Genomic DNA, 72,089 nt, shown 5'->3' on the forward strand with positions numbered 1-72,089 from the left:
TTGCAATTCAAAATTTTTTGGAAAAAGGAGATATTTGGGCAGCTTCCAACTTCACTCATCTTTGCCTTATTCCGAAAGTCAAGAATCCCACTGTTGCCTCTCATTTTAGACCTATTGCACTTTGTAATGTTCTGTACAGAATAAGTTCCAAGGTCATTGCCAACAGGTTAAAGAAGTGGTTAGCTGAGATTATTTCTCCCCTACAAAGTGCGTATGTCCCAGGACGATTGATATCAGACAACACTTTGGTTGCAACTGAGGCTGCACACTTTATGTATAAACTGCGGACTCCAAAATGAAGGCTTCTTCTCTCTCAAGTTAGACATCTCAAAAGCATATGACCGGCTAGAATGGACCTCCTTGCGAACTATGTTAACCAAGTTGGGTTTTGATGTGAGGTGGATCAATATAATTATGAAATGTGTGGAGTCTGTTACCTATGCCATCCTGGTTAATGGTGAACAAACTGAGATAATTACTCCGACTCATGGGATAAGGCAGGGTGATCCACTCTCTCCATACCTATTCATCTTATGTGCTGAAGGGCTTTCAGCTCTTCTTTCTCAAGTAGTTGATGCAGGTGCTATTTAAGGTTTAAAGATGTGTCCTGAAGCCCTACACTACATCATTTGTTCTTCGCGGATGATAGTTTTCTTTTTGGAGCTGCAACGATTCACGAATGTTAGACTATTTGTGAAATTGTCAATATCTATGAAAAAGCTTCGAGATAGAAGATTAATTTTCAGAAAAGTAGTGTGGTTTTTAGCAGAAATGTGCCTATTGCTATGCAAATTAGCATGGCAACTATTCTTGCAATACAGAGAGTAGAAGAGCATGATAGATACTTGGGTTTACCGCTGCGTGTAGGCAAATCCAAGACCGAAAAGTTTCAGTACATCAAAGAGAAGTTGACGAAGAAGCTGGTTAATTGGAAGTCAAAGATCTTAAGCAGTGCAGGTAAGGAAATACTTATTAAAGTTGTGGCTCAAACTATGCCACAATATGCCATGAATTGTTACTTGTTACCTAAAGGTCTATGTGATGACATTCACCAACTTTGTGCCTCTTTCTTCTGAGGTGATATTGATGACAAGAAAAAGATTCATTGGAGGAGTTGGGACAGATTATTCCTAACAAAAAAAGAGGGAGGAATGGGCTTCAAAAGTTTATATGCTTACAATCTTGCCATGCTAGCAAAACAAGGCTGGAGGATTATTTCAAATCCTCAATTTCTCATTGCGAGATTGTATAAGGCAAAATATTTTCCAAATTGTTCCTTCTGGAATGCAGAATTAGGAGATTCCCCTTCTTTCTCTTGGAGGAGTATTCTTGCAGGGAGACCGGTGCTCAAAGCAGGGGTTAAATGGAGAGTGGGGAATGGAGTAAGCATAAATGTGTGGCATGATGATTAGATCCCTAACTGTCCACAGTACCAAATTCAAAGACCTCCAAATTGCCGGGTTGAAAAAGTTGCTGATTTAATTAACTCCAATGAGCGTTCTTGGATCATATATTGCCTCAGTGAGTACTCTTTCCCCCCCCTGAGATGGTTGAACACATTTTATCTATTCCTCTAGCTCGACGTCCTGTTAGGGACAGATTGTATTGGAGATCAGAACCTAGGGGTCTTTTTACAGTTAAGACAGCCTACTGGGTGGCCAGGGAGCATGTACTAGGTGATGTGTTGGCTACTACATCGAATGGGGATTCGTGTAATGAACTTTGGAGAAGACTTTGGAAAGCCAAGGTGCCTGGGAAAGTCCAAATATGTGTTTGGAGGGCATGTACGTAACAACTTGTTACCTATAAGAGACCGGCTTCTTACAAAGGGCTATGAGGGAGACTCAAGATGCTTGTTGTGTAGGCATCCATTAGAAGACACTGCGCATCTCTTTTGTAAGTGTCCGGTTGCTGTTGAATTCTTCTCTACTCCTCCTTTTCATCTTCAGAATTCCTTTCTACCTAATGTAGTTTTTAAGGAATGGATGTTAGAAAGAGCTTTACACTTGCAAGCTGAGGTGTTTAAGAGGCTTCTGATGGGTATTTGGTCGATATGGAAGAACATAAATAGTATGTTATGGGACAATACCTCAAGACCAGCTGCTGATCTTTTCCTAAGTGCCATGACTTGGCTAGATGAGTTTAAAAAAGCTCAAGCATCTTCTGAGATTAACCGGTCACAGGGGATAGAATGATGGCAACCTGCACAGGGTTCTTTAGTTAAGATAAATGTGGATGGTGCCTTTCTGCCATCACTTAATCATGGAGGCCTTGGGGCATAGTTTGGGACTCTAATGATCAGTTTATGGAGGCTTTAGCTCACTCTATGCTGCATATTTCTTCAGCCAAGCAAGCAGAATTGCTAGCTATAAGAGTAGGCCTGGATCTTCTTCAACAATTGCATCTAGATAGGGCTATAGTTGAGACGGATTGTCTTACTGCAGTCCAAGATATTGCATACAAGGATGCTGCACTCACTGAGTTTGGCAGCATTATAGATGATATTCTAATGCTATTACATAGCATTCCAGAGGTGCCAATCAAGTATGCTCCTCGGGGTTGTAACAAAGTGGCTCATCGTCTTGCTAGTATTGGTTTTGAATCACATCAGAATGAGACTTGGCTCACTCATTCTCCTAGTTGCATTGCTGATGTACTACTCTATGATTGTAACCTTTTGAATCATTAATAAAGTACCTTGCAGTTTCTTTCAAAAATTACATGCAACTTACTTGAAAATGGTTATTTTGTCATTTCATTGCCCGCAACGTTAGATATTTTCCTACTCGGAGATAAATATTTTGCTAAACAAATCTATCAGTTGCTTTTGTGTCATGGCACTACAACAGGAATAAGAGAAAACAAAAAAAACAATTGAAGGAAATACCATTCTTCAAACTTAAAAGCTGTGGGAGCTGTCTTCCCAACCCATACCCTACCTGATCTTCATAAATATTTTGCTAAACAAATCTATCAGTTGTTTTGTGTCAGGGCACTGCAACATGAATAAGAGAGAAAAACAAAATTAAAGGAAATACCATTCTTCAAACTAAAAAGCTGTGGGAGCTGTCTTCCCAACCCATACCCTACCTGATCTTCATAACCAAATCCCACCTTGAATATATGAAGTTCTCAAATTGGATTTGATAGCATACAAACCCATAATCGTAGAAGTGCTATAGTTTTAAAAGAAGTCTTATACATTATCATGAGAAATTTTTGAACAGAATTTCAATCAGGGAGAATTATACCCTCCCTCACCATTATTGCCCTCATGTTGCAAGGTTCACGCCTCAGTCCTTATCCTGCATTGGTGAGATACATAGGGCGTCATAGTGGTAGCCCAACAGAAAAAAGAAACAATTCATTACAGAGAGAGAGAGAGAGAGAGAGAGAGAGAGAGAGAGAGAGAGAGAGAGAGAGAGAGAGAGAGAGAGGCGCTGCAGCCACCAAACATGGGCTGCCGTAGAATGGTAGAAGGTGGCGATGTAGGGGAGAGGAGGATGTTTACAGGACCTGCCCCGGATTTCAGGATTTCACCCTGAAATCTGAAGTGGCCCTACTAAACCCACTTTAGAAGAAATTCTACAAAAAATTTAGCAAAACTTCCCCTAAAAATGGACTATCCAAAACTTATAAAAACATTACAATACTCATCAAATAATCATATCCATCTCTCAACTTTTTGAGTCTACTTGCTTCCCACAATTCATAACCAACTTCCAACATGATACATAAAACCAAACTAAAATTAAAATCAAATAACAAATTATCTTTTATACTAACACAACTGAAAGATGGTCATCAGAGCAATTTAGACAAATAAACTGGAATAGAGTACAAGTAGGTTAACATGCAACCTACAAAGAAGATGGAAGCGATGGTTACTATGCTTTGACTCCTACGCAAGCTCGACCCCAACTACTCTGCAGAATGGGCACAAGAAACCGAAAAACCCAAGGAAAAGCATTTAGAAAATTGTTAGAGTGAGTTGACGAAAAATAAGTAATTTTAAAAGAAATAAATAAAACTTAATGTTTTTCTAATTTATTCTCTTGAAAACCAAGCATGCAGTAAAGTTTTGAAAATACTCTTAATCCTCCTCTTTACTGAAATCTCAAACTTGTATGGTAAAACATCTCGAAATTCGTCTCAAAATCTCATTTAAAATACTCAAAAGGTAAAATATCTCAAAATCATTCAGAAATCTCGGAAATATACTGACTTCTCAAATCATACTATAAATCTCGTCTCGTAAAATAACTTCAAATCATCAGTTAAACCATCTCAAAACTCTTGGAAATCTCATTAAAAATACTCATCATAAAATAGGTGATGACTAAAGGAAACTGCCGACTAGTCATCTCATGCCATCTGGATGGGATTGTCAACCAGGGACGCATTGAGGGTACTGCCGACCGGACGAAGAGGTGATGGTTAGAGGGTACTGCCGACTAACTATCTCATGCCATCTGGAGGGTACTACTGATCAGATGACGCATAGGAGGGTACTGCCGACTAGAATATTTCGAAGTCAACCGGAATATTCTACAGGGTACTGCCGACCAGAATATTGTCTGCAGGGTACTACTGACCAGGTAATGCATGCATGCGCTAACATAATTACCTCCTCAATAAATTGAACTCATAAAATCATAATTTATAAGCTCATGAAATCTCGATAACATATTCATACTCAAATATAATCATCAATAAATCATCGAAAGCATAAATAAAATACTCAATAAATCAAAGCTCATAAAACTCAATATCTCAATAAGCCATAAAATCATAAAATCTCAAGGATTCAAATCATAAATTAAATCTCACTTAGAAAATAATAAAATACTACATGCATAATTAATTTAAAAACAAATGTCTACCCACAGAATTACACTATGATGTTCGTCCAACAATTTTCTTCTCGTGCTTGATCGATATGTCGTCCTGAATAAGTTAATATTATGAATAATTGTCCTCGAGAATCGGAACTAAATTGACGATAATAAAACCAAAACTCTAGAAACGATAAATTTTCCGAAAGATTGAAATCATATTGGAACAATCTCAAACTTCATAGGTCACTTTGATTCGATAACTATAACATGCAACCTATCAAAAATTGGAGTCGATCCAACGGTCAAATCTTCCCGAATTAAAACCCAAATTTCCGAAACTTCAGAAATTTCTATTGATCCCAAAGTGCATCGTATGGCTACCAAATTATACCCACATATCTGAATTATCAAACTAGAAGCCCTGAAGTAGCCGAAGGCGCCCCCACCTCCAACCCCGAATTGGGTCATGAAATTTCACCACCATGATCCTCTCATCAAGCCCGACAACTTTCTCAACTACAACATTAATCAATTTCAAGTCTAGGAATTAGAATTTACCTCGAAAGCCCTAGATTTTCCTCTGATCGTCGATTCTCCTTCCTCCAGTTGAATTGGAATTGGTAGCAGGGTGGGTTCGAACCAAGGTGGAGAAAGCTTCAAGATGTGGTTGGCGGAGCAACCGGAGATGGCTTGAAAACGGTGATTGAACACGGTGGCCTAACTGGGGTTTTAGCTTTGAAACTCGTCCTCCGATGCAAATTAGAGCTGATGGTGGCCGGAGGATGGGTCACCGTGAAGAGCCGCGTCGAACACGACTGGTCTGGCAGTTTGGGTCACTGGAACGATAGAGAACTTGCCGGATTTTCGAATCAGGGTCGGGTTGCAAATGGAAACTTCCCGAAATGGAAGTTTCTAAAAAATAACATGTTATTTATAGACATAGGGTTCTTAGCAAAATTACTAAACTACCGTTCACTTTAAACCTTCATAGCTTTTTTGTTACAATTCTGATTTTGGCATGCCACGTGTCCACGAAATCGATTAACATGCCACGTGTCCACGAAATTTTCTCAAAATCTGAGCTGAATAAAAAGTCAACTCTTGAAACCCCTAAAAGTTAGATACAAAAGTAAAAAGTAAAGATAATTATTGTTTAACGTCTAAATGACTAGTGGTAAATTTGGGTACGGAGTATAACAGATGTGCACAGTGAACAGTGACAACACAGGATCTTGGAGGGTAAAAGTACCAAAAAAATTATGCACATGTGTACCAAACATATAGCAATTCTCAATACAATTTTAAAACTAGCTAAATTAAAGTAACCTGCGGACATGTATATTAAAGTTGGCTCCTAAAATAGTTGTCTAACCACATTAGCTAAAATGAAAAGATCCTTAATGGCATGGACTTGCTTTTACTTCTTTGAGCTAATTCTCATTAACTTACAGGGAAATTGTTCCTCTACTACGTTCTAGCTAAGGAGTGTGAAGAGTATACTTGTCCTTGGAAGTTTGAAGAGTGGATATTTAAGTACTTCATTCTCCGTTTTTGCAAAGTACTTCATTCTCTAGAGAGACATAAGGTACATTCTTTTATTTGCTATATTTTCATTCCTTTTTGGACAATTCTTATATGACCACATATGTAATTAACGAATGCTTATTTTGTACTTTTATAAGCAAAATCAATTTTTTTTTTCTTTCAAAATTTTCCTTTAAAGATTAAGGCTACAAACTCAACTAGCTTTCTCATTTTAACTATATATATATATATATACACAGATCCTATCCAGAGCGGAGCTCCGCTTTGAAAATTAACGTGTGAAGTTCGAGTTTTGGGTCACTTTTCGGTCGCATATCCACATCTCGACCGTTCAGTTTTTATGTACTAGTGTATAGATCATCTCTGCAAATTTTCAGCCAAATTGATGATCGTTAAGGTATCTAACTCGCTTAAACCAATGGACGGACTGAATCTGTGAACCTGAACCGTACTAGCTTTAAGGAAGTTATCAATGCCTTAACGATCATCAATTTGGCTGAAAATTTGCAGAGATGATCTATACACTAGTAACTAAAAACTGAACGGTCGAGATGTGGATATGCGACAGAAAAGTGATCCAAAACTTGAACTTCACACATTAATTTCAAAGCGGAGCTCCGCTCTGGATAGGATATATACAATATATATATATATATATATATATATTTTTTTTTTTGAATGAATGGAGGTCAACCCTTTATTGATAACAAAAGAAACTTACATCAAAGAAGCATTAACTGCAATAGCAGCTTGAAGAAAAGGTGTAGAAAAAAAGAAAAAACCTTGATGCTTGCTACACGCATGAGCGGCAAGGATATGATAGCTACATGCATTCCTTCCCGTATAGGTGACAAAAATATCTCTATTTACAGCCAAAAACGTTGTTAAGTCGTCATACAACCGACCAAGAATCGATGTGTTACTCACTTACTCCCAATATAGGAGTCCAGTTGGCGTTGCACCATCAACGCTTGGGACTGATAACCTAAACTCAACAATGTGAATCAGTTTTCATTTTTAGGGTCTATGACAATGCTCACCGCAGAAATGTAATGGACTATTAACAATATTGCCGACCTTTGTTAAATACAAGAGGATGAAGATGAACCCAATGTTCTAGAAGTTTAGGTACGTGTCTTTTCTTGTACCATTCTAACATAGCACATGGTCCCTCTCTACCATCTGCCTTACCTGAAAGTCCTCTAGTGCATTGTATTTGAAAGTCCTCTAGGCATCATCCACCCATTATTATTAAAGCGATAGCTCTCTTTCTTTCAGAATTCTGATAGGAGAGTTAGGACCCCAAATTAGTTATTGAGAAAGAGCTATTATTGTCTAATATTCAATTTATTATTATAGATTTTAGAAACTAAATGAACTCAAGACTTATGATCGAATCCTTTAAATAGTTAGGTTCTGAATAAATATAATTAAGATCGTAGGACTTTAACCTGTATTCAAAAGAGTATTCGAAGTCAGACAACAAATTGTTCAACAATGCATAATATCGAGAAAGTAACTAATATACGGAATAACAAATATACATAACAATACATTTAGGTTTTAAATAAATATAATTAAGATTGTAGGACTTTAACCTGTATTCAAAATCATAGGCAGACCCAATTAAGGAAAATCGGGGGCTTATGCGCCCACTGACTCTTTATCACAACTCCCATAAGCATAGTTACTCCAGCATATATAGATGATCTATCGTATAAATGCCCCCACAGCCCAAAGTTTTCAACTCTAAAATAAAGAGATATGCCCCAATGCTTTAAATACTATATTAATATATATATATATATATATATATATATACCCAAAGTTTTCAACTCTAAAATAAAGAGATATGCCCCAATGCTTTAAATACTATATTAATATATATATATATATATATATAATACACTTTGATATGACAAGTCCCAAAGTTGCAGGTTGTAGCAGCCAAAAAGACTTTCTTTTGAACAAAGTGCTATTAAACAACATTTAATCAAAGAAGAATGCCAAATAACCCCTACGGACTTGACTATATTTATTCATTTTTAAGATTTGATCTTTGCGTTGGTAGAAATGAATTGGGCATTGGCTTCAATCATGGACAGGCCAAGGATATCATCTTATCCCCAAAAGAGATAAATATTGGCATCCGAGCGAGATGTTCGACATTCATCCATCCATAGGCAATCTCCACTTCCATTTTGATACATAGTGGGCCCTTCTAATTAGAGGATAGGATGACAATCAAAGACTAAAGCCCGGTCTGAGCAAGATCGTCGAGACGCCTACGCGACATACACTAGAAAGCTTCGCCCTCATTGGGCCACCACCACTCGACGCTCGAATACCAAGCACAACACCTGACCTCTTCCAACCACCATTTGGTATAGGAACAAGAAGAGATAGATTGATTCCACCCTTGTTAGTCATCCGCCGCCAAACCAACCCGCCGGGAGGCCACCAAGAGCGACCAACGTTTGTCCTGCCGTCATCAGCCCTAAAGGACAGACATGCTCCAGCAGAAACAGTCTCCATTAGGGGCATAGCAGGCGCAAAGAATCTGTGGGATCCGATTGAAGTTGGAGCCAAGGAATGAAAAAGTAAATAAGCAACAGGAGAAGGGAGCCAATCCCGAGGAGAGCCCGACGCTCTGTGCGAGGGCGGCGACGACAACCGTCATGATGCTCAGTGTCACTGTTCGGCGTCGCTAGGGTTTCACGAGGGAGAAGCAGACGTGCCATATTTGATTTCTCTTTACTTTATTTCTTTGTATTGTTTCATGTTGTGTGTCGAAAATAATTAGGTAGATAATTTTTTTTTCTTTACATTCTTTTCTGGTTGATAATCTATACTATTATTAAGAGAAGATATTTTATTAGCCAAAATCAAAAATTTTGACAGAAATGACTCTAAGAGATTAAAAAACTTTGATAATTAATTAAATCAGATGGACAATTATGACAATTACAAATTATATTTTTATTAAGAAAAATAAACAAAATAAATCTCACAACCCACTTTTCTCTCCCACTAATTTCTCCCTGCAATAACCATTTTCTTCCATTGTCTTTTCTTTTTTATTTTCTGAAAAAGAAAATTAAAATACTTGCATATGCAGAGCATATGTGTAATTTTGTTATTAATGAAATTAGGAAGACTAGTTATTTATAATTTTGTTATTAATGAAATTGTTGTCCTGTGTTTTCTGAAAAAGCTTATGTGACTATGAGGGTTATAATCCACCCCTTAAAAAAAAAACTAAGGACATTTGTTGACCGAATTCTATGTTTTTTTTCTTAGCCAATTTTACTAAGGTTACCCTTTAGGTTTCGGATCAATAAAAATAGTGTATCCTTAATCATAATTACTGTGCGGGAGGGCCACTGATTAGGATGGATAGATGGATTGATTGAGGATCATGTGCCAATGTGCCATTGGACAAAACAAAACTCAACAGTTCGAAAACATATGGATGGCATGGGGTACTTTGGTAATCCTATCACCTGCAAAATGTATATAAATAAGCTAGTGTGATAAACTTATCATCCTCACAAATTCAAAATCACTCACACTAAACATACTGTTTGGCCATCAAAAATGTGGAGGTTGAAGGTTTCAGAAGGAGGAAGAGATGGTAATCCATGGCTCACAAGTGTGAATAATCACATCGGGAGACAATTCTGGGAGTTCGACCCGAATCTCGGAACACCGGAAGAGAGAGCTCAAGTGGAAAAAGCACGTCTTAAGTTTCATAACAATCGTTTTCGATCCAAACATAGTTCTGATCTATTAATGAGACTTCAGGTACGTACTAGTTCATGTATTAATGAGTAATACTTCATCATCGAGAAGTTGTTTACGTTTGTGCATGTGTTTATGTAGTTTGGAAAGGAGAAAGAAAGTGATCGAATGGAGCTACCAGCTCAAGTGAAAATAAAAAGTGAAGAAGAAATTAATGAAGAAGTAGTAGCAACCACATTGAGGAGGGGGTTGAGATTTTACTCGACTCTTCAGGCTGAGGATGGTTTATGGCCTGATGACTTTGGCGGTCCTTTGTTTCTTCTACCTGGCTTGGTACGTACGTAGAGTTTAATCCTAAACCCTAAATGTTGTTGAATTAATAAATTAGATCTTTTAGTGTATTAGGTATGATCTATTTCCAGTCAAAATATATAAATAAAATATATATATATATAGGGGAAGGTTCTGAAGAGGACGTCCGCAACCCAGAAAAAGTGCGGACGTTCCTCCTTCGGTGTCAAGAAGGTGGCGACGGCTGTGCTGTAGTTGTCGGACGACCGCCTGGACATCACGGACGGTGTCACCATCTAGGTGAAGGCTCAGCTGATTGGATTCTCAGCGATGCGCGCCGAGCTCACCGGAAACCATGGAAGCTCATCGAGCTCCACTTTAAACCCTTCGTCGATGAATCTAGCCGCTTCTGAACTGCTCCACATCGTGGCCTGGTTCTGTTCGACAACAGAAACGCCGCCGTCGAAGCTTGATCGAGCCCGGAGGAGGGACGTCCACACTTTTTCTGGGTTGCGGACGTCCTCTTCAGAACCTTCCCCTATATAGAAGTAAAATTTTTAAGTTTTTCTTTTACCAAGAAAAAAAAATCATAATATTAACAATAATGTGCACGTCCCGTCTTGCATAGAGAGATGTTAAAAGATGTTGTGCAACAGTGTACTTTCATTGTTAAGGGTAGGACAGAGTATTGATACTCTCCTCACGTAACCCCAAATTAACTACTTTAGCAAGTAGCAACAACAAATGTGAGGTTTTATCACATGTCATGATACTATTTAGAGTAATCCACAAACTTATATATCTTATATTATTGTGTCTCTTTTTTATTGTGGGTCTTCCACGTTTCATATTTTTGACTTGTAACTCACACAACCCCAACAACCCTAAGATGCAAAATAAAATAAAAAGAAGGGAAAATAGTCCGTACGGTATCCCATCTTTGCCTCCTTATAACTTTCGGTACCTCAGCTGTAAAAAATATCAATATGGTACTTGAGTTTTTGACCCCGACTTAACTTTGGTACCTAGAGCCGTTAGCTCCGTTATGGTGTTTGCCAGCTAGCAATTTTTGAAGGGTATTTTCGTCTATTCACATCTTAACTCAAATTTTATTTTTTTGAATAAAATCTTAAACTCAATCTTTTATCTCTGTTCATCTCTCTCTCTCTCTCTCTGCAAATCATCTCCATAGATGAAATCCAGAAGAATAGGGACCTTAAGTCTCTCTCTCTCTCTTTCTCTCTCTCTCTCTCTCTCTCTCTCTCTCTCTCTCTCTCTCTCTCTTTTCTCATGAAAACTGGAACGTATAAGTCTCCAAACTTCCTTTACATTATTAAACAATGAAATTGCAATGGTGGATGAAAAATTAAAGCTGACCCAATATAATACATCCCTTGATTAATTAAACCCAGTTCCCAGATTCTAAGAAATCTCTCTCTCTTTAGTCCTATAGCCTTCAACCCGAAAGCCACTATAAGAACATGAAGAAGAAGAAGAAGAGTTTATACTTCGCCACACACCAGCAGCTAACAGAAGCATGCTGACAAAAGTCTGCGCTAGAGCACTCCTTGACATCTAAAACAACTAGATCTGCAACTATCACCACATAGCACAACAACCAAACTTTGAGTCTGCGATGAAGGGCTACATTGCTGCTAGTCTGGACATAATCGATCTCCCCAACGAGGCATAACTTTGAGCCTAGGCTTAACTCTCCTCAACCTCTGATGATTGTTTGGTTTTTCTGATTTGTTTTTTCTAGGTTTGATTTAGATTGTCTCGTTGCTTTTAGAGAATGAAGCTGATGTCAAGTTGTAGTAGTGAAAGTAAGGGATCTTTCTACTCCAAGGATCAAAAGTTCACCTTCTATTTATGTAACCTACAAACAAAGAAAACTAGAAACTGTAATAAAAATGAATTGCAAAACACAATTGGAGGGAAATTGTTGATTAATTATCCTGAAAATAAAGTAAGAACAAAATATGAATCTAAAATAAAGTCGTGAATATGATGATGAGCAGTTAGGAGTTCATTATTCACCACTAAACACAATCCAAGTTCCAATTTTTCTTCCTATGTTTATTACAAAGTCATGAGAAAGAGATTGACCAAGTTACAAAGCTAGAAGCAAGCTAAGTACCTTATATTACTTCCCTATATTGTTCTAACAAGAACAAGCGCCGTTTTTAGAACCTTTTGAAAACATGCAACATAGAGATCACAAGCGGCACCTACATTTAGCAAGTTCTAAAGCATTAAGCACATATGGAAGGATGTCAATCTAAGTGTACAAACTAGTACAACAAGCGTGTCTAGTTGCATTCCTCATCTTTGGTACACACCTTGGCGAGAGGCTTTACTACTTCGGTTAAAATCACAAAACTATTAGGTGAATTGCTATTTAACCTAGCACCAATTACATGCATATCCTATATGTTTGCAACCACATAAAACATACATATAAAAGACTCATCTAATCCATAACCAAAGAACAATCTCATTGACAAAGTAACTAAAACATAGAAATTTATTATGAAGCTTGAACCATAGTTTAGGGCTTCAAACAAGCCCCCAACACAAAAGTATTTAGCTACTCATTGTTCTAAGGTAAACACATAGTAACATATTGAAAATAAGAAGACAAAGTCGCAGAAAAGGGAGTGAAGAGACACGGTGGATGTTGCTTGAAGATGGATGTTCACGGTGGTGGCAGATGGCGACTTTGGCGGCTTCTTTTTCTTATGCTTGTATGGAGCTTCGAAAATCAGAGAGCTAGGGTTTTTTTGAGGCGTGAAATCTGTATGATATGCTCTGCCAATGACGCAAAGAAGCCTCCTATTTTTATGGTTTACAAACCCCTAGCTTTCCTCCTCACAACCGGGTTGAGTTTTCCTTATTCTTCTCCAATTCCACTTGCTTAGCTGCCACACAATCTTCTGAACCTTCCTTAAGTCTTTCTAACCATCTCTTGATAAGTATAACGCAGAAAAAATCCAATAAAATTTGTCCCAAAATCTGTCAAGAATATCTTCAGAAAATATAGCCTTTAATTCACTTTCCTTTCTCAACTAAGATTGATTCTCCTCTCCATGTTTGACAAGGGTTCCCAATAGATTCGAAGGTGATATTCTGCGACATAATACTCCTGATGTCACCCTTTAAAACCCTGCAAAAACCTTCTAGAAAGCTTCTTGAAATGTGGCCCAACGACGGTCTTGAAAACGCTTCGCAGAAAGACTCGTCAGAAATTCCAGATTTTTTTTTATCCTCTGCTCATCTTTGCAGCATCATAACTTATGCATTCCACCATCTTTCTGGATGATTCTTGATTTTTAACTGCTCTACAACATATATTCTTCAAATATGGGCAGATAAATTCATGATTTTCCTCATTTAATTCCAGTAAAGAAGTCCTTGAAAAAGCCTCCTGAAAAGCTGATGGAAACAGTCTTCTCAGGGTACCAAATTTGAGCACAGCCTCCGCTTCCTTTTTTTCATTCTGGACCAAATCTTTGCTTGCAGTTATAGAAGAACATATGGTATTCAAATATTGCTAGGCCTTTCTTCATAACTCCACTCGAAATTTCTTCAAAATAGCTTCCCAAAACAGAAGAAAATAAGGCAGATTCTAATACTCTGTTTTCTGCTTCTCTGCAATTGTTTTGCACGGCAACTCTCTCAATCTTCTCTTGAGTTTTAGGACCAATGAATGATCAGACTCCATCCTTTGCATCACTACTTCATGTGAAGTGCCTTGATTGTCCCACAGTAGCTCTGATTTCTCCTTAACTGCTTCTCAAAGTACCTAACAAAATAACGAAGTTAAATTGATCTTTTTAAGGAATAAACTAAGTAAAAGTATAAAGGTTTGAACTGTAAATTCGTTGCATTTTATGCTCCTATCAGGGTAGTTAGCCTTCGAATACATCCCTTGATTAATTCAACCCAGTTCCCAGATTCTAAGAAACAAATCTAGGCAATCATCCTCATTAAATTCATGAAATTCCCCAATTGAAATCGAACTAAACCCATTACAAATTTACAATAGACCCAAACATTCAGAGAAAGATTGAAACGTTCAGAAACAAAGTGTTGGAGGCCACAGACGTTCCGGCCATGACGACCACGCTCAGGATTAATGTTCTCGAGCCTCTTTAAAATAAAAACACACCCATCAAACAAAAATGGCTCCCTCTCTTGTGGGTTTGATTTTTTTTTTCCTAAGAAAGAGAGGAAGAAATGTCAAGAAATAGGGGTTTAGCAGAGAAGCATTATGGGGTTTTTAGAAAGAAGGAAATGGGTTTGATTTTTCTTTAGTTTCAAGTTAACTAGGTGGGACGAGATTGGAATCAAATTGGGGAAGAAAACCCAGAAAAGCAAAGGAGGAAAGAAACCCAGAAAGATAAGAAGAGGTTTGAAATTTGATGATTTGGGTTGGCCTTTATAAGGTGTGTCTGGATTCTCTCTCTTGACTGAAACTTGAAGAAGATGGTTCAAAGTTGAAGTGCGGCAAGATAGAGAGGATCAATCCTTGTTGTTGCTGCTGGCTCTCAAGGATGATTGAAATGAAGAAGTAAGAAAGAAGAACTAATAAGCAAGGAGGAAGTGACAATGAACATTCATCATTCGCATTCATGTAAAAAAAAAAAAGAAGAAAAAAAAGAGTAAAGGGTAAATTGGTCATTTTAAGTTTAAAATTGCCAGCTGGCAGACGCAGTAACGAAGCTAACGGCTCTAGGTACCAAAGTTAGGTCGGGGTCAGAACCTTAAGTACCGTATTGACATTTTTTAAAGTTGAGGTACCGAAAGTTATGAGGAGGCAAATATGAGGTAACGTATGGACCATTTTCCCTAAGAAGAATAATAGATTACTGGAGGTTTTGTATCCTTCATTTCTATTGCCAACAAAATTTTAATTATTGCCATCTCAGATGTAGACTTAATTATTCCAAAACTTAAGCTATTAGTAAAAGGGCGGTGCTATTCGCACACTCATTTTCTCTATTCACATCAAGGTTCTAAAAAATGGGCTAGGCGGCGCCTAGTCGCTAGGCGACTCCACCCCGTTCCGATTTTGGCCTAGTCGATCAAGCTAGGCGCTGGGCAGAAAGTCAGTCACCTAGGCGGTGCTGGACGGCGTTGGGCGGGTCTCTCTGGGCGCTGGGCGGTCGACGATTAGGTGTTTCAGTGCTTTTTTTTTTTTTTTTTTTCAACTCTTCCACAAAACACAAAACCAAACCGATCAGAAACCTATACACCAACCTTGCCGCACAGCCTCTCTCCCTCTATTCTCTCTCTCTCTCTCCAACATAGTGCTTTGAAGTTTGAATACTTTCTGGGCTTTCAATTTGCAATCTTCAATTCTTCAAGCAGCAAAGCAGACGTCCTCAAGGCTCAAGCAGATTTCTGGTTCGATACTTCCATTTCAGTGAACAAGAGACAGAAGAGAGTAAGGAAAGAAGAAAGATGAAGAATGCAGACCATGAGAGAAAAAGAGAGATGCAGAAGATGAGAAAAAGAAAGAAGAGAGATGAAGAAGATAAGACATGTGGGGGTAGGGGTGGTTTGTTTTTTTCCTTTTTTCCTATTTTCTTTTAAGAAATAAGTGGGTGTAGTAGACTAGTGGTTGACAACTAGAGCTTTATATTAATTGCCGGCTGACAAGCCTTGAGATAAGTCATGGCTTGAGATAAGTCATGCATGTTAGGTGATTAAAATTAATATTTATTAAGTTTATATCATAAAATAATTAAAAAATTAAAAAAAATAAAAACCGCCTAGTCCCCGGGTCACCCCCGACTAGCGCCTAGCATTTTTTAGAACCTTGATTCACATACTCCCTTTATTTATCTATTACTTTATTTTTTTTTTACAAATTACCCTAACTACCCTCCCTTGCAGTTTTGTTTTTTTTTTTTTTTCTATATGGGCAAGTGTTTTTTTTTTTTTTCTATATGGCAAGTCAATTATCTCCAAATCCTAAACCCTTATTTTCCTGCAGACACAGAGAATTTCAAAACTCATTACAATTTTCTCTTTTATTTTCCATCAAAAACTTCTCTAGCATAGTCATTCTATCTCTCTAACGTGATGCTTTGAAGTTTAATTATGGCTAAATAAGTCACTTTAGACCCATCTTTGGAAAAAAAAATTACATCTTATTTGCAATTGAAACATGGAAGAAAAATATTAATTTAGTGATCATTTGAGCCCCTTTGAATCTATCATTCCTAGTAAGATTCTAACTGAAATTATTTGGTGTATTTCAATCAATCGCTCTCAACTAAAAAGATCAATTTCTCAGCAATTTGATGGATTAGGGGCTTTAAATTTGTGCGTTCTGTTCATCTTAGCTTGATTTTGGTATGGCTTGCTTACTAATCATGGTTTTGACTTGAGTTGATTGATAATTTTGAAATTATTGACGCTTTGATTCGTTTTGACTTTAGTCATATCATCACTCTACAAAATGTTTTATGTCACTGGGAATGGTATCTTGAATTAACATTGCTTAATCAGATGTGAGATTTTGGATCTCCTTTAGTTTATGTGATATGTTTATATCTTTCTTCAGTTTTGTATAGCAGTTATGATGATATACATAAATCCCCAAAGATTAAATACTGTTTACTCCCTATAGTTATAGGGTTTCATCGTTTCAGTCTCTGACCTTCGAATTTCACCTAAAAAGTCACTGAACTCTTAATTTCCTCCCAATTGGTCCCTGCCGTCAAAATTTTCTGTTAAAGTTACCAAAATGTCTATTATGCCCTCACTTACTCTTTTTTTTTAATTTATTTTTTCTCTCTCTTTTATTTCTTTTTTTCATTTCATTCTTGAAGGTGTGTGGATTGAAACCATCTCGATGAGGAGATGAATAGAAGGAGGTAAGAGAGCCGGAAGAATAAGAGGTAAAAAGAAAAAAAATAATAAAAAAGAGAAGAAGATAGTTTTTTTTTTTTTTTTAAGTAATTGAGGGTATAATAGACTTTTTAGGGGAAGATAATGGAGTTTTTGATGGATGCTTGACGGCAGGGACTAATTGGGGGGAAATTGGGAGTTCAGAGACTATTAAGGTGAAATTCGAAAATCAGGGACTGAAACGATGAAATCCTACAAGTATAGGGATTAAACAGTATTTAACCCATCCCCAAACTCAGTTACATCGTGTTTTTTATCTGAGCCCTAAACTTTGCCACACTAATTGTAGAACTTTTTACAGATTGCACTTCGTCCTGCCCATCATTTTTTTTTTTTTTTTTTTTCTAATCAGCAATGACATTCACGAGAAAAATTAGTTTATTATGTAATGATGTTTAATTCATGATTGACTTGCCAAATAGAAAAAAGAAAAAGAAACATAATTACAAGAGAGGGTAGTTAGGCTAATTTGTAAAAAAAAATTGTATTAAAGTAATGAAAAAATAGAAGGGGTGTGTGAATAGATAAAATGGGTGTGCGAATAGCACACCCTTAGTAAAATGATCAACAATATGTATCTCGAAATATCATTGATATTCAATCCACGCAACCAGTGTCGAAAGATTTGCTTGAACTATTGGTCTTAATAGATTGTAGATTAACTCTAGCTTGCAAGAATTATGCCTGAGTCATTGACATGCATATGCCATGAAATCAGATAGAATTATTTCATACATACATATACACATAAGTAAATGAATAATTCATTTTCATCTTATATATATATATATATATATATATATATATATATATGGTCCCCTTTTTTTGTCAAATGGATACATTTAATTAAAAAAAATTAAAAAAATGTCTTAATCATTTTTAATTAAAATTATATGGTGGGTATAATTTGTATTAAGAAAAATAAAGGGTGGTGCTATTTACACACCATTTTTCTCTATTCACACAACCCCTCTATTTTTCTATTACTTTAAATCAATTTTTTTACAAATTACCCTAACTACCCTCTCTTGCAATTAAGTTTTTTTTTTCTTTTTTCTTTTTTCTTTTCTATTTGGCAATTCAATCATCCTCAAATCCTAAACCCTTATTTTCCCGTAGGCACAGAGGACTTCAAAACTCTTTTCGATTATTTTTTTTTCAATCAAAAACTTCTCTAGAAAAAAAATTGATTTATTGTCTAATGATGGTTTATTCATGATTGACTTGTCAAATAGAAAAAAGAAATACGAAAAAGGAACATAATTGCAAGGGAGGGTATAGGGTAATTTTTAAAAGAAAATTAAATTAAAGTATTAGAAAAATAGAAGGGGTGTGTGAATAGCACCACCCAAACTAAAGTTTGTATTATATAGTTTCTGATCGATCGATGTTTACAAATAAAAAACAAACTATTTCTTTGTTCCTTTTACAGTTATCATTTTAATGGTCCCAAGTCCCAACCGATAATATGTGGATGAATTCTATATCATAGTCATATTCATCTTTATCAATATTTATGTAATATATGTTATATATACCATAATATCAACCAAATGTTTGTTTGCATGTATGATTAATACCAATACTATATAATTTTATAGAACACAGGTTACATTATTGATGGTCCAAAGAAAAATGTGAGAAGATATGACATGCATGTGGGCTATTTCCTACTCTCTTTTCCTTTTTTAACATCCTCCTTCATTATTTTGACAAATTCCTCGCTAAACTTTGAAATCAATGAAAGAAGGTTTTATATTCAAAAAGCTTGAGGCTCAATGTTTTTCGGTCATTAGCACCTACATACATTTATGTTTATCGATTGATGTACTATGAAAGAACAATTTAAATACATATTATTGAAATTTCTAGGCAAACTAGACAGGGCGAGAAACTTTTTATAAAATAAAGAACTAAATTCAGTTTAGTCCCTCGAACTTTAGGGCTAAAATCACTTTGGTCCCTGACTTTTTTTTTAATCACGATGGTCCCTAAGCTTCCAAACTACATCATCGTCGTCCAAAATTTGACTTTGACTCCGAACATGACGTCATGTGCTGACTTAGAGCTGACATGGGGCCCCATTGTTCAGCCTCAACCCTCACTTTTGGATGAAATTCCCAAACTAACCCTTAATACTCTTTTCCTCATCTCTCTTCCCGAAACCCGAGAGCTCCTCTCTCTCTCTCTCTCACCCATGTCCTCTTTGCCCTCAAATCACAACCACAATAACTTGACCCAATCCCGACCCACCTCTATAACCCATAGCAAGATCTCCAAGATCCAATTCGAAACTTTTATCAACTTCCCACCTCGTCGAGGAGGCTCCCCACCTCACCGGAGCTCCGATCCTCAACTCCTTGGGCCACACAATGGCTGTCTTTTCTCCAATGGTGACTGGCACGATCTTTTCTCAGAACCAAGCCCAGCTATCGACGGACCTTCGGAATGACGACATATTGCCGTGAGAGGAGGAGAAGGAGGAGTTAGCGGAGGATTCGGGTCGCTGCTGAAGATGAGATACTCAAAACCTTCCAATCAATCTCAACCTTAATACCGACGCTGATCTTCCTATGGTCCTCATTTGTACAAACGACGATTAATGATTGAGAAACGAAGATCGAAGGCTTCGGTGGTTCCGTCGGTTTCACAGCGATTTTTGGTGGCTATGGTTATTATCGGGCATGGGTAAGGTACCAAAAAAAATCCTCTCATTGAGCTCTACCTCCTCTGTATACTAGAATTCGAGTTTAGCTGAGATTCGAAGAAGTACTTTGAAGAAATTAGAATTCTGAGATTTTATATTCACTGTTGTTCCAGTGGTTTTTGGGATTTATGTATGACAAGTGACTGTTCTTGTGGTGTTGGAGCAGAATAGCTGCTGTCAATTTGAACAAAAAGAAACTTCTTGATGACATCTTGATGAAATGAAGAGGAATTGATGGAATATGATACGGGTATGAATCTAGTATGAAGTATGGGTATGAATCTAATATGGGTATTGGTATAAATCTGGTATTGATATTGGTATGGGTAAAATGAAGAGGAAGTGATGGAATATAGGAATTAATGGCTGGTGATAGTCTTTTAGTGGTGGAGTTTCAAAAGGGTGAGGTGATGCGATTGGATGAATGAATGAATGGGAAGAGTTGGGTGAATTCGTTTGTGCACAAAAGTTTCAAGAAATTGGAAGTGTTGGGTGAACGAGAATCAGAATAAAATCTGAAAAAAGAAGAAGATTGAGATGGAAGAGAGAGAGAGAGAGAGAGAGAAGAAGAAGAAGAAGAAGAAGACGATAAGGGGAGGCAGGGAAAATGTCAATTATACCCTTCTTAGAGGGTCAAAATCTGAAAACTGGGGCCCCATGCCTGCTCCAAGTAAGCACATGACGTCATGTTCGGAGTCAAAGTCAAATTTTGGATGACAGTGATGTAATTTAGAAGCTTAGGGACCATCGTGATTAAAAAAAAAAGTGTCAAGGACCAAAGTGATTTTAGTCTTAAAGTTCGAGGGACTAAACTGAATTTAGTCAAATCCTAAAAGAAAGTTAGGAACAAAGAACTGCACCTAATTAGTCAATTAGTGAGACGTAAAAATCTTAACTCTCGAAAGAAACATTTTATAAAAGAAACTAGCAAATGAATGTATATTTTAGTAAAAATTAACATATATTCTCTTAACTAACCATCCACTTCTTTGGTACAATTGTACATATGAATAAACCATCTCCAATTTGTTAATTTTTTTTGCGATAATAATTATTAGTAGTGTCTTTAAAATTGTTTGAATAATGAAAACGATACATAATTAAGGACAAAATTTGGATGAGCTCATTCAACTACATATGTTGTTTTCCTTTGAAGCTAGTACTCTACGCCTACTACAAACTTGATCGAGAGCAACGTAAATAAATTAAAATGAAATTAAGAATTATTGTCTGTAGAGATGTATAATTCCCATGATGCAACATTTGCCCTAAGACTCGATATTATTAGAACTTCTCCCGAGCTCTCAACTTAAAAAAGAAAACCCTAGCAAAACATAAAGCTCTGGGATTTAATATAATCTCTATATTTTGTTGTTTACGTTACAAGATCGATTCATCTCTACTTTATTCACTAATCTCAAGCAATCACATGATGCACATATATTAATTAAGTTAATTAATCAATTAATAATATTGGTGCCGTGTCGTAGGTTATTGGATTATCTGTAACAGGGGACCTTGATGCAATCTTGTCACACGAGCATTCAAAGGAGATCCGCCGCTATCTTTATAACCATCAGGTATTGCATCATATCACTTCATTCTTTCCATTTTCAATTCCTTGAAGTTTGATTTTGTATTTTTCAAATGCCACCTGTCATAATATTACATGAGGTGGGTAGTTTAGTTTGCTTTAGTAAGTTCATTCTGAATGAGAAACAAACAAGGTTGACATATTTCAGCCATTTAGTAGGAACCAATTATCTTCTAAATAATTATTAATAAATCATATATAATAATGAGCTACCAAATCCAATCAATTGACCTTCGAAAATGGAAACTAGTCGATTCCCAGTAGTGTGTAATTTATTTGGAGGTTTGTATATATTATGTTAAACCAAACTACACCCAATTCGTGCGATATGTTATCTTATTTGTATGGAATATTAATTAGTATCCACAATCCATTTTAATTTGAAGCTGCTGGCGGTACTATGTACTATGGCCAACATTCTCTTTCAACGATTATGGATGTTATACTAATTGTCAAAACTATAATCTAGCACCTGTATTGATAACTTAGCCAAGTGCTAAAAAGCAATTTGCTATATTCTAAATGTTTCTAGTAAGTGGTTTTCGATCAGTATAAAGACCCTTTTTTTTTTTTTTTTTTTTAGAGAATGATCAGTATAATTGTATAAGCACTTAAATAGCAAAAATTATTTAAAAATTAAAAAAAAAAATTGTGTTGCCATAATATCTCCTTTCAGACTGATGATGTCTTAAATTCAAACTTTTTCCTCCCTCATAATCAAACAAATTCGTGTACTTTGTAAAGGATTAGGGAGAGCTGCACCGGCCCTTACTTAAAAAAAAAAATCAAACAAATAAACTTACTTTGAAAGTTTTTATTATTATTTTTTGAAACATTAATTCAAGTGCACATACTTGCATTTATTGTATTGAACTAATTAGTACTTGCATCTAAGAGCATCTCCAACAGCTTTCCTATAATTTCTATATTATAGGGAATTAAAAATTAAAATCTCCAAAAAAAATTCTGCTCCAATTCCAACAGATTTTTTATTTTACAGATTCCATAATTTTTCCTTAAATCCTTCCCTAAAATTTTACAGATTGTTGTAAATATAAGAAATTTTGTTTTCTATCTCATAACTATCTCTATTTTAGGGGTAATTATAGAGAATTTGTTGGAGTAAAACAGCCAAATTTTTCTCTAAAATGGAAAAAAATCAAGATATGAGAAAGTTGTTGGAGTTGCTCTAATTAACCAAAGGTGAATACGTACTCCCATGTATAATTGCAACTAATGAATTGCATGCAGAACAAAGACGGTGGATGGGGACTCCATATAGAAGGGCCAAGTACAATGTTTTGTACAGCTCTGTCCTATGTGAGTCTGAGATTGCTCGGAGAGGAGATGGACGGCGGTGAGGACACCATGGAGAAGGCAAGAAAATGGATTCTTCACCGTGGAGGAGTTACCACCATCCCATCATGGGGAAAGATGTGGCTCTCAGTAAGCTCCAGCACCTAAACCTTAGAATTAATTCTCTGCAGATCAGTATTCGAATTGCTAGCATTTGGCATTGCCCGCCCTTTTGCCCTACAATGTGGCCGCAACACCTCATTTATATCTTCATTATTACTATGGTCCTGATATGCATGTATCATTTGTTTAGTGAAACCCGTGTGGTCCTATTTATTAATCAAATTGACATTATAATTCAGAGACAAACCTAAGCAAGAAACAAAGAAAAGAGGCTGAAATGTCAATATTTGAATTAATTTAATCAACCTTTATTAAATTTTTTTGTTATTCTTTATCACTACAAAGTACAAACATATATATTAATTAAACTCTTTTCAAAAATAATAAGCTTCAAAGGTCAAACTTGTGTAGCTTAATATGTATATATATATATCTGATATTGCTATATATTATATGTTAAGGTTACTGTACATGGTGGCGGCAGCTCTATAATACTACAATAACTAGGGATTTGAGTTACTAACGATTGAGTAGCTAGTACTAATTAGTGTCATGCATTATCAAAGTGTGTTATTTCTTAAGTTCACGTACGTAATTAGCTTAAATTCTGAATGGCAATACTTGTAGTTAGGGTTTTGGTTCAAACGCAACATGATGGGGTTTGTAGCTCCATATAGCAAGTATATATTCATCTTGACACTCAGGCTCATAGTTTAAATCCCCGTCTTAGTTTACCGTTCTATTGAATATAATGAACTTGGCAAACACCCTATCGATCTTTACCACTCATTGCTAGGGATGAAAGTTGATCACTCGGATACTATTTTGCTAGTTAGTTGACTAAGAATTTATGCATGGCAGGTACTTGGTGTATATGAATGGGATGGTAACAATCCACTGCCTCCTGAATTGTGGCTTTTACCTTACTTTCTTCCAGTACACCCAGGTTTAGTTTTCTTCCATACATATACTTGAGGCATTATCATTCATGTGTTACTTTATCCCGATAATAAAATGGATTAGTTTTTATTATTCATCTTTATATAGGGGGATTGATTGATTATATGGTGCAGGTCGAATGTGGTGTCATTGTCGGATGGTATACCTTCCCATGTCATATTTATACGGCAAAAGATTTGTTGGTCCCATCGACGGCCTTATTCTATCCCTCAGAAGAGAGCTTTATACCCTTCCCTATCACTTGATTGATTGGGACGAAGCAAGAAATCTATGCGCCAAGGTACGCCTACTACTTAAATTGTTATTACTGGGAAAAATAATTCAATGAGATAACATTCCAAGCTTTGCTTGTGTTCTGGTAGATTAAAATATATCTTCTGGATTCAGTAGTTGTTTAATATGGTCTCTACTAGAGTTCGAGTTTCATGAGGTCTTAGAAGTGAACCTCCAGATGGACACGCATGGTGAACTAATTAGGTTAGATCTAGATAATTGGAATATTCTTGTTGGAGTAAGGTTTCATACTATTTCTAATTGATATAAGGTTTTATTAGCTCAACTACTAATAATTTTTGTAATTTTTTGTTTGGATAAATTAAATTGAGCGATTTCTCAGTTGCAAATCCATTTTATGAGATTCATACATTTCAATTTATTCCAGCTAAGGTAAACTAAAACAATATTCCTCGTAAATAAATCTGCAGGAGGATTTGTATTATCCACATCCCATTTTACAGGACGTGCTCTGGGGGTGTCTTCATAAGGTTGGGGAACCTCTTCTCATGAGATGGCCATTGTCTAAGCTCAGGCAAAAAGCTCTCAACACTGTAATGGACCACATACACTATGAGGATGAAAACACTCAGTATATCTGCATTGGACCTGTCAATAAGGTTTTATCATTTATCTATACTATTTACTCATGTTAGAATTTAAAAAAAGATGGTGTATTTGTCTGACATGTTACGCTACCGGAGATGATTGTACTAATCTACAGTTCCAGAATATATGATTGAATTTGTAATGAGCAAGAGTGATGAACCATGTCAAATATGTAATTTGTTCAAAGGCTTATGATGATCAAAAACATGCAGGTACTAAACATGATCTGTTGTTGGGTGGAGGATCAGAATTCAGAAGCATATAAGTGTCATCTTTCAAGAATCAAAGATTATCTATGGGTTGCAGAAGATGGAATGAAAATGCAGGTTAATTATCCTGAATTCAATAATATTAATGAATTATTATTTTCCTATATATTCAGAAGATATTGTGAGTAATTAAACATTTTGATGATGTATACATAGGGATATAATGGATCCCAATGCTGGGATGTTGCTTTGGCTGTTCAAGCAATCCTTTCTACCAACCTTGTGAATGAATATGGTTCCGTGCTTAAGAAGGCGCACTATTTCATCAAAAATACACAAGTACTGTATTCATAATTAAACTCAAACTTATGCTTTTAGGTACATACACACACACACACACACACATATATATATATATTATCGTTAGCTTCCATTAAATGGGTTTTGGTATGATAAATCACTTAAATAGATTAGGAGAGACAGCTATGGCAATCTTAGTTACTGGTACCGTCACATTTCTAAGGGCGGATGGCCCTTCTCCACTCAAGACAATGGTTGGCCTGTCTCAGATTGTACAGCTGAAGGTTTGAAGGTACCTAAGTAACAATAGTTGCTCCATCAATATCTGATGAATATGATTTTTTTTTGTAGCTTAACAACAGCTAATTGCAGGCAGCACTCTTATTATCACGTTTGCCCTGCGAAATTGTGGGAGAAGCAATAGCAGCTGATCAACTGTATGATGCTGTTAATGTTGTATTATCCCTACAGGTACAACTTGACCTTGTGATATTTGACAGTACAATTGCAAAGTATTTATGTAATCGCAAGAGCAATTAATGACATGTATTTTATTTCTTTGACTCAACAGAACAGCAATGGAGGGTTTGCATCATATGAACTCACAAGATCCTATGCCTGGTTGGAGGTGATGAACGATTAATTCTTAGTTCTTAAGCAAGTATTTGAAGTATGCTAACCAAGTGTGGATAATTGGTTTTTAATTTTGGAAACCTGACTTTCCTTTCAATATCAACAGATGATCAATCCAGCTGAAACATTTGGAGATATCGTTATTGATTATCAGTAAGAAATAAAAAATAGCAATGAAGTACTTTCCCAAAACAAAGTAGTTGTGTTCAATTTGCAAAAGAACAACCATATTTATACCAGTGTCACTGAATTTGATAACCAATGGGGTTGAGAGTGAGTCCAAATTTGAACTAAATGAAATGCTCTCACATCATTCGGTAAACAAGTTTGGTGACGTGCGGTACATTTATATAAGTAATGATGCAAAAAGTCCTTACCTACACTTATGAATACATGCAGGTACGTGGAATGCACATCAGCAGCAGTTGAATGCCTTAAAGCATTCATGAAATTATATCCAGAGCATCGGAAGAAAGAAATAGAAGCATGTATTGCAAAGGCAGTTCAGTTCATCGAGAGCATGCAACTTCCTGATGGCTCATGGTTAAATTTGTTTCTAACCATTTCATCAATATATGATTTTGAAATGCTTACACCAAAATTGGACTTATAAACATGAACTGAGCTCTAATAATTCAATATGGCCCAGGTATGGGTCTTGGGGAGTTTGCTACACCTATGGAACATGGTTTGGAATAAAGGGGTTATTGGCTAGTGGCAAGACCTACCTGACAAGTAACAGCATTAAAAGAGCATGTCATTTCTTGCTATCTAAGCAACTCGATTCAGGTGGCTGGGGAGAGAGCTTTCTTTCATGCCAAAACAAGGTAAAGGGCCGTTTTGGAAATCCATGTTGAATTTACTAGCTATCTGTGTTCAGCTTTTTCTTTACTCTCCTCTGTTCAGCATTTCCGGAAACCATATATGATGTTTTTCAATGATATCTCTGCTATGGTTGAATACATAGGTATACACAAATCTCGAAGGGAACAAACCACATATAGTGAACACTGGATGGGCTATGTTGGCTCTAATTGAAGCAGGGCAGGTGTGTGACAATATATCATATGTAAACATGACTGCATATAAACATGAATTGCAGATTTAAAGCTAGGCCTATATAAAAATGACTGCATGAGTAATGCTATATGAATCGCAGTTTCTAAAAACATGACGCGAATTTTATCGTACTAATTAACAATTCCTAACTATTGATCTGATAGCATATCTACTGACATATGATTGGGAAGTCCATGTTTCCATAGAAATGGTAGGAATACACTCATTTGTGTCCTTTTCTTTGCACAATTTTGTGACTTCTAGGGTGAAAGGGACCCGATCCCCTTGCATCGAGCAGCAAAGGTATTGATTAATTCACAGATGGAAAATGGAGATTTCCCACAACAGGTATTTGTTATTGTAAATACTGTACAAGGTTCAGAGGCATAACATTACAGTTTACAACCTTGGCCTTACTATGTTTATTTCAACAGCAAATCATGGGAGTCTTCAGCAAAAATTGCATGATTAGTTACTCCGCCTACAGAAATATCTTTCCCATCTGGGCACTAGGAGAGTATCGAAACCGGGTACTGGTACTTCACAAATGATTCAATAAAAGAAAATAAGTGTGTAATCTACATGAGATATTACAGTTGTGGGAATAAAACTGTGCTAATCTACAGTGTATTTCTGGTTGTGCAAATTTGATTGTGTTTATCAAGACCATTTTCAGGAATAAGTAGTTGGGACCAAACTATATCACAGTTTACAACTGTATTATACAGATGATGTGAAATCTTCAATGTTAGCCCAGACATCTAATCAGTCCCGGATTCAATTAATAAATGCCAAGACAACTGATCAACTACATAGAGAGAGCATCATCTCGGCCAACTTGAGATTACAACAAATATTTTCTACCATTCAAAACTGAGACCAAACCCTAGCACAAAATTGGGGATGGCCAGATATAATAAAAAATTTTGGGGCAGTCAAAACTGTGAATTGCTAAGAAAAGTGACCATGCACCTGGCCTCTGAAACATTTTATCTACCCTTTGCCATGTGTTTGCATTGAACGTCTAGGAGCTTTGCCTTATCCTGTAGTCTTGACTGGCGTCGAATTGTTTCGCCATGTATCTGTCCAGGAAGAAAATTAAAACAAAGGCAAAAGACATTAAACAGAGTTTTACGACCAGCTGGAAATTGGTGATTTTACTCTTTATTTTTTTAGTTTCATAAAAGCTAATAAGGCCAGTTTATAAGGGAACCATTTGTTCTCTAATTACAGTTCTAGTTCTGAGTTCCACCATTATCTAGGAGATATTATAATATTTCTAAAAGGTCTGCGGCAAAATTTCCACAGGCACTGATCACCGAAAATTCTTGCATGCTCCGAGCTTGCCGTGCTTGTGGGCACGTCAGCTTATTATGGACCGTTGGATATCAAGTCTGAAATCTAACGGTTGAAAATGTTGACCGGGTGACCTGTTATTCCATACTCTCTCTTTCAACACTAAGCCACCATCAGCATCAACACCAGTAGTTGTTTCTCCGCGTGATTATCATCCACAGATTCATAACTAACAAAAACCCAGGGTCCGCAATTTAATTAGATCAAGATCGAGAATAAGAACTTTCATTCCGGTCCATGGCCCAAATCTACCAAATATTAGAATTCCAAATCAAAATTTGATCTTTCACTATAAATCAAACCCATAACATGCAGCTGTGAACTTAAAAGTCCTCTCGACCTCGATCGATCTTTCATTGTTTAATATACCGCAAACCCAGGGCCAAACCTAACCCAATCCCCGACCACCCTCCTCCACCTCACTTTCAGCACTTGCTTCTCCACCGCTTCGAAGAGGGTCGTCCCAACTCGCAACCACAGCCAAATGTCCATCACCGGCAAACATGCATCAAATCTCACCATCACCTGTTTCTGGCAACAGCCAAAGTTGGAAACCAACCAACAGAACTTAGAATAGCTACCATGAGCAGTAAAACTAAAAACCCAACACACACACACACACACACCAACTCGTCCAAAAACTACAATAAAATTGAAAACCAATTTCACCAAGACGTAGAGTTCGTTGAGAAAGCTAAATTTCATACCTCATGCACTGCGAAAAGTGACCCTACTCGCCGGAAGCTTGGAGAAACCGTCGGCGACTCGGTGACGCTGAAACTTCGGATTTCGATTGTCCTCCCTCACCCAAAGATTGGACAAATCTAGACTAGAGGCATAACGCGGCGAGGAGACAAATCTAACGGCACCGGTGCGCCGCAGTGAAGCGGCCTGAAGGCGGAGCTCCAAAATCGGGTCGTCTTCACGGGTATTCGAGTTGAGGAGACGGGTCGAAGGCTGGATCGTCCGAGGACTCTGATCTGACTTGGGCTATTTATAGGCCCCAAATGATAATTAAGGGATGGTCCTGATTAAGAGGTGCTGAGATCAAAGGTCTAGATCGCACCATCTAAAATTTTCTTTTTGTTAAACTAATTTAACTAGCTTCAGATTTTTGAAAATTGTAGAAATTATCTCTGGTGTGCCAAAAAACCTCTGAAAATTTCCACAAACTCATCGTGTAGTGTACTTTATTATGGTGTCCCAAGCCTTGTATCTGTAGTCGTTATGTCATCATTCCACCAAGAGGTTATATATGTTATTTGGGTTGACTAAGTAGATCGAAGTTGAAACTATGATGAAATTGGCTAAATTTTTTACAACATACATATAATATTCCAATACTATTATCCAATGGTCAGTTCCCCCATTTTCATTTTCCTCGATAAGGTTGTTCTTTGAGAAATTTGATATATAAATTTATGTTTATAAAGGTAAATACAGTTGACCAAGCAAATCAAAATCAAAACGAATGCGAAATTGGCTGAATTTTTAACAACAACCATAAAAAAATTCAATATTCCCATCAAACGGTCAGTTTCTTCAAATTCATTTTCCACCATGTTGTCACTTTTTAAAGGTCCTCATCACTTTAAATGCGACCTACTAGTTATACAAGATTAGTAGGCATATTGATATTTCTTACGGTCCGCAAAGTAGAAATAGAAATTTTGTTTTGTTTTTAATCATTCACATTTTTTTTTTTTTTAAAGAGGATCAAATGATTTCACTCCTGCCCCCATGGTGACTCGAACCCATGACTTCGTACATAGGTAGTGAGTGCTCTAACCACTGAGCTAACACCACTTCGTATCCACGACATATTTATAGACATCGTGTGAAAAAATTAGCACGTTTCATGGTCATTATGTCATCGTCAATCAAGAGGTTATATATGTTACTTCGGTTGATTAAGTGGATCGAAATCAAAACTATGACAAAAGTGGCTAAATTTTTTATAACATACATAAATTATTCCAATACTCTTATCCAACGGTCGGTTGCCTCATTTTCATTTTTCTAGAAGGGGTTACTCTTTGAAAAATTTGATATATAAATATATATTTATAAAAGTAATTATAGTTGTCCAAGCGGATTCAAGTTGAAATTAATATGAAATTGGTTGAATTATTAACAATAACCATAAAACATTTCAATCTTCCCATCGGACGGTCGGTTTCTTCAAATTTGTTTTCCACCTTGTAATGACGTTGATCTACTCGGTCAACCAATTAATGCTTAATATCCCTATATATTTTCACTACAAGCTTCAAAGAGCAAGGATGTCATCGAATCATACACTTGAGACACTGTCCATTAGATATGACAAGCACATCATTTTAGGCTTCGGGTTCAAAATTCAGAGAATTCCGTAATAGTAATGACGTCAATCCACTCGGTCAACCAATTAAGGCTTAATAACCGTATATTTTTCCACTACAAGCTTCAAAGAGCAAGGGTGTCATCGGACAGTACACTTGAGACACTGTCCGTTAGATATAATAAGTACATCATTTTAGGTTTCGGTTTCAAAATTCAGATAATTCCGTGATAGTAATGATGTGGATCCACTTGGTCAACCGATTAAGGCTTAATAACCCTATATTTTTCCACTACAAGCTTCAAAGAGCAAGGGTGTCATCGGATAGTCCACTTGAGACACTGTCCGTTAGATAACACAAGTACATCATTATTTTAGGCTTCGGGTTCAAAATTCAGACAATTCCGTGATAGTAATGATGTGGATCAACTCGGTCAACCGATTAAGGCATAATTACCCTATATTTTTTCACTACAAGCTTCAAAGAGTAAGGGTGTCATCGGATCGTACACTTGAGACACTGTCTGTTAGATATAACAAGTACATCATTTTAGGATTAAGGTTCAAAATTCAGACAATTTCGTGATAGTAATGACGTGGATCCACTCGGTTAACCGATTAAGGCTTAATAACCCTATATTTTTCACTACAAGCTTCAAAGAGCAAGGGTGTCATCAGATCATACACTTGAGACACTGTCCGTTAGATATAACAAGAGCCAATCCGCGGTTATGAGCATAGTAGTTTTATGTGGTATTTAGGGTTTAGGGTTGACCTACTAGATCAAGACCCAAACGACGATGAAAATAGCTGAAATTTTGACCATAACCATTTATTCTTATCATGATAACATCTTACGGTCAATTTTGATAAAATCTATTTCCTACGCATTGTTGCTCGTGGAATGTATACTTCTAATTACAACTAATAAACTAGTTATACTACTTTAGTAGACATATAAGAATTATGTGTGATCCAAAAATTGAAATTAGAAATTGATAAATTTGACATTATCCATTTATTTGAAGCGTATTGATAGGTATTATGTAAAAAATTTAACCCAATCCGCCATCATTTCGGCATGAAATAAACCGGTTAACCCTTTAAAAGCTTTTACTTCCCTAAGGGGAGCCAACCCTTGAGGAGATAAAATTCCTAAAATTTTTATATTAGTTGATATAGCTTCTACCCACAAGAGCATGAGAGCTGACAGATCGAAAAAATAAGTTACGAGTGAGCGGTTATGTGCATATTAGTTTTATGTGGTATTTAGGGTTGACCAAGTAGATAGAGATCCAAACGATGATGAAAATAGCTGAAATTTTGACCATAGTCGTTAATTTTTATCATGATAACATCCAACGGTCAATTTTGATAAATTCTATTTCCCCCCACCTTGTTGCTTATGTAATGTATATATTTTTATACAACTAATAAACAAGTTAGACTATGTTAGTATGCATATAAGGATTTTGTGCAATCCAAAAAATATAAACATGGAATCGATAATTTGATGTTACCCATCTATTTTTAGCGTATTAATAGGTACGGTGTAAAAAAATTAACTCGGTTTGTCGTCATTTCGACATCAAATAAAGTAGTCAACCTTTTTTACACTTATACTTTCCTAAGGGGAGTTGAATCATGAGGAGATAAACTTCCCGAAATTTTTATAGTGGTTGATATAGCTCACACCCATGAGAGTGTGAGAGCTGACAGATCGAAAAAAGAAGTTGTGAATGAACGGTTATGAGCATGTTAGTTTTATGTGGTATTTTGTGTTTAGGGTTGACCAAGTAGATCGAGATCCAAACGATGACGAAAATAACTGAAATTTTGATCATAATCATTTATTTTTATCAGGATCACATCCAACGGTCAATTTTGATAAATTCTATTTCCTCCACTTTGTTGCTTATGGAAGATATATTTTTTCATACAACTAATAAACAATTTAGACAACGTTAGTATGCATATAAGGATTTTATGCGATCCAAAAAATGGAAACTTGAAATTGATAAATTTGACATTACCCATCTATTTATAGCGTATTAATAGGTACTGTACAAAAAAATTAACCCAATTCGCCGTAGTACTTCTAAAATAAAGTCTGCTCATAATCTCGAGGTAAGAAACGTCCTCTGAGAAGGGTTTTCATCTTCCCCCATGTTCTGACAGGCTCTTTTCCTTGTCGAATCCGTGACTCCTGCAAATCATCCCACCAACAGGCAGCGGTGCTTTTTAGCTTCCAAGCAACTGTCTTCATTGCTTGTTTTCTGGAACATCCATTAAACTGAAGAACCTATCCACTTCAGAAAGCCAATCAAGAAATTCTTCTATCTGTAAGTTTCCATAGAAGAAAGATATGTCAGCTTTCATTCTATAATTTTATTCTTGATGGTTTTGTTGTTGATTGTTTGGTGGGCCCCTTTCGTCTTCTTCCTCATAATCGTAGTTTCGTTCTTGTTGACGGTGTTGGCCTCGGGCAACTCCTCCGGCTCGTACTGCCACTGTAAGCTGCTAAACATTACTTGCCAATTGATCCACAAGATTTGTTAGATTTACCAAATTCCTGCTGGTGTCTTGACGAAAATTCCCAATATCTTGTTTCATAGCAGTAATCTCCCGACCAGCGTCGGCGGGTGTTGTGATATTAACTCTCGCTTCGTCTTCTGCCATCAATACAGGCGAAACCATGCTCTGATGCCAACTAACGCAGTGAAAGCTAGAAGGATGATAGATGAAAACGGTAGACAAGCGTCGAACCGAATATAGAAAAAATAAGAGAGATAAATCTCTGAGGAACTGAATTGTTATTGAAATTGATGAATGCCTAACACAACATAGAGGGTGCCTTATATAGGGTCTAACTCATAATCCTATTTAATTTAGAACTAGGAAATAACAAACTTGCTGGACTGGAAGTCCTTATTGAAGTAGTAAATGTGTGCTAAGTCTATGAAGATAAGGAAAATAAACCTAAGAATTATAGGAAACTTATGCTTGCTTATGACGTTGTTTATCGATGCGTTTCTCAAGCTGCTCTTCGAATTCTTCTGCAAGGCGTTCTACATCATAAAGCTTGAAAATTTAGAAACTCTAAAGGCAAAATAAGAGAAAGGAACTCACTGACGAGGACCAAAGTGAGCTTTGCGCACTGCAACAACGGAGAGCATAAGAGTATGAGGATTAATCAGAATCAAAATTGAAAATTTACAATAGGAAGTGAAAATTTACATTGTAAATTTGGAAGGCTTTGCCAACGGTGACGGTGACGGTGACGAAGGCTTCAGTGCCGAGGTGCTGAACGGAGAAGGGGACAGAGGTGGTGGTGTAGCCGACTGCTCTGAAGGGCTCGAAGATGTCGAGGGTTTGGGAGGACGAATTGAGGAGACGTCGAGGGAGAAAGAGGGAGGAGATACGGAGAAGGGTTTAGGGTTTTAGGGAAGAGGAGGGTTTTCGTAAACCCAAGCTCTGCCATTCATTGATAAGGCCCAAATAGGTATAGGTTGAGAGGAAACAATAGCAAAGGCCTAAAGGCCCGCATCCCTGTAATAAGCACAAAAGAAAATTTTTGTTTTTCAATTGAGGGAATGAAGGTATATACGGTTTGTTGGTTATTTAGAATAACAGGCATAAATGAGCATCATAGGTTGGGATGGAAAGAAAATTATTTACTTTTCTTTTTCTTTGAGAAAATGTCAATCTATTTAAAATTTAACAAGATTAATAATAATAGAAAATTACATATAAGTGTCACTTTGAGACTTATATTCGTCATAAGGCCACCTAAATTGTTTTGTACACATAAGGCCACTTTAAGGCCCAAAAGAATCAGCTTTTTCTACCTCTGTTTCAGTTTCAATTAATTTCCATCTCTCTCTCTCTCTCTCTCTCTCTCTCTCTCTCTCTCTCTCTCTCTCTCTCTCTCTCTCTCTCACACACACACACACACACACACACACATGCACACAGATGAAGATGAAGCGTTCTCTCTCTAGATCGCAGCAGAACCTCTGCTATTTCTTCTCGGATTTCCAGTCAATATTGTGGCCGTCGTTGCCGAACTTGAGGATCATGGATCGGAGCTCATCCTCAGTCACTTGGTAGCCGAGGTGTCTCACCGAGGTCTGACAACGATACATTAACTTTCTGACTCTCGCCGCAATAACAATTGAATTCGCCGGCTCACGGAGGTCTGATTGGCCAGGCTGGGGAAGTAGATCCAGTTGTCGGAGTCGAAGCAGGCTGGAGTATAACCGTCGAAGCAAGTAGGAGCTTTTCTTTTCTAACCTCTTCGCATATCCGTTCCGGAATTCTGGTGGTCAAAGGCTGCTGAGAGCCACGGCAGCTCTTCGCGATTCCCTAACTTCGATCCACTCCAGATTACAAGAAACTATCCACTGCCATGGTCTGTTCTTTTCACTTTAACTCTTTGCTTTGTCTTCTCCAGAGTTAGAGTTTTCGCTTATTAATTGGGACTGTATTGATTGGTTATGAAATTAGGGTTTTCAAATTGGGGGATTGTGTAAATACCAATTGATTTGAATTTTGTTTGGTTTGAATTAGGGAAAATCGGAGAGGCTAAAGCTAAATTAGCGAGGAGCCGATGAGAAGTTTTTTCTTCATTTTCCATGAGTTTCCGGTGAAGAAAGGCCATGAGGGGATGACAGAGATGGAAGAGAAATGATTGAGTTGGGCTTGAGGAGTGCTTTGACCTCTTGACATATCAATAATGAAACACTCCGATTTCCTTTTCCTTTATGATTATATAAGTTGCTCTTTTGTTGAATCTTGTTTGTTAATTTGGTTCTCCACTGCTGCAGTTATTCACTTCCTTTTCTATTCTATAGGTTATGATTGTTTTTGTGAGTTTAGAATATGTTGAACGATTTCTCCACATATTCTGTGCACAAAAAGCTACTTGTTCTGATCTTGAAAGAGAAAGATTGCTACTGGAATATTTGTTTCTTTAATAGTTGGTGGGATTGACTAGATATGTCGATATGAATTATTTCGTGTTTAATCAAAATGTGGATGCTCAAGGAATGCTGTTGCTCTTTACAATTGTTATAAATGGCTATTTAACCAAGTGATAGTAGCTTTCTATTTTCTTATGCTTGTATATTTTCAAATTGATGTTAATAGTTTTTGTTTTCATTTTGATAGACTTCACATTAGTAGCTCTTTGTAACTGTTATAGTGGTTTTTCAACAAGGTGATACTAGTTTTCTATGTCTCTGTTAGTATCTTTTTAGGGTAAATTTCACAAACAGTACACCAAGTAAAGACCACTAATAATTCTTATACACAAAGTTTCAAACCAAACATTTCGGTACACGAAATCTGAAACTCGACCCACTATCAGTACACGACGTCAATTTTTGACACCAAAATGTCCATTATGCCCTCAGTTCTTTTTTTTTTTAATAATTTTTTTTTTCTGTTATTTTTTTTCCTTCGTTTTATCTCTTTCTTCTTCCTTCTTCCGGGCTCACTCCCTCGCTTCCAACGCCGCCTTCCTCACCTCACATAACAGAAAAAAAATGACTCGAGTCATTTATAAACAAAGGAAAAAAAAAATAACAGAAAAAAAATTATTAAAAAAAAAAACTGAGGGCATAATGGACATTCTAGTGTCAAAAATTGACGGCGTGTACTGATAGTGGGTCGAGTTTCAGATTTCATGTACCAAAATGTTTGGTTTGAAACTTTGTGTATAAAAATTATTAGTGGCCTTTACTTGGTGTACTGTTTGCGAAATTTTCCCATCCTTTTAAGCTGATGTTAGTAGCTTTTGTTATAATGGCTTTTTAGAACATTGACAATATGTTTCTACATCTATTGTAATAGATTTTCACAATTATGATAGTATATTTTTAAAACTATAGAAGTAGCTTTTTATTTTCATAGCTTTGTTAGACTTTGAGAATAGCTTTCTTAGTTTATGGGAGTAGTTTTTTTTCTACTTGGTAGTAGCTTTTGATTTTCGTGAGAGTACCTTTTGGTGTTGGTTAATGTAGTTTTTGTTTTGGTTGATAGTAGCTTTTAGTGATGGTAAAAGTAGCTTTTGTTACTGGTGATGGTGATAGTAGCCATTTGTTGCTGGTGAGAGTATCTTTTTGTGTTCGTGACAGTAGTTTTTTGTGCTCGTGACAGTAGCTTTTGTTAGTGGTGTATTTTTGGGAGCGTATCTTTTATTGGTAACTGTAGCTTTTGTTGTTGGTGATGGTAGATTTTGTGACCTCGCCGGAGGTTGCTGGAAATTTCATCAGAATAGCTTTTGGTGTTAATGACAGTAGATTTTGTGGTCGCTGAAATTTGCCGGAGACCAGCTGGAAGTTGGCCGGAGGTAGGCCGGAGACCTCGCTGGAGAGGAGAGAGAGAATGATTGTTGACTTTTTACTCTAATGGCATTTATGTAAATATATTGGTTTTTATATCCAAAATATAACACTATTTTAATTGTAATGGCCTTATGAGGGAAAAAATTAGATGGTGGCCTTATGGCTAAAAAAACATTCAAAGATGCACTTATATGTAATTAACTCTATTAATAACTATGGGGGTAAACCATTTTTGCAAGCTTTCAAGCACAGGCACAAAAGTCCTTACAAAACTCCTTATGGTATGACTTTGTGGAGCGAAAATTAGACAATTTATGGTATGAGATGCAAGATCTTATTGTTTCCAATACCCTTCCTCAAGTTGTTGCTCTTTCTGAGGTGTACATGCAGATATATGAGCAGCGACAGTAGTAAGAGTTGATGTATATATTAATTTGGTGGTTTGCAGGCTATGCTTAATTGAAGTTGATAGAACCGGTTGCATATATCAGAAGTTAAACAAAAGGTACGGAACTATTTGAATTATGAAGTGATAGATTTGTAATTGGTATGCATCGACATGCATCGGCATGCATATTTTGATTGTTTTGTTTTTTTTTTATTATTACATTATTCTCTTACGGTTTCACTACTAGCAAAAGCCTCATAGAATACATAATTTTTTCTGTATCTTTTGCTTAAAACGATACAAATAAGGAATCCAATAATTCAGATCTAAGCGACGCCTAACTGTGCCGCCTCCAAACTGCATCGCCGGCCTGGTGCTGCTACCCATATCCGGTCATGCTGCAAGGATAAATCCTAGTATGGAATTTTCGTGGAATAGTGAACTTTGAATCACAGAGAGCCATAATTGATATTGTGCAGGCTCGTAAACCAAGTATCATCTTCCTAGCAGAAACCTTAGCGCAAAAAGAGCATATCAACATGCTGACTCGCAAGCTTGGATTCAAAGATAACATCTGTTACTCACATGAACGTGATTTACAGGGGATGGCCCTCATATGGAACGACGATACTCATGCGGAACTATGTTCTCGGTCACCCAACCACATTGATGTTGTTATTGGCAAAGCAGAGAACACACTCAAATGGCGTTTTACTGGCATTTATGGGGTCGCTGTGCGGGGAGAGCGACACAGAACCTGGTCCCTCATCAAAACGCTTGCTTCTAAACAATGTTCCCTGCCTTGGCTTGTTGCAGGGGACTTTAATGAGATAATGTCAAACAATGACAAGTTTGGAGGTCCACCAAGAGCAGTAACACCTATGGCTACATTTAGAAGAACACTGGCTGACTGTGATCTTCTAGATATGGGTTTTGTAGGCAGTCACTTTACATGGAGCAGTAAGTACACAAAGGAATCACTTGATAGTTTCAAACACCACAATGGAGGACCTTATTCCCATATAGTATGGTTATTAGTCTAAATCCTAGTGAGTCAGACCATAGCCCCCTCCTAATCGTGGTGAGTTCAACGAAGCTAACTTGGCAACGACCTCCATAACTGTTTAGGTTTGAGGAATGTTGGCATGAAAACACTGCCTGTGGCAATATTATCAAACAATCTTGGTCAGGGCCTTCCACTGGAAATGCTTTGGAACAACTGTCAAGGAAAATCTATGACACGGGCACTAAACTCATGCAATGGTACAAGTCTGATTTTGATAATCAAAAGGCAGAGCTGCATGTCATTGAGGAGAAGCTCAATGACCTCATGCCATTACCCTACTCCCCAGAGCAATATGAGGAGCAGAGATTGCTACATGTCAAACATAGCCAAATTCTTGCTCAACAGGAATTATACTGGAGGCAGCGATCAAGAGCTATTTGGCTTAAGGATGGAGATCGTAACTCTGCATACTTTCACAGGAGGGCTTGTAATCGGCGAAGTAAAAACCTCATACCGGGCCTTAAAGATGAGCAAAACCAGTGGCAAACTGACCCGAGAGAAGTCCAAAGATTGTTGCTTTCTTATTTTTCAAGAGTCTTCTCGACTGAGAGTTGTGACCTAGAAGCACTAGCACAAATAATAGAGGCCACACCAGTGAAAGTTACACTAGAGATGAACAACGACCTGTTGAAGCCATACCTGGAAAAGGAAATGAAAGCAGCTATCTTTCAAATGCATCCTCAAAAAGTCCTGGCCCTAACTGTATGTCTCCCTTTTTCTTCCAAAAATATTGGAACATTGTAGCCAATGATGTCTACTTGGCAGTATGTAGTTTCCTTGAAATAGGTGAATTGTGTGATACCAATTTCACTTACCTATGTCTCATACCAAAGATCAAAGACCCTCAGGATGCTGCACACTTCAGGCCTATAGCCCTCGGCAATGTTATTTATCGTATTGCGTCAAAAGTAGTTGCTAATAGACTAAAGCCATGGCTACCTGCAATTATTTCACCCCTTCAAAGTGCCTATGTCCCAGGGCGCATCGTCTCAGACAATACTTTGGTTGCCAATGAAGTTGCGCACTTTAACACAGGTTTCTTCTCACTGAAGCTAGACATTAGTAAGGCGTATGACCGCCTAGAATGGAATTATCTCCAAGCCATTCTGTCAAAGCTCGGCTTTCACCCTACTTGGATTAATATGGTGATGAGAAATGTCAAATTCGTAACCTATTCAATTTTGCAGCATGGCAACCCAACTCCTCCTATCTCACCTTCTAGAGGAATCAGACAAGGAGATCTATTGTCACCGTACTTGTTTATTTTATGTGCGGAAGGCTTCTCTGCTTTGATCTCTCATGCAGTTCAAACAAATCATATTACTGGCCTCAAAATGAGTCCTCAAGCTCTAACGCTTCATCATTTTTTTTTGCGGATGACAGCTTATTATTTGGCACGGCTACTATTGAAGAATGTATTGCCTTCAAGCAAATTCTAGGGATTTATGAGAGGGTCTCTGGACAAAAGATCAACTTCCAAAAAAGTAGTGTTGGTTTTAATAGGAATGTCAGCATAGCACTTCAACACAACCTGGCAGCCATCTTTGCAGTTGAACGTGTGGAAGAACATGATAAATACCTTGGCTTGCCACTGCGGGTAGGTAAATCAAAAACTGCAAATTTGCTTACATCAAAGAAAGGTTATCAAAGAAGTTGATTAATTGGAAGGCCAAAATCCTTAGTTGTGTAGGAAAAGAAATCCTCATCAAGGCAGTTGCTCAAACAATGCCTCTTTATGCGATGAATTGTTATTTGCTTCCAAAAGGCCTATGTGATGACATCCATCAATTGTGTGCTTCTTTCTTCTGGGGTGACACAGATGAGAAAAAAAGAATTCATTGGAGAAGTTGGGAAAGGTTGTGTTTAACTAAACAAGAGGGTGGTATGGGCTTCAAAAATATGTATGCTTACAATATGGCTATGCTTGCTAAACAGGGATGGAGAATTATCTCTAATCCTCAGTCGTTAATTGCCAAGTTATATAAGGCAAAGTATTTTCCACATTGCTCGTTTTGGGAAGCAGAGATTGGGGACTCACCATCGTTTTCTTGGATAAGCATCTTACAAGGTAGAGCAGTTCTGCAAGCAGGAGTTCAGTGGAAAATTGGAGATGGCACTCAAGTTGATATATGGCAGGATAAATGGATTCCAGTATCCACACCAACTCAAATATCCAGACCACTCAATACTAGTCTTTCCAAAGTGGCAGATCTAATTGATGAATCAGCACAGCAATGGAAGGCTAATCTCATACATGACTTGTTTCCTGACCACATTGCAGAAAGAATTCTCTGCATTCCACTTGGACGACACCCTCATCCTGACAAGATTATTTGGAGGCCGGAGAAGAAAGGCTACTACTCGGTAAAGAGTGCTTATTGAATTGCAAGAATGGAAGTCATGCAGCATGCCCTAGTTTCGACTTCATCTGGAGACCCCTATAAGGAACTATGGCGTTGTATTTGGAAGGCCAAAGTCCCTGGCAAAGTTGGAATTTGTGAGTGGAGGGGATGCAACAACTTGCTAGCCATAAAGGATAGGTTACTAACCCTTTCTACAACGGGGAAATGCAGTGCCTCTTATGTCCACATAGCATTGAGGATCTTTCCCATTTATTCTGTCAGTGCCCTATGGCCTCGACTATCATATCTGCCCCTCCGTTCAACCTGCCCATTGATCTACACAAGACTATGAACTTCAAAGACTGGATGCTTGACAGAGCTCTTACATTAAGCAATGAGACTTTCGCCAAACTCATGATGATTATTTGGGCCATTTGGAAAAACAGGAACAACTTCTTATGGAAGGGCACACAGCAAACCGCTCAAGATATTCTCCTAAGTAGTTTTGCTTGGCTTGAAGAGTTTCAAAAAGCTCTCACTCCAGCTGTAACAAGAAGGCAACAACATTGTCATTTTTGGCAGCCCGCTCCTACTGGAGCTTTTAAAATGAACATGGACGCTTCATACTTGTCCAATCAGACTAAAGGAGGAATTGGAGGAGTCCTGCGAACTGAAACTGGGCAAGTTGTTGCAGCCTTTGCTAGCCCTATCCCCCACTTAGCTTCCCTGAAACAAGGAGAGTTATATGCCATCCGAGCTGGTGTTGATCTAGTGAAGTCTTTACAATTACAACAGGTTGTTATAGAGAGTGACTGCACCAAAGCAATTGTAGATGCATCTTGTCCAGACCATAGTCTCCTTGAAAATGGAGGTTTGATCGATGATATTAAAAGAGCCATGGCTGAAATTCCCCATGTGCAGCTATGTTATGCCCCTAGATCATGCAACATGGTTGCTCATAGGCTAGCTGGTATAGGCTTTGAGTCCATTCAGAGAATAGTATGGAGGAATCATACCCCAGAATGCATTCTTGATGTAGTAACCTATGATTGTCATCACCTCACTTGAGGGCTATCCATGAAGTTTGTTCATTGATTCAAAAAAAAAAAAATGATACAAATAAGGATATCTAAAACTCATTAGGTACAGTGCAGTCAAGGAATAAAAAGAGTATTTTCTATCGCAAGTTCCACTAACTAAAAGATATGGTTAAGTTATCAGTAGCTATGTTTTTTTTTTAGAGTCACCTCATTTATTTATTTATTTATTTTACTCTTTCTTTTTCAAACTGCCATTAATCTTGATTTTAATTTCTTTTTAATTTTAATTTGTTGTGTTCTTTATATATATATATATATATATATATATATATTTTATAGAATATATTGTTTTCTCTTCAAACGTATTATAATGTATATTTCTTTTATTCTTTTTACTTAATTATATAGGAAGGTGGTTTTGTATTATACTCAGTATTTTTTTTTTCCTTTGCTTAGTTATACTGTAATACGATTTCTAAAGTCCGGCAATAACTCGCCGCCGTCTTCAAACACCAAATCATCACTCTTTCCTCTTCTTTTTCTCTCTCTTTCTCTGTCTTTCTCCTCATAGTATTCACACAAGATCTGCAATCCATTTTCATTCACAATTAAGGTCACAACATATGAAAATAGGAAAGGGAGAAAGAAATCTGACATCAACCCACCCTGGATGATCGATCATGCAAGCCAGTCTGATGCCGCTAAATCTCAAACTAATATGTAGACAATAATTCGATTAACATCTATATGATTATCGATTATATCTGAAGATAAAAAAAAATCAAGATTGAATTTACATGGTTGTAATACTTGGTGATGAAGGAGATTACAGCTAGCCAACTTGTAAATCAAGAGTGATAGATCTGTTATTTGGTTTAGGATGAAAGACTTGAAGCATTGTACAGATAAATCTCTCATGCAAAAGATTTTTCTCTATAACCCACTACATATATCTAAAGTTAGTAACCTAAAGGGATTGTACATCTTTCGGTGGATATATATTAGATAAACATTAAACAAACTTTTTGTTAAACATGGATATATATTAGATTAACATTAAATAAACATTTTTGGTTTAACAATACATTAATTAGTTTTTCATTAACAAGAAGAGCTAATCAAATAAATGTGGGTTTCGATGGAAAAATAATAATAAAATAAAAATGTGAGTATTAATATTATTTTCAGTGGGAAAGACACGTTTGTAATAACAGTGTGTAAACAAAACATACGATTAAGGGTGTGATCTATCAATTTATATATATATATATATATATATATATTTAAATGTTATTGACTCTATATTTTTTAATATACATACTGATATTGGTATCTAATAAAGTCATACATTCTCATATACCAATTCTATCATCTCACTTGTCAGAGTTATTTGTATGGGAGTTTCTATTCATATCTACAAAATTAGTATTTGGACCTCTTTCTTTTTCAAGAGATAGTTGACTTTGTCAACTCATGTTAAATTACCAATAAAGACACAAAAGAGAAAGAAAAAAAATATATATAAAAAGTCTTTTTCCTTTTAGAGCTATGAAATCAACAAATGGTCATCCTCATGCCATTTTTAACTTTTTTTTTTTGTTATGGTCTTCATCCTTACCAAGCAGCAGAGAAATCAACAGACCAGTTCCTTACTTTGTAGTTCCTCCAGTCAATTTCGGATATGCAATATTCTCTAACCAAAACACCAACAGACCACTTTCTCTTAAAATCATACTCATCCATTGGAGCATATTGTTCCCATCGAGCAAATGTATGAAACGAGGGAATCTTAGGAAGTTGAAGAAATGAATTGGCTTAGTTGTATCAAGAGGAAATTAATATTGTGAAATGTTCAAAAATTGATGGAGGTCTAACTACCGATTTTGGAGGTATATAAATAGAACACTCTAAAAAAAAAAGTTTTTATTGATATTATTGGACGATGGGTATTATGGGAAAATTAAGGAGGTGTAGATATCATATTGATTATTTGTGAAAGTAAGTTGGAGGTCTATTAAGTGGGGAGGTCTAAATACCAATTTTGGAGGTATGAATAGAACCTCCCTATTTGTATCTATTAAACAAATGAAACTGAAAATAAAAAGGGTGTGGCATTTGCTCTATCAAAGGATACCATTACAAAAGTGTGTCTAATAGGGGTGTCGTTATTGGCTCATTTTCTAGTAGTGTATTTTTTATTTTTGTCTTTGTTCATGTAATTCCCTTCATCTCTGGATTTTCATACATCAGAGCTTTTAACTTCATATTCTAGATCTTTAGTTGTGATATGTTTTTCTCATCATTCTTGCACCCTAAGCTATTGGTAAATGGGGGTAATAGGTAAGGCTTTTATCATCGAATCAGTCTAATAGCTATCGTTTATTAGGACCTTAGGCCTCGTTTGGTTCGCGGAATGGAAAGGTTAGGAAGGAAAACATTTTCTTTTCCTGTGTTTGGCAAACCCAAGGAAATGAACAACTTTCCTGCATTAAGGGAAAATGGGAGAAAATGGATCCTCCCACACCCCATGGGATTCATTTTCCCTCATACTTTTCCCGCATTAATTGCACATTAATTGCTTACTCTAAAAATTATTTTAATGTTTGTTATTACCAAATTATTCAAAAACTTTTTAATCCTTGCATTAATTGCTTACTCTAAAAATTATTTGAATGGTGTTATTACCAAATTATCCAAGAAACTGTTTTTTTTTTTTTTTTAAAGGGGTTTGGCAAGAAAGAAACTTTTTAATCGATCTTGAATTGTTTGTGTTTTAATAATAAGAAATTATTGAAAAATTGATGTTACATACTTTCATATTCATGCACAATCCAAACATCGGAAAGGAAAGTAAAATACATTTTCTGATTACTTTCTTGGTGTTGCCAAACATTGGTAGGGAAATTAATGGTAAATTTACTCTCCCATGCTAATGGGAAAGACCAAGAAATTAATTTTCTTTCCAGCAACCAAACGAGACCTTATGTCTTATGTTTGATAGTGTTATGGTTTTATATATGCACGCTTTTAACTAGCTGTTGGTTTGACAATAAATGAAGATGTTACTATTCCTTTTACAGCGTAGTACTTAAACCAATCCAAAATGAAAGTGACTGTGATGGTTAACCTTCCTTCTTTGATTAGTGATCGTACTACTTACTGGTTTATACATATATGGTAGTGTTTACGTTTTCATGTTTCAAGGTGGTGCAGAACGGAGAAATAGTATGTAGAGTTGATACTTGTAGGCAGCAGTGATTAGATTTTTGAGTATGTCCTTGTAATTAATGTGTTTTCTTTTAATAATTTTCTTTTTCTTTTAAAGATGGGCTCAAACGAGATGAACATGAGTTGAAGTCAATGGATTCAAATTTGCTCACCACTAATACTTTGATGGTGATACTATCACTTAATATAAAACTGTCATGTGTTGTAAATATAATTATAGTTAATCATGATATTTTATTAAAAAAAAAATTTTAACGTGACAAGTTTTAATTAGTGGTGATATCACCACAAAATAAAAATGGTGAGCAAATTTGAATCCGAAGTCAATTGGGATAGAGCCAATTTACAGCCCTAACCCCAATGTGAAAGTGTTAATTATTAGAAACTGATAGTAATAGCCTAATAGAGATACATTTGAATGCTACAAATTCACGTACTTGAACTGAAATAATAAGTTTTCAGATACAAAATGCAGTGCACTAGCTTTCTCTATAGCATTGTAGCTAAAGTTCGTACGACTTACAACTTATAAGAGTTGGTTGTTGAGTTGTCTAGCTAGTAAAAGTCGAGGGACGTACGCATCCCAACTTAAATATCATAATTATTAGTTGCTAGCTAGTAATCAACAAATACTATAGTTTTCCTATTTATTTAAGAGAAGTTTTAGGCAAACTGAACATAATGAATAAAAAGAGACTTGAGAGAAATTTGTATAAGAGGCATCTGGTCATAATTTATTAAAATAAGACTTCAGAATTGTTAAACCAATCATAATCTAAAAAAGAAAAAAGACTTCAATATTGGGATCCTTTGTACATGACTGCTAATCATGTAAATAACTAATTAAGAATAAGAATTTGACGAGCCATAATTGCTTGTTTATGTGAAAATGAGTACATCTTTTTTAAATATAATCATTCATTGATGATAAGAAAAATTACAAACATTGGAATCCGTTTTAAGTTATTAACCTATTCCATAAGCCATTCCGGCCATCCTCAATACAGTAAAGAGAGATAGCTCACTTAGAGGAAATAACACAATGAGCTGGAAAGTTGCATTCACCGGGTTGGAAGATTACTGTCTCTACACCAGATACATGCATGAGCATTTTAATGTCTTCACTGATTGGTCCCTCCCAAAGCCGGCCCTGTGACTTTGGGGAGGCTCAAGGTGAAATTTTTTCGAGGCCCAACAAATTATATAATTGAATCCCTAAAGATGTGGGGTGAAGATATGGTGATGTGGGTGGTGGACGAGGGAGTTGGCGGTTTTGAAGGAGTGCTGTTAGTACAGGTTGGAGCTGAAATTTGATTTTGTTTTAGGTGAGTGTTTCCATGGACAAGTTCAGCTCTTCATTTTGGTTTTGCAGAAATTCTAGAGTGTTGGAAGTCTGAAACTCAGGAGGAGGTGAAGAGGTATTGGGGAGTTAGGAAGAGGAGGATGGTTGAGCATATGTGAGCGATGGTGGTGGTGGATTGACAAGTGCAGAGGAGAAGGGAACATAGGGCATTTAGGGTTGGTTGCCTTTGATCGTCATGGCTCTGATTACCAGTTGATGGAGCCATACAGTAAAAGTAAAGGAAATGAAAGAAAGAAAGAAAAGGCAAATATCAAAAGCAATTCATTTCCTTCCTAAGCCTCAATGGCAATAGAACAGAAGATATAAATTAGAGGAAGGTGTCCTTAGCATTACAGGTGACCAACACGTGCCACATGACCACAAAAGGAAATAGGACTAGGCCTACAATCTACTGATGGACTAACATAACTAATTGGGCTTGAAGGATAATTGATGGGGTTGAAGGGTGTCCTGATCATAGTGCGCCTAAGCGTTCTGTTTCTTTATTTATTTATTTATTATTTTTATTGCAAGCCAACATAAAATTTCTTTTGAGGCCCCTGAAATCTGAGGCCCTATGCCTGGGCTTGCTTCGCCTAGGCCGCCCAGGCCCAAAGTCGCCACTGGCCCCTCCTTAGACCAATATGTCTCAAAGGAGTTCATTAGTCTAACAGCCTCAGAGCAGTCAGCCTCCACAAGGAATGAGTACAACTAGAAATTAGCAAATCATATGAGTCATAAGTGGAAGACTTACCCTTTCATAGTGAAAAACAACAATCAAAACCAAATCATGCCAATTTCCTCTATCTTCTCTGTAGCAAATTAAAATCTAGTGTCTTTCAAGGAGAACTCCACAAAACTCAGACTGTTCTTGGTCTAGGGTTTGCAATTTTCTCCCTGTCCGGCGGTGCTCATGGTCGGCATTGGCTCTCCTCGTCGGCTAGAGGCTGCTGCCAGACAGGAAATTAAATACTAGAGGCCTAGAGCTTCTTGGCAAGGGGTTTGGCTCGGGGTTTGGATTGGATGGTTTAGGCGACGAGCACTAGACGATGTCTTGAGCGTGGTGGTGGTTTGTATAGGAGGGAGGCCTCGTCGAGGGACTCTAAGACCAGGGATTCAGAGATACTTGGCGGCGGTGCGGGTGCTAGATCGAAGGGCACGGCTTAGCGGTGAAGCTGGTGCATAGCAGCGCAGCTCGACGTGGGGTTGCAGCGTAGGGCGTGATGACCATTGGGTGAGGAAGATGGAGTGTGGGCTTGGGTCAAGGCAATCCTCTTTTCTTGGGCTGCCTCTTCTTGGGCTAGGGCTTTTGCCCTTGGTCCAACTCTATGTTTTAGCTTTTTGTCTAATTACAATAATTTCCTTGTATTAAGAACTTAGATCTCTAGCGCTCCTGCATAGTAGAAATGGAGGATCCCCATTACCTCTACGTATTTGATTGTATAATGAGTGAGTCTATTATTATGTACCACTGTGGGTATTGCTATTATCTTTTTGTCTGTCTATGCCTTTAAATGGCAGAAGAATGGTATGTAACGGTCTATTCTGACTTGTGATGATTATATATGACATAATTGATCGATTGATTAAAAAAAAATATTCTATGAAAAAAAAAATTACTCATTGCTGGCAGATTTTTATCCACATGATTGAATGGCCTTTAGTACTGACCGGGACTGGAGTGCCCCATGTCACCAACTTCTCTGTACATCCAAACCCAAATATTAATGACCAACTGCCATAGTTCCTTTCCCATTTGAAATCAAGTAATACAGTTACACAGCCATTAATAAACCGACGAGGTAGAAGTTGGCGAGAATGCGATTCACAAGTTCTCGATGTGGTTCAAAAGTTGAAGACTCACTTCAGCAGTCCACGTCTCCACTCTTCCTAACCTGTGCCTATATGTTTTAATAAATATCCGGTAAAGCCGTCTTTTCAGAGAGCTCATACGAGAGAACCATTCTGCCGATTAATCCCTAGTAACTCAGCTTTGGCATAATCTAGTGTTATTCACAAGCTGAGTACTGTCTCATACTTTCCTGTATCTTCATGAAAGTCTTTGTACTGTGATCTAAGCCAAATCCCTAGAAAATTAGCTCCCTACTGTGATCTAAGCCAAATCTGCCGAAATTAGCTCCCTAATGTGCCAAATCCTGATGTTTTCATTTATCCTACTGATTGCAGTCGACATTAGGTATTTCTTGGTTGCTTTAGTTGAAATTTTTCTTGTACTTTGTAGTTGAGAGGAGAAGACAGAACCTACATCTTGTTTATTATCAAAGTAGTTTAAGTTCTTAATTCCTTATTTTATTATAAGAAGATTTTAATTGCACTCTCATATTCAAAGTGAAGGAATTGAAGAACACAAAATTATGAGGATAGATTCTCCCAGCAGATTTCAAAAAAATTTTGGGGACATAGAAATAGAGAGACAAGTACACCAAACAATTCCGTTGAGAGAAGTATGGTCTAAGTTCGTAATTTCATCTGCTACAAAGTTCATAAGTCATATATAAACTAAAGAGATAAGATTCATCCTTTAATTTCGATCTTCATTCATCGGCTATTTATCTTTTTAGAGTCATGGAAATCCAATTTCCTTTTCAATTTTGCTCTGCTTCCTAATTCTTGACCTTTGACTTTTTGATTAATCATTTATGCTCCTTTTGAAATGAATCTATTATATATTCCTAATTACATGCAACTTTTTGATTAATCCTAATTATTGTTTGAGCAAAACAAGAGGCACAGCAAAAGAGAGATTTTTCTCTAGTCTAAGGCGGCGCTAGGGTTCCTGGTGTTTCGTTCCTACAGTGAACCTGCTTCTCATCCAACCTTGTACTATGTTGCAAGGCAATGTTTTAGTATGGAATTGCAGGGGTGTTGTGTGCAACGAGACCCAACGAGCCCTTATTGATCTGGTTCAATTAAGAAGCCAAATCTGATCATTTTGGCGAAGACCCTTGCTCAGCCATCTCATATTGCTCTCTTGCGAACAGGCTTGGTTTTGCAGGACATATATGCTACCCTCATGAGGATGGATCCCAGGGATTGGCGCTGCTTTGGAGTAGTGAAATTCATGTTGATCTCAGAACGAAATCCCCTCATCATATAGATGTTGAGATTAGTGATCCGGGTAAACAGGAGAAGTATCGCTTCACAGGATTGTATGGCTTTGCAGCCAGAGGTGAACGTAGCAGAACTTGGGACTTAATTCGTGCCCTAGCTGCAGAAGTTTGTCATCTACCTTGGCTCATGGTAGGTGACTTCAACGAGGTTACGTGTCTAGCAGACAAATCCGGAGATCCCCTCATGCTGTTGCTCCTATGGCGGCATTCCGACAACGATGATTGACTGCGGCTTCATCGACATGGGTTTCTTGGGTAGTAGGTATACTTGGTCCAACAAGTTTACCAAGGAAAGGCTGGATAGAAGCTTTCAGTCAGTTTCCTTTCGAACCATGTTTCCTAATAGCAAACGGTGGTGTTGCCACCCAATGAATCAAACCATTGTCCCATTGTAGTGGAACTGAGAACTGATAGAAATAGGTTTAGAACACCTTGGCGCAGATTCAGATTTGAGGAGATATGGCACGAAATGAACAATGTTCTGACATTATTCTAAAGAATTGGGCAATCCCTATGGTAGGCACATGCTACAGCAGGTTGGTCGAAAGATTTTGGCCACTGGAAAACAACTTATGAAGTGGCACACCACTGAGTTTGAGAGGCAGAAAGTGGAATTGAGGGAGATTCGGGAGAAATTGGCGGATATAATGCGGCAACCTTTTGCTCCAGAATAGTATGAGGAGCAACATCTCCTTCATGTAAGACACAGTCAATTGCTTTCTCAGCAAGAAAAATATTGGAGACAACGATCTAGGGCGGTCTGGCTAAAGGAGGGTGACAGAAACTCGGCTTTCTTTCATCGAAAGGCCACTAACAGGAGGTGTAAAATTGCATCAGAGGGCTTGTGAATGATGTGGGTATTTGGCAAACTGATCCTACTGTTGTTCAAGGCATGTTGGTTGATTATTATAAAACTGTTTTTTTCACTGAGGGAACGGATGATAGTGCACTCTCCACTATTTTTTGCGCACCCAATGAAAGTGTTACCTCATATGAATGATGATTTACTGCAGCCCTATACAGATGATGAAATAAGCATGCATTATTTCAAATGCATCCTTCTAAAAGCCCGAGGCCTGATGGTATGTCTCATTTCTTCTATCAAAATATTGGCATATTGTTGGTTTTGATGTTGTGTTGCAATTCAAAATTTTTGGAAAAAGGAGATATTTGGGCAGCTTCCAACTTCACTCATCTTTGCCTTATTCCGAAAGTCAAGAATCCCACTGTTGCCTCTCATTTTAGACCTATTGCACTCTGTAATGTTCTGTACAGAATAAGTTCCAAGGTCATTGCCAACAGGTTAAAGAAGTGGTTAGCTGAGATTATTTCTCCCCTACAAAGTGCGTATGTCCAGGACGATTGATATCAGACAACACTTTGGTTGCAACTGAGGCTGCACACTTTATGTATAAACTACGGACTCCAAAATGAAGGCTTCTTCTCTCTCAAGTTAGACATCTCAAAAGCATATGACCGGCTAGAATGGACCTCCTTGCGAACTATGTTAACCAAGTTGGGTTTTGATGTGAGGTGGATCAATATAATTATGAATGTGTGGAGTCTGTTACCTATGCCATCCTGGTTAATGGTGAACAAACTGAGATAATTACTCCGACTCATGGGATAAGGCAGGGTGATCCACTCTCCATACCTATTCATCTTATGTGCTGAAGGGCTTTCAGCTCTTCTTTCTCAAGTAGTTGATGCAGGTGCTATTTAAGGTTTAAAGATGTGTCCTGAAGCCCTACACTACATCATTTGTTCTTCGCGGATGATAGTTTTCTTTTTGGAGCTGCAACGATTCACGAATGTTAGACTATTTGTGAAATTGTCAATATCTATGAAAAAGCTTCGAGATAGAAGATTAATTTTCAGAAAAGTAGTGTGGTTTTTAGCAGAAATGTGCCTATTGCTATGCAATTAGCATGGCAACTATTCTTGCAATACAGAGAGTAGAAGAGCATGATAGATACTTGGGTTTACCGCTGCGTGTAGGCAAATCCAAGACCGAAAAGTTTCAGTACATCAAAGAGAAGTTGACGAAGAAGCTGGTTAATTGGAAGTCAAAGATCTTAAGCAGTGCAGGTAAGGAAATACTTATTAAGTTGTGGCTCAAACTATGCCACAATATGCCATGAATTGTTACTTGTTACCTAAAGGTCTATGTGATGACATTCACCAACTTTGTGCCTCTTTCTTCTGAGGTGATACTGATGACAAGAAAAAGATTCATTGGAGGAGTTGGACAGATTATTCCTAACAAAAAAAGAGGGAGGAATGGGCTTCAAAAGTTTATATGCTTACAATCTTGCCATGCTAGCAAAACAAGGCTGGAGGATTATTTCAAATCCTCAATTTCTCATTGCGAGATTGTATAAGGCAAAATATTTTCCAAATTGTTCCTTCTGGAATGCAGAATTAGGAGATGCCCCTTCTTCTCTTGGAGGATATTCTTGCAGGGAGACCGGTGCTCAAAGCAAGGGTTAAATGGAGAGTGGGGAATGGAGTAAGCATAAATGTGTGGCATGATGATTAGATCCCTAACTGTCCACAGTACCAAATTCAAAGACCTACAAATTGCCGGGTTGAAAAGTTGCTGATTTAATTAACTCCAATGAGCGTTCTTGGATCATATATTGCCTCAGTGAGTACTCTTCCCCCCTGAGATGGTTGAACACATTTTATCTATTCCTCTAGCTCGACGTCCTGTTAGGGACAGATTGTATTGGAGATCAGAACGTAGGGTCTTTTACAGTTAAGACAGCCTACTGGGTGGCCAGGAGCATGTACTAGGTGATGTGTTGGCTACTACATCAAATGGGGATTCGTGTAATGAACTTTGGAGAAGACTTTGGAAAGCCAAGGTGTCACGCCCCGAATTTTGAAATAAGGATTCAAATCCGGAACATGACTAATAACAATACAAATAACGTTCTGAATTTTTCTCTCAGAAACAACCACACCTTACACCTCTTAATATTACATAACCAAATCCTCAAGCTACTTATTACAGCACACTCTCACCAAATCAAATTGTAAAACTCAAATGAGTATAATTCTCCTCACAAAACAAATGCTGTAATCTAATACTAGTACTCTAAACTGCACGATCACTGCCCTGATTCTCCTGACCTGTGAGATTACCCGCTACACAATTGAATAGTGTACCGGGATTGCAACAACACCAAACCCGGTAAGCTTTTTGCAAAGCTCGTGAGTAAACAAGAAAAACTGTTGATTTATTTAATTACAATTATTATAACTCAAGTAACAATCAACACACTCACAAGATAACTCCAAAAATCATATAAACATAAAAGTAGGTATTTTTCGATACTCTCTTTTAAAACTCAATCAGCAATATTGCATCATTAATATGTGAAATAACATTAAAGCAATGCATGCTTGATTTTCTTTTTACCAACACCCTCACATATTCAAAATATATCATGGATAGATATTTGATCAATTTCACATATTTCAAATATATCATGGATAGATATTTGATCAATTTCACATAACACCTTCACATATTTCAAATATATCATGGATAGATATTTGATCAATTTCACATATTTCAAATATATCATGGATAGATATTTGATCAATTTCACATAACACCTTCACATATTTCAAATATATCATGGATAGATATTTGATCAACATAACATAAGTCTTTTTAGTGAATTTTCAGATTAACTGGTATCAGATCATAAATCCACGTGTTAGGGTCCATAATACCAAAACACGGGAAAACCAGGTTGACTGGTATCAAATCATAAATCCACGTACTAGGGACCGACGTACTATTCCCAAAGTACGGGTAAGCCGCAGCATACCAAAGACACAACTAAGGTATGTATACTCAAAGTAAGCACACTTCCTAAGAGTATAATAGTGCACTATCTGAAGGGACTAAAGCCCACAGCTTAACAACCACGCAGCACCCCACGAAGCATAACCACGCAGCACCCCCACGAAGCATAACCACGAAGCACAACCACGAAGCACATTTACCAGTAATTCACTTAAGCACGGGGTTGTTGTAATCACCCGGCTTCATAATTATATTTTTCAGACATAATCAATTTCACAACATACAATCTTTATAAATTTTAGATTGTAAATATGCATATGTACACCCACATAAGAGACATATTATTTCAAGACAAATCTTTACTTCTTAAAATAATTTCCACATATTCACCATTGGCCATATAAAATAGCTTTCACATCACATGATCAACATTTCATTATTCAACAATTAAATGGGAGATTAATAGCTTGAATAATGTCCAATCAATTCTCAATCATTTCATCATGCTATTCACATACCAATCAACATATATATTTCACGTAAATATATATATACGTAATCATCCGCTCAGGAATGACTACTAATACCAACTATAGTTCAAGTATAAAAACCGTGAAATTCATTTGTATAATAAAATCATTTTACTTACCTATGGACCGTAGTTGATCAAGTCCATATGATTTAAAACAAATATTTATTCCATAAATATTTTCACACAATTACCACAAAAATAGAGTAATTAAATTTATTCGGTTCGTAATATGAACCATGTGAGGTTTACTCACCTCTAATCCAGCTGCGTCTTCTAAAAAGTCGAATATATCAATATTCCGAACGCTCGTCAACTCAAACCGTCAAGTACCTAATCAAGTATGGTCTTTGCTTAGTAAACGAAACACGAAATAACCTTAAACGACGATCCAACGGTCGGATTCTAAAATAAAGACGATCCAACGGTCGGATTCAAAAATAAAGGTGATCAAACGGTCGGATTCGAAAATAAAGACGATCCAACGGTCGGATCGAAATTATATGATGATCCAACGGTCGGATCCTCACGGATCGCCCTTAGGATCATCCTCCAAAATTATCACGAAGATCCAACGGTCGGATCTTCCTGAATCGTCCTTATAAACATCTCCACAAAATTTCATGAAAATCCGACGGTCGGATTCTCACGAATCGCCTTCCGAATCACTATTTCACAATTATACGAAGATCCAACGGTCGGATCTTCGCCCGTGACCACACAAAGTCATCGGGACAGTCATACGATCAACATATTAAAATTTGAAGTAAAACCGATGGTCTGATCTTCACAGATCGCAAACCGAAGATAAAACGTAAAAACGTTAAATAGTAACGTCAAAACGTAAATCCACTATTTATCAACTTTTTCTAAAATAATCATATAATATATCAAAACGCTCGTATGGATGCATAGATGAATAAACTGAAAACAGAACACAAAAATACGGCCGGACGCGCCGCCACAAGCGGCGGTCAACGCCGGCGGTCAACGCCGGGCCAACCACCTCCGATGCAAAAGTCGTCAACTACAAACTTCTTCAAAATAAAAGGGTGATCAACTTTCATACCTGGAGCTAAGCGAGATTCGGTCTAGATCGCCCTAGATCAAGCTTTGAAGTTTGGATTAATCTGGTGCGTCTGATCAGATCCTGGATTGAATCAGGGACGTCGAAAAAGTCAAACCTTGATCTAGCGTTCTACACACAAAATCGTGATGAAAGACTTACATGGGGATGATCAGGGGGAGGAGGAGATCACGAAAATGGGAAGGATCGGCCGAGGGGACGCCGGAAAACTAGAGATCCGGCCGGGTCACCGATCGGAGCTGTGGCTCCTCCGATCTCCGTCTGGAGGCAGCGGCGGGCCAAGAAGACACCGGAGGGAGGCTGGACGTGCGGAGGCGAGTCCAGTGAGGTCCGGGTCCGGGGCCGGAGGAGGCCGGAGGGGGGAGAAATCCCGGGTCGGGTCGGCGGGTCTGCAAGCATAGTGAGGGTTTCGAGCGAGAGAGAGAGAGCGGGGGGGGGAGGACTGTTCAGCAAAAAGGAGAGATTTTCGTCCTTATGAAAAAAATCAGAAAATTTCCCTATTTATAGAAAATTCCCAAATTTCAAATATTCATAACTTATTCATACGAACTCCGAATATTGCGTTCCACATATGCACGCGATCGTATCGACGAGCTCTACAACTTTCATGAAGGAAATTTTCCCAAATTCGGTACGCATAAAAAGTCACTTTTTGAGACCCCCCTAAATAACGTTCGATTTCGAAATAAAACCGTTCGAATTACTTCCACAACTTCTCCAAGCTTCGTACTCGCTCCTAATACCGAGAAATCAATTATAAAATCCACAGAATTTAATTTGTATTTTTCGGGGTATTACAGTCTACCCTCCTTAAAGAAATTTCGTCCCGAAATTTAAACGCAACCATCTCATCAATCCTGCACAAAAATACGCAAAACTGTTGCAGAAATCCGGTCCACAATTCCACCCGAAACTATTTCAGAGATTTAGCCCAACGGGCCTCCAACCACAACTACAGTAAGGGCATAGATACAGGACAAGCCCATGTACAGCCCACCTGCACGGCTTATCCTTTCCGTGATTTACGGCAGTCAAATTTACTTTCGGCTAGAGCTGTCTGCCACAGTGCCTCGAGATTCGCTCGGTCCCCTTACGCGCTCTCCACGCGCCAACAGCTTTTCCGTGTTTTCGGGCAACTTTTAATCCAACGCGTAGAATAAATCACAGAGATCGTCTATCCAACGGTGGAGATCTGCTCACCTCGTTCTATAAATAGGTGCGTTCCGGGGAAACGACTGTTCACACCAAAGAAAAGAAATTTCTTCAGAGCTTTCGCCATTTTCTCTCAACCTTCAGCCTTTCTTTCAAAACTCAAATCCTTTCTTCATCACTTTAATCCTTCTCCTCCATCATGGTTCGAACCAAGGTTACCGCTCGCATGGGCGTCAATCAATATCGTGTTCTCTCTTTAGAAGAAGAGGGTCGTCAAGCGGTCGCTCGCGCTGGCCTCACGAGTCCTGGGGACCATCGTCCTATACGTGAGCGTAGCCGCAGTCCTCCTCCTCTGCCTCGTCGTTCTCCCAGACTGCATCCCAGCGAATCCTCTTCCTCCCGAGCTGCTAGTGCTCCTCGGCCTGTGGCCACCTTGGAAAGCTTGTCAGACTCAATTGATGCACTGCGTTCCTCTCTCCGTGATGGTATTATGGTGACGGATTGGCGAGTCACATGTATGATCGACCACATCTCTGATATGAACAACTCTTTGATCCGTTGTCACACCGAAATAAACAAGCTTGCTCAGAAGGTCAATAACATGCAGTGTCACCCTCCTGGGTTCCCTTGCAAGGAAGTTGCTGCGTCACTCCACAAGGACCTTGCTCCTGAGGCTGAAACCAGCAAAAGGGCTGCCACTCGCCCGCGCACCGCTCCTCATGTTCCTTGGGAAGATCTTGACTCAACCAGTTCTGACTCACAGGATAGTGAAGAGGTCTCTGATCAGAACACCAAACTCAGGGAGGAGATCGCTGAGCCTTCCCATTCGAAGGGGAAGAAGTAAAATAATTAATCTTCTAGTTATTGTATTTCTTTTTCCGCATTTTAACTTTCGTTGGACAATTACTATATTTCGCTTCTGACTTGTAATAAGACTGAATGAATGTGGTAGTCTTTCATTAAAAACAAACCAACAACGACACCAAGGGTCGAACCTTGGCCACCCATTACTCTTTCAAAACCTTAGCCAACTCTGCTGCACGCCTCTTTCATAATGATGTATCACAAACAATCATTCAAAACCTAACAATCAATTAAGTCACACAGAAGTCTAGCTAGCATCATGCAACATACCACATAGAACAACATTTTACAAAAAGAAGTCACACGCAAAAGCCTATTATAGACATCAAGCACAGTCTGTCACAACACACCAAGGGATTAGGTCCTCTAGTATCACACTTCGCCTTAGTCAAAAAAGTCTTAAGGCTGATAAGGCACCTCTATTCCTTACACCTTGCTAAAGTTAGCATCCATTCGTCTCCTAAACCAATAGTCTAGATAATTCTATCTCATAATCTCTCACACTCCTATCATCTTGAGTTGTGAGATCAATTCTCTTTCCAACTACTCCTAAATCCTCAACATTTTTCACCATTTCAACCTAAGAATAGAATTAATCACATCAACCACTAGTGGAACAGGCAGCTCAACCTCAAATGCCTACACCTCATCCTCAACTGTCTCCATAGAAAGATCATGTTCCTACATAAGACTATACCTCAACCTAAGGGTTTACCTCAATTCTTAATTATGCTTCCCAATCTGTCCATTACTTTAGAAGCAAAGCAATACGTGGTTAAACCTGTACAACACTCAAACATAGCATAAGTCAATACAAGTACCTAATCACCAAAATACTAACACACCGAGATATTTCATAACACCTAATACGACCTAACGTCCTAGATGACTTCTACACTCTTACATACCAATGACTTGATCAATACCGAAGAGCACACGATGGGGATCCGCTGCAGACGGGCCATCACTCGGAAAGTATTGACAAATCATTGAATATGCACCTTACGCTCTGATACCAAACTGTCACGCCCCGAATTTGAAATAAGGATTCAAATCCGGAACATGACTAATAACAATACAAATAACGTTCTGAATTTTTCTCTCAGAAACAACCACACCTTACACCTCTTAATATTACATAAACCAAATCCTCAAGCTACTTATTACAGCACACTCTCACCAAATCAAATTGTAAAACTCAAATGAGTATAATTCTCCTCACAAAACAAATGATGTAAATCTAATACTAGTACTCTAAACTGCACGATTACTGCCCTGATTCTCCTGACCTGTGAGATTACCCGCTACACAATTTGAATAGTGTACCGGGATTGCAACAACACCAAACCCGGTAAGCTTTTTGCAAAGCTCGTGAGTAAACAAGAAAAAACTGTTGATTTATTTAATTACAATTATTATAACTCAAGTAAACAATCAACACACTCACAAGATAACTCCAAAAATCATATAAACATAAAAGTAGGTATTTTTCGATACTCTCTTTAAAACTCAATCAGCAAATATTGCATCATTAATATGTGAAATAACATTAAAGCAATACTTGATTTTCTTTTTACCAACACCCTCACATATTCAAAATATATCATGGATAGATATTTGATCAATTTCACATATTTCAAATATATCATGGATAGATATTTGATCAATTTCACATAACACCTTCACATATTTCAAATATATCATGGATAGATATTTGATCAACATAACATAAGTCTTTTTAGTGAATTTTCAGATTAACTGGTATCAGATCATAAATCCACGTGTTAGGGTCCATAATACCAAAACACGGGAAAACCAGGTTGACTGGTATCAAATCATAAATCCACGTACTAGGGACCGACGTACTATTCCCAAAGTACGGGTAAGCCGCAGCATACCAAAGACACAACTAAGGTATGTATACTCAAAGTAAGCACACTTCCTAAGAGTATAATAGTGCACTATCTGAAGGGACTAAAGCCCACAGCTTAACAACCACGCAGCACCCCCACGAAGCATAACCACGCAGCACCCCCACGAAGCATAACCACGAAGCACAACCACGAAGCACATTTACCAGTAATTCACTTAAGCACGGGGTTGTTGTAATCACCCGGCTTCATAATTATATTTTTCAGACATAATCAATTTCACAACATACAATCTTTATAAATTTTAGATTGTAAATATGCATATGTACACCCACATAAGAGACATATTATTTCAAGACAAATCTTTACTTCTTAAAATAATTTCCACATATTCACCATTGGCCATATAAAATAGCTTTCACATCACATGATCAACATTTCATTATTCAACAATTAAATGGGAGATTAATAGCTTGAATAATGTCCAATCAATTCTCAATCATTTCATCATGCTATTCACATACCAATCAACATATATATTTCACGTAAATATATATATACGTAATCATCCGCTCAGGAATGACTACTAATACCAACTATAGTTCAAGTATAAAAACCGTGAAATTCATTTGTATAATAAAATCATTTTACTTACCTATGGACCGTAGTTGATCAAGTCCATATGATTTAAAACAAATATTTATTCCATAAATATTTTCACACAATTACCACAAAAATAGAGTAATTAAATTTATTCGGTTCGTAATATGAACCATGTGAGGTTTACTCACCTCTAATCCAGCTGCGTCTTCTAAAAAGTCGAATATATCAATATTCCGAACGCTCGTCAACTCAAACCGTCAAGTACCTAATCAAGTATGGTCTTTGCTTAGTAAACGAAACACGAAATAACCTTAAACGACGATCCAACGGTCGGATTCTAAAATAAAGACGATCCAACGGTCGGATTCAAAAATAAAGGTGATCAAACGGTCGGATTCGAAAATAAAGACGATCCAACGGTCGGATCGAAATTATATGATGATCCAACGGTCGGATCCTCACGGATCGCCCTTAGGATCATCCTCCAAAATTATCACGAAGATCCAACGGTCGGATCTTCCTGAATCGTCCTTATAAACATCTCCACAAAATTTCATGAAAATCCGACGGTCGGATTCTCACGAATCGCCTTCCGAATCACTATTTCACAATTATACGAAGATCCAACGGTCGGATCTTCGCCCGTGACCACACAAAGTCATCGGGACAGTCATACGATCAACATATTAAAATTTGAAGTAAAACCGATGGTCTGATCTTCACAGATCGCAAACCGAAGATAAAACGTAAAAACGTTAAATAGTAACGTCAAAACGTAAATCCACTATTTATCAACTTTTTCTAAATAATCATATAATATATCAAAACGCTCGTATGGATGCATAGATGAATAAACTGAAAACAGAACACAAAAATACGGCCGGACGCGCCGCCACAAGCGGCGGTCAACGCCGGCGGTCAACGCCGGGCCAACCACCTCCGATGCAAAAGTCGTCAACTACAAACTTCTTCAAAATAAAAGGGTGATCAACTTTCATACCTGGAGCTAAGCGAGATTCGGTCTAGATCGCCCTAGATCAAGCTTTGAAGTTTGGATTAATCTGGTGCGTCTGATCAGATCCTGGATTGAATCAGGGACGTCGAAAAAGTCAAACCTTGATCTAGCGTTCTACACACAAAATCGTGATGAAAGACTTACATGGGGATGATCAGGGGGAGGAGGAGATCACGAAAATGGGAAGGATCGGCCGAGGGGACGCCGGAAAACTAGAGATCCGGCCGGGTCACCGATCGGAGCTGTGGCTCCTCCGATCTCCGTCTGGAGGCAGCGGCGGGCCAAGAAGACACCGGAGGGAGGCTGGACGTGCGGAGGCGAGTCCAGTGAGGTCCGGGTCCGGGGCCGGAGGAGGCCGGAGGGGGGAGAAATCCCCGGGTCGGGTCGGCGGGTCTGCAAGCATAGTGAGGGTTTCGAGCGAGAGAGAGAGAGCGGGGGGGGGAGGGACTGTTCAGCAAAAAGGAGAGATTTTCGTCCTTATGAAAAAATCAGAAAATTTCCCTATTTATAGAAAATTCCCAAATTTCAAATATTCATAACTTATTCATACGAACTCCGAATATTGCGTTCCACATATGCACGCGATCGTATCGACGAGCTCTACAACTTGTTACCTATAAGAGACCGGCTTCTTACAAAGGGCCTGGGAAAGTCCAAATATGTGTTTGGAGGGCATGTACGTAACAACTTGTTACCTATAAGAGACCGGCTTCTTACAAAGGGCTATGAGGGAGACTCAAGATGCTTGTTGTGTAGGCATCCATTAGAAGACACTGCACATCTCTTTTGTAAGTGTCCGGTTGCTGTTGAATTCTTCTCTACTCCTCCTTTTCATCTTCAGAATTCCTTTCTACCTAATGTAGTTTTTAAGGAATGGATGTTAGAAAGAGCTTTACACTTGCAAGCTGAGGTGTTTGAGAGGCTTCTGATGGGTATTTGGTCGATATGGAAGAACATAAATAGTATGTTATGGGACAATACCTCAAGACCAGCTGCTGATCTTTTCCTAAGTGCCATGACTTGGCTAGATGAGTTTAAAAAAGCTCAAGCATCTTCTGAGATTAACCGGTCACAGGGGATAGAATGATGGCAACCTGCACAGGGTTCTTTAGTTAAGATAAATGTGGATGGTGCTTTTCTGCCATCACTTAATCATGGAGGCCTTGGGGGCATAGTTTGGGACTCTAATGATCAGTTTATGGAGGCTTTAGCTCACTCTATGCTGCATATTTCTTCAGCCAAGCAAGCAGAATTGCTAGCTAAAAGAGTAGGCCTGGATCTTCTTCAACAATTGCATCTAGATAGGGCTATAGTTGAGACGGATTGTCTTACTGCAGTCCAAGATATTGCATACAAGGATGCTGCACTCACTGAGTTTGGCAGCATTATAGATGATATTCTAATGCTATTACATAGCATTCCAGAGGTGCCAATCAAGTATGCTCCTCGGGGTTGTAACAAAGTGGCTCATCGTCTTGCTAGTATTGGTTTTGAATCACATCAGAATGAGACTTGGCTCACTCATTCTCCTAGTTGCATTGCTGATGTACTACTCTATGATTGTAACCTTTTGAATCATTAATAAAGTACCTTGCAGTTTCTTTCAAAATTACATGCAACTTACCTGAAAATGGTTATTTTGTCATTTGATTGCCCGCAACGTTAGATATTTTCCTACTCGGAGATAAATATTTTGCTAAACAAATCTATCAGTTGCTTTTGTGTCATGGCACTACAACAGGAATAAGAGAAAACAAAAAAAACAATTAAAGGAAATACCATTCTTCAAACTTAAAAGCTGTGGGAGCTGTCTTCCCAACCCATACCCTACCTGATCTTCATAAATATTTTGCTAAACAAATCTATCAGTTGCTTTTGTGTCAGGGCACTGCAACATGAATAAGAGAGAAAAACAAAATTAAAGGAAATACCATTCTTCAAACTAAAAAGCTGTGGGAGCTGTCTTCCCAACCCATACCCTACCTGATCTTCATAACCAAATCCCACCTTGAATATATGAAGTTCTCAAATTGGATTTGATAGCATACAAACCCACATTCGTAGAAGTGCTATAGTTTTAAAAGAAGTCTTATACATTATCATGAGAAATTTTGAACAGAATTTCAATCAGGGAGAATTATACCCTCCCTCACCATTATTGCCCTCATGTTGCAAGGTTCACGCCTCAGTCCTTATCCTGCATTGGTGAGATACATAGGGCGTCATAGTGGTAGCCCAACAGAAAAAAGAAACAATTCATTACACAGAGAGAGAGAGAGAGAGAGAGAGAGAGAGAGAGAGAGAGAGAGAGAGAGAGAGAGAGAGAGAGACGCTGCAGCCACCAAACATGGGCTGCCGTAGAATGGTAGAAGGTGGCGATGTAGGGGAGAGGAGGATGTTTACAGGACCTGCCCCGGATTTCAGGATTTCACCCTGAAATCTGAAGTGGCCCTACTGAACCCACTTTAGAAGAAATTCTACAAAAAATTTAGCAAAACTTCCCCTAAAAATGGACTATCCAAAACTTATAAAAACATTACAATACTCATCAAATAATCATATCCATCTCTCAACTTTTTGAGTCTACTTGCTTCCCACAATTCATAACCAACTTCCAACATGATACATAAAACCAAACTAAAATTAAAATCAAATAACAAATTATCTTTTATACTAACACAACTGAAAGATGGTCATCAGAGCAATTTAGACAAATAAACTGGAATAGAGTACAAGTAGGTTAACATGCAACCTACAAAGAAGATGGAAGCGATGGTTACTATGCTTTGACTCCTACGCAAGCTCGACCCCAACTACTCTGCAGAATGGGCACAAGAAACCGAAAAACCCAAGGAAAAGCATTTAGAAAACTGTTAGAGTGAGTTGACGAAAAATAAGTAATTTAAAAGAAATAAATAAAACTTAATGTTTTTCTAATTTATTCTCTTGAAAACCAAGCATGCAGTAAAGTTTTGAAAATACTCTTAATCCTCCTCTTTACTGAAATCTCAAACTTGTATGGTAAAACATCTCGAAATTCGTCTCAAAATCTCATTTAAAATACTCAAAAGGTAAAATATCTCAAAATCATTCAGAAATCTCGGAAATATACTGACTTCTCAAATCATACTATAAATCTCGTCTCGTAAAATAACTTCAAATCATCAGTTAAACCATCTCAAAACTCTTGGAAATCTCATTAAAAATACTCATCATAAAATAGGTGATGACTAAAGGAAACTGCCGACTAGTCATCTCATGCCATCTGGATGGGATTGTCAACCAGGGACGCATTGAGGGTACTGCCGACCGGACGAAGAGGTGATGGTTAGAGGGTACTGCCGACTAACTATCTCATGCCATCTGGAGGGTACTACTGATCAGATGACGCATAGGAGGGTACTGCCGACTAGAATATTTCGAAGTCAACCGGAATATTCTACAGGGTACTGCCGACCAGAATATTGTCTGCAGGGTACTACTGACCAGGTAATGCATGCATGCGCTAACATAATTACCTCCTCAATAAATTGAACTCATAAAATCATAATTTATAAGCTCATGAAATCTCGATAACATATTCATACTCAAATATAATCATCAATAAATCATCGAAAGCATAAATAAAATACTCAATAAATCAAAGCTCATAAAACTCAATATCTCAATAAGCCATAAAATCATAAAATCTCAAGGATTCAAATCATAAATTAAATCTCACTTAGAAAATAATAAAATACTACATGCATAATTAATTTAAAAACAAATGTCTACCCACAGAATTACACTATGATGTTCGTCCAACAATTTTCTTCTCGTGCTTGATCGATATGTCGTCCTGAATAAGTTAATATTATGAATAATTGTCCTCGAGAATCGGAACTAAATTGACGATAATAAAACCAAAACTCTAGAAACGATAAATTTGCCGAAAGATTGAAATCATATTGGAACAATCTCAAACTTCATAGGTCACTTTGATTCGATAACTATAACATGCAACCTATCAAAAATTGGAGTCGATCCAACGGTTAAATCTTCCCGAATTAAAACCCAAATTTCCGAAACTTCAGAAATTTCTATTGATCCCAAAGTGCATCGTATGGCTACCAAATTATACCCACATATCTGAATTATCAAACTAGAAGCCCTGAAGTAGCCGAAGGCGCCCCCACCTCCGACCCCGAATTGGGTCATGAAATTTCACCACCATGATCCTCTCATCAAGCTCGACAACTTTCTCAACTACAACATTAATCAATTTCAAGTCTAGGAATTAGAATTTACCTCGAAAGCTCAAAAGCCCTAGATTTTCCTCTGATCGTCGATTCTCCTTCCTCCAGTTGAATTGGAATTGGTAGCAGGGTGGGTTCGAACCAAGGTGGAGAAAGCTTCAAGATGTGGTTGGTGGAGCGACCGGAGATGGCTTGAAAACGGTGATTGAACACGGTGGCCTAACTGGGGTTTTAGCTTTGAAACTCGTCCTCCGATGCAAATTAGAGCTGATGGTGGCCGGAGGATGGGTCACCGTGAAGAGCCGCGTCGAACACGACTGGTCTGGCAGTTTGGGTCACTGGAACGATAGAGAACTTGCCGGATTTTCGAATCAGGGTCGGGTTGCAAATGGAAACTTCCCGAAATGGAAGTTTCTAAAAAATAACATGTTATTTATAGACATAGGGTTCTTAGCAAAATTACTAAACTACCGTTCACTTTAAACCTTCATAGCTTTTTGTTACAATTCTGATTTTGGCATGCCACGTGTCCACGAAATCGATTAACATGCCACGTGTCCACGAAATTTTCTCAAAAACTGAGCCGAACAAAAAGTCAACTCTTGAAACCCCTAAAAGTTAGATACAAAGGTAAAAAGTAAAGATAATTATTGTTTAACGTCTAAATGACTAGTGGTAAATTTGGGTACGGAGTATAACAGATGTGCACGGTGAATAGTGACAACACAGGATCTTGGAGGGTAAAAGTACCAAAAAAATTATGCACATGTGTACCAAACATATAGCAATTCTCAATACAATTTTAAAACTAGCTAAATTAAAGTAACCTGCTGGACATGTATATTAAAGTTGGCTCCTAAAATAGTTGTCTAACCACATTAGCTAAAATGAAAAGATCCTTAATGGCATGGACTTGCTTTTACTTCTTTGAGCTAATTCTCATTAACTTACAGGGAAATTGTTCCTCTACTACGTTCTAGCTAAGGAGTGTGAAGAGTATACTTGTCCTTGGAAGTTTGAAGAGTGGATATTTAAGTACTTCATTCTCCGTTTTTGCAAAGTACTTCATTCTCTAGAGAGACATAAGGTACATTCTTTTATTTGCTATATTTTCATTCCTTTTTGGACAATTCTTATATGACCACATATGTAATTAACGAATGCTTATTTTGTACTTTTATAAGCAAAATCAATTTTTTTTTTCTTTCAAAATTTTCCTTTAAAGTTTAAGGCTACAAACTCAACTAGCTTTCTCATTTTAACTATATATATATATATATATATATATATATATATATACATATCCTATCCAGAGCGGAGCTCCGCTTTGAAAATTAACGTGTGAAGTTCGAGTTTTGGGTCACTTTTCGGTGCATATCCACATCTCGACCGTTCAGTTTTTATGTACTAGTGTATAGATCATCTCTGCAAATTTTCAGCCAAATTGATGATCGTTAAGGTATCTAACTCGCTTAAACCAATGGACGGACTGAATCTGTGAACCTGAACCGTACTAGCTTTAAGGAAGTTATCAATGCCTTAACGATCATCAATTTGGCTGAAAATTTGCAGAGATGATCTATACACTAGTAACTAAAAACTGAACGGTCGAGATGTGGATATGCGACAGAAAAGTGATCCAAAACTTGAACTTCACACGTTAATTTCAAAGCGGAGCTCCGCTCTGGATAGGATCTGTATATATATATATATATATATATATATATATATTTTGAATGAATGGAGGTCAACCCTTTATTGATAACAAAAGAAACTTACATCAAAGAAGCATTAACTGCAATAGCAGCTTGAAGAAAAGGTGTAGAAAAAAAGAAAAAACCTTGATGCTTGCTACACGCATGAGCGGCAAGGATATGATAGCTACATGCATTCCTTCCCGTATAGGTGACAAAAATATCTCTATTTACAGCCAAAACGTTGTTAAGTCGTCATACAACCGACCAAGAATCGATGTGTTACTCACTTACTCCCAATATAGGAGTCCAGTTGGCGTTGCACCATCAACGCTTGGGACTGATAACCTAAACTCAACAATGTGAATCAGTTTTCATTTTTAGGGTCTATGACAATGCTCACCGCAGAAATGTAATGGACTATTAACAATATTGCCGACCTTTGTTAAATACAAGAGGATGAAGATGAACCCAATGTTCTAGAAGTTTAGGTACGTGTCTTTTCTTGTACCATTCTAACATAGCACATGGTCCCTCTCTACCATCTGCCTTACCTGAAAGTCCTCTAGTGCATTGCATTTGAAAGTCCTCTAGGCATCATCCACCCATTATTATTAAAGCGATAGCTCTCTTTCTTTCAGAATTCTGATAGGAGAGTTAGGACCCCAAATTAGTTGTTGAGAAAGAGCTATTATTGTCTAATATTCAATTTATTATTATAGATTTTAGAAACTAAATGAACTCAAGACTTATGATCGAATCCTTTAAATAGTTAGGTTCTGAATAAATATAATTAAGATCGTAGGACTTTAACCTGTATTCAAAAGAGTATTCGGAGTCAGACAACAAATTGTTCAACAATGCATAATATCGAGAAAGTAACTAATATACGGAATAACAAATATACATAACAATACATTTAGGTTTTAAATAAATATAATTAAGATTGTAGGACTTTAACCTGTATTCAAAATCATAGGCAGACCCAATTAAGGAAAACCGGGGGCTTATGCGCCCACTGACTCTTTATCACAACTCCCATAAGCATAGTTACTCCAGCATATATAGATGATCTATCGTATAAATGCCCCCACACCCCAAAGTTTTCAACTCTAAAATAAAGAGATATGCCCCAATGCTTTAAATACTATATTAATATATATATATATATATATATATATATATATATATACCCAAAGTTTTCAACTCTAAAATAAAGAGATATGCCCCAATGCTTTAAATACTATATTAATATATATATATATATACCCAAAGTTTTCAACTCTAAAATAAAGAGATATGCCCCAATGCTTTAAATACTATATTAATATATATATATATAAAATACACTTTGATATGACAAGTATATATATATATATATATAAAATACACTTTGATATGACAAGTCCCAAAGTTGCAGGTTGTAGCAGCCAAAAAGACTTTCTTTTGAACAAAGTGCTATTAAACAACATTTAATCAAAGAAGAATGCCAAATAACCCCTACGGACTTGACTATATTTATTCATTTTTAAGATTTGATCTTTGCGTTGGTAGAAATGAATTGGGCATTGGCTTCAATCATGGACAGGCCAAGGATATCATCTTATCCCCAAAAGAGATAAATATTGGCATCCGAGCGAGATGTTCGACATTCATCCATCCATAGGCAATCTCCACTTCCATTTTGATACATAGTGGGCCCTTCTAATTAGAGGATAGGATGACAATCAAAGACTAAAGCCCGGTCTGAGCAAGATCGTCGAGATGCCTACGCGACATACACTAGAAAGCTTCGCCCTCATTGGGCCACCACCACTCGACGCTCGAATACCAAGCACAACACCTGACCTCTTCCAACCACCATTTGGTATAGGAACAAGAAGAGATAGATTGATTCCACCCTTGTTAGTCATCCGCCGCCAAACCAACCCGCCGGGAGGCCACCAAGAGCGACCAACGTTTGTCCTGCCGTCATCAGCCCTAGAGGACAGACATGCTCCAGCAGAAACAGTCTCCATTAGGGGCATAGCAGGCGCAAAGAATCTGTGGGATCCGATTGAAGTTGGAGCCAAGGAATGAAAAAGTAAATAAGCAACAGGAGAAGGGAGCCAATCCCGAGGAGAGCCCGACGCTCTGTGCGAGGGCGGCGACGACAACCGTCATGATGCTCAGTGTCACTATTCGGCGTCGCTAGGGTTTCACGAGGGAGAAGCAGACGTGCCATATTTGATTTCTCTTTACTTTATTTCTTTGTATTGTTTCATGTTGTGTGTCGAAAATAATTAGGTAGATAATTTTTTTTCTTTACATTCTTTTCTGGTTGATAATCTATACTATTATTAAGAGAAGATATTTTATTAGCCAAAATCAAAAATTTTGACAGAAATGACTCTAAGAGATTAAAAAACTTTGATAATTAATTAAATCAGATGGACAATTATGACAATTACAAATTATATTTTTATTAAGAAAAATAAACAAAATAAATCTCACAACCCACTTTTCTCTCCCACTAATTTCTCCCTGCAATAACCATTTTCTTCCATTGTCTTTTCTTTTTTATTTTCTGAAAAGAAAATTAAAATACTTGCATATGCAGAGCATATGTGTAATTTTGTTATTAATGAAATTAGGAAGACTAGTTATTTATAATTTTGTTATTAATGAAATTGTTGTCCTGTGTTTTCTGAAAAAGCTTATGTGACTATGAGGGTTATAATCCACCCCTTAAAAAAAAAACTAAGGACATTTGTTGACCGAATTCTATGTTTTTTTTCTTAGCCAATTTTACTAAGGTTACCCTTTAGGTTTCGGATCAATAAAAATAGTGTATCCTTAATCATAATTACTGTGCGGGAGGGCCACTGATTAGGATGGACAGATGGATTGATTGAGGATCATGTGCCAATGTGCCATTGGACAAAACAAAACTCAACAGTTCGAAAACATATGGATGGCATGGGGTACTTTGGTAATCCTATCACCTGCAAAATGTATATAAATAAGCTAGTGTGATAAACTTATCATCCTCACAAATTCAAAATCACTCACACTAAACATACTGTTTGGCCATCAAAAATGTGGAGGCTGAAGGTTTCAGAAGGAGGAAGAGATGGTAATCCATGGCTCACAAGTGTGAATAATCACATCGGGAGACAATTCTGGGAGTTCGACCCGAATCTCGGAACACCGGAAGAGAGAGCTCAAGTGGAAAAAGCACGTCTTAAGTTTCATAACAATCGTTTTCGATCCAAACATAGTTCTGATCTATTAATGAGACTTCAGGTACGTACTAGTTCATGTATTAATGAGTAATACTTCATCATCGAGAAGTTGTTTACGTTTGTGCATGTGTTTATGTAGTTTGGAAAAGAGAAAGAAAGTGATCGAATGGAGCTACCAGCTCAAGTGAAAATAAAAAGTGAAGAAGAAATTAATGAAGAAGTAGTAGCAACCACATTGAGGAGGGGGTTGAGATTTTACTCGACTCTTCAGGCTGAGGATGGTTTATGGCCTGATGACTTTGGCGGTCCTTTGTTTCTTCTACCTGGCTTGGTACGTACGTAGAGTTTAATCCTAAACCCTAAATGTTGTTGAATTAATAAATTAGATCTTTTAGTGTATTAGGTATGATCTATTTCCAGTCAAAATATATAAATAAAATATATATATATATATATATATATATATATATATAGGGGAAGGTTCTGAAGAGGACGTCCGCAACCCAGAAAAAGTGCGGACGTTCCTCCTTCGGTGTCAAGAAGGTGGCGACGGCTGTGCTGTAGTTGTCGGACGACCGCCTGGACATCACGGACGGTGTCACCATCCAGGTGAAGGCTCAGCTGATTGGATTCTCAGCGATGCGCGGCGAGCTCACCGGAAACCATGGAAGCTCATCGAGCTCCACTTTAAACCCTTCGTCGATGAATCTAGCCGCTTCTGAACTGCTCCACATCGTGGCCTGGTTCTGTCCGACAACAGAAACGCCGCCGTCGAAGCTTGATCGAGCCCGGAGGAGGGACGTCCACACTTTTTCTGGGTTGCGGACGTCCTCTTCAGAACCTTCCCCTATATAGAAGTAAAATTTTTAAGTTTTTCTTTTACCAAGAAAAAAAATCATAATATTAACAATAATGTGCACGTCCCGTCTTGCATAGAGAGATGTTAAAAGATGTTGTGCAACAGTGTGCTTTCATTGTTAAGGGTAGGACAGAGTATTGATACTCTCCTCACGTAACCCCAAATTAACTACTTTAGCAAGTAGCAACAACAAATGTGAGGTTTTATCACATGTCATGATACTATTTAGAGTAATCCACAAACTTATATATCTTATATTATTGTGTCTCTTTTTTATTGTGGGTCTTCCACGTTTCATATTTTTGACTTGTAACTCACACAACCCCAACAACCCTAAGATGCAAAATAAAATAAAAAGAAGGGAAAATAGTCCATACGGTATCCCATCTTTGCCTCCTTATAACTTTCGGTACCTCAGCTTTAAAAAATATCAATATGGTACTTGAGGTTTTGACCCCGACCTAACTTTGGTACCTAGAGCCGTTAGCTCCGTTATGGTGTTTGCCAGCTGGCAATTTTTGAAGGGTATTTTCGTCTATTCACATCTTAACTCAAAAATTTTTTTTTTTGAATAAAATCTTAAACTCAATCTTTTATCTCTGTTCATCTCTCTCTCTCTCTCTGCAAATCATCTCCATAGATGAAATCTAGAAGAATAGGGACCTTAAGTCTCTCTCTCTCTCTCTCTCTCTCTCTTTTTCTCATGAAAACTGGAACGTATAAGTCTCCAAACTTCCTTTACATTATTAAACAATGAAATTGCAATGGTGGATGAAAATTAAAGCTGACCCAATATAATACATCCCTTGATTAATTAAACCCAGCTCCCAGATTCTAAGAAATCTCTCTCTCTTTAGTCCTATAGCCTTCAACCCGAAAGCCACTATAAGAACATGAAGAAGAAGAAGAAGAAGAGTTTATACTTCGCCACACACCAGCAGCTAACAGAAGCATGTTGACAAAAGTCTGCGCTAGAGCACTCCTTGACATCTAAAACAACTAGATCTGCAACTATCACCACATAGCACAACAACCAAACTTTGAGTCTGCGATGAAGGGCTACATTGCTGCTAGTCTGGACATAATCGATCTCCCCAACGAGGCATAACTTTGAGCCTAGGCTTAACTCTCCTCAACCTCTGATGATTGTTTGGTTTTTCTGATTTGTTTTTTCTGGGTTTGATTTAGATTGTCTCGTTGCTTTTAGAGAATGAAGTTGATGTCAAGTTGTAGTAGTGAAAGTAAGGGATCTTTCTACTCCAAGGATCAAAGGTTCACCTTCTATTTATGTAACCTACGAAACAAAGAAAACTAGAAACTGTAATAAAAACGAATTGCAAAACACAATTGGAGGGAAATTGTTGATTAATTATACCGAAAATAAAGTAAGAACAAAATATGAATCTAAAATAAAGTCGTGAATATGATGATGAGCAGTTAGGAGTTCATTATCCACCACTAAACACAATCCAAGTTC

General features: G+C 37.5%; 2 protein-coding genes and 2 long non-coding RNA genes across 4 annotated transcripts; 2 read left to right on the plus strand and 2 right to left on the minus strand.

The window, feature by feature from the left end:
* Window positions 1–9,954: 9,954 nt before the first annotated feature.
* Window positions 9,955–27,655, plus strand: LOC112181444 (cycloartenol synthase). The gene is made up of 18 exons (XM_024319783.2): window positions 9,955–10,187; window positions 10,266–10,457; window positions 21,534–21,623; window positions 22,889–23,083; window positions 23,918–24,002; window positions 24,130–24,296; window positions 24,721–24,909; window positions 25,111–25,224; window positions 25,324–25,446; window positions 25,577–25,699; window positions 25,780–25,878; window positions 25,979–26,035; window positions 26,147–26,193; window positions 26,440–26,583; window positions 26,690–26,867; window positions 27,008–27,088; window positions 27,364–27,447; window positions 27,534–27,655. Exons 1-18 carry the CDS (start codon window positions 9,981–9,983, stop codon window positions 27,648–27,650), a joined length of 2,292 nt encoding a protein of 763 aa, XP_024175551.1. The 5' UTR covers window positions 9,955–9,980; the 3' UTR covers window positions 27,651–27,655.
* A 259-nt stretch (window positions 27,656–27,914) lies between these two features.
* Window positions 27,915–29,705, minus strand: LOC121050914. Its single transcript, XR_005804323.1, has 2 exons — window positions 29,163–29,705; window positions 27,915–28,986 (listed from the first exon to the last, which is right to left on the minus strand). It is a non-coding gene; the product is annotated as an uncharacterized LOC121050914 (long non-coding RNA).
* Window positions 29,706–58,230: 28,525 nt separating this feature from the next.
* LOC121050915 lies at window positions 58,231–59,831 on the minus strand. Its single transcript, XR_005804324.1, has 2 exons — window positions 59,774–59,831; window positions 58,231–58,415 (listed from the first exon to the last, which is right to left on the minus strand). It is a non-coding gene; the product is annotated as an uncharacterized LOC121050915 (long non-coding RNA).
* Window positions 59,832–69,568: 9,737 nt separating this feature from the next.
* LOC112181443 (cycloartenol synthase-like) lies at window positions 69,569–70,167 on the plus strand. The gene is made up of 2 exons (XM_024319782.2): window positions 69,569–69,814; window positions 69,893–70,167. Exons 1-2 carry the CDS (start codon window positions 69,608–69,610, stop codon window positions 70,094–70,096), a joined length of 411 nt encoding a protein of 136 aa, XP_024175550.2. The 5' UTR covers window positions 69,569–69,607; the 3' UTR covers window positions 70,097–70,167.
* Window positions 70,168–72,089: the final 1,922 nt, after the last annotated feature.

This window comes from Rosa chinensis, unplaced genomic scaffold (genome assembly GCF_002994745.2).
Source record: "Rosa chinensis cultivar Old Blush unplaced genomic scaffold, RchiOBHm-V2 RchiOBHmChr0c45, whole genome shotgun sequence".
Lineage (NCBI taxonomy): Eukaryota > Viridiplantae > Streptophyta > Magnoliopsida > Rosales > Rosaceae > Rosa > Rosa chinensis.

Bases quoted from the DNA above. Each gene is read 5' to 3' on its own strand.
- LOC112181443 (XM_024319782.2), top strand. From the start codon at position 69,608: ATGTGGAGGCTGAAGGTTTCAGAAGGAGGAAGAGATGGTAATCCATGG. The intron at 69,815-69,892 runs GTACGTACTAGT...GTGTTTATGTAG, and splicing joins ATCTATTAATGAGACTTCAG to TTTGGAAAAGAGAAAGAAAG.
- LOC112181444 (XM_024319783.2), top strand. From the start codon at position 9,981: ATGTGGAGGTTGAAGGTTTCAGAAGGAGGAAGAGATGGTAATCCATGG. The intron at 25,700-25,779 runs GTACCTAAGTAA...AGCTAATTGCAG, and splicing joins GTACAGCTGAAGGTTTGAAG to GCAGCACTCTTATTATCACG. The intron at 27,448-27,533 runs GTATTTGTTATT...TTATTTCAACAG, and splicing joins ATGGAGATTTCCCACAACAG to CAAATCATGGGAGTCTTCAG.